Here is a 72,089-nt window from a genome sequence, read left to right as displayed (position 1 = left end):
TATCCAATAACAACCAGGAGGAGAAGACCGTAGATGTGTTGCTGACATACAGTCAACACCTGAATTATTCATACCGCTTGTAAATTTGATGTTTTTTGTGCTTTCTGTAACTCAAGAATATAAGGTGGACTGGTTCAATTAAATCTTTTGTTGAATACTTTTAGGTTTAAGCTTTAGTATGTCACAAACTTAGAAAATTACAAAACTTGGTAAGGGTATGATAATTTAGTTGTAATTTGACAAAAGTCATACCTGAGTCTTCTTGCTTGAACACCGCCCTCTTTGACCACCCTCAGAGCACGGATATACAACTCTGGAGAGCTTTCGTCTCCTGAGAAGAAGTTCAGCTCACTGGTAAGTGATGAGAGGTCTCCAAGCTGAGGTTGACAGGGAGACAAACAAAGAAAGACTTCATGAACTATTCGACCAACACAAACCAATTACAATTAACAACGTTAAATCTGAGATGCATGGCCCTACATGTTATCAGTGTCGGTAATATGGTGTAATATTGAACCCCTTAAAAAAAAATTGCGCTTCAAAATGATCATGAAGTGCCTCAAAAAAGTAAACATCTTTGAGTGACCGGTTTTACCATACTCATTTTCCCAATAGACTGTAGTGTTATATAATCTTGATAGTCAGACAGGCGATCGGCTTGTAAAGGCCATGGGGTTCCTGACTGACCTAAAGTTTTATAATTATCATTGTAGCATGAGCTAAATCCAAGATTTTGTTTTAACATGTGAGACAAAGATACCCAATCCCTTTAATGACATACATGTAAGAAGCTCCATATTCTTACCTCTGCTGCCGATACAAAAGAGTCCGAGTCTGAGGCACTGTCACCACTCTTGATACTACGAGAGAAATCCCTATCCCATGATGCATTGCTAACGTGGCTGATGTCTAGGGATAGGTCACCGAGATTGGAAGCTGATAACCTATTGGCCGTATCATCCATCTCAGGACGAAGGCTGTCTACGGCTTCTACTAACTTCTCGAGCTGACTGATAAAATTGGAGTCGACTGGCTCCTGTAAGTACATAGAATACAAGATGGAAACAATGTATTTTAGAGCTCAATTGATTACATATTGTTTTTCAAATTGGTATCATTATTTTTCTTTTATTACTCAATGATAGAATAAAAAGCAATATACATGTACATGGGCAAGGAATGTAGCTGACAATTTAACAAAACAAAACAATGAATTTAAATTTCTCAATATCAGAGCTGCCAACCTTTGGAAGAACAAAATTAGTACTCAGCACCTCCAAAATTAGTATTTTTCAACCGGCCTTCCTTTCACCTATTAAAAACCTATTGATGTCGTAATGCAGCGCAAATGCATACCGTAAAGACCATATTTTTGCTGTAATTAGTTTTTTTAAAACATACTCAATTGTACATGTTCATCTATTTAGAATTCCTAGCATCGAAAAAAATAAATTTATGAAACAAAATTGGATAGAGCTTATGCAGAAATGTTTGCCGTTTCTATTTGTGCATCTGATATATCTTTTAGGGCTTTTAATCAAAATTATTGAGCCAACCCACATTATGTGGAATAATTTATGCGAAACGGTTAATGGAATTTTCCCCCCCAAAATCTTGAAACTATGACACGCTCCCAATTTAATTTGCAGAATATAAAATAAAATTGTTTCCTACCTGTATCTGTCCATCTATTTCAGTTTGTGATTGGTGTTGCACATGAAGAGCAGTTCTCCAGTAGCTGATAGCCCTCTCAAATGCCTCTTTACCTGTGGGTGAACAAAGAGTAATAATGATAATAATCTGGATTTATATAGCGCTTAATACCAAATACCGTCTCTGAGCCCTTTACAGATATTATTACCCCGGTCATCGGGTTCATTCACACATAATGTGCACCATTTCCACTCCCTGGGGAGTATTCCTACCATATGGTGTAACACAAAGGCTTTCGTCATCCTGCCAGGTCCCCATTTGTCTCCTGTGTATGGAGTGGCAAATGTAGATTGATGCCTTGCCAAAGGACATAATTCCGTGTCAAGGATCGAACCCACAACCTTTGCATTTCATTTTCAAGTCAAGTGCTTGAACCGCTCGACTACGGTACGTTTACGTACGATGAGTATCTTTTTTTATAGTCAAGAAGGATGTGCCGATGGAAGTTTAAAAAGAAAAAGTTCAAGAAAACTTGTGATGGCTCAGTAAAGAGGCGTTAAAAGCTCGTTGGTAGAGCAGTAGTTTCATAGTAGACCCAGGAGGTCCCGGTTTTTAAACCAAGTCGATGGGCTAATGCCCTTTGGTAAAGCATTAATCCTCATTACCAAGTCCCTCAGAGAGGACTTAAAGCCATTGTTTGCTTGGTTGCTTTCTTACAAGCACACACATGCTTTCTTAGCAGTCAGGTACAACAAACCAATCAACCAGAGAGAGAGACAGAGAGAGAGAGAGCAAACGAGAGAGAATACAATAATCAAGTGTTCCTAATAGGAAAAAGTAACACCACAAACCTAGATTAAACATTCCTTCCACCGTCATCATATCCGACGTGTTGATCGGCGTCAGAGCTCCGCTACCGCCACCGGCCCCTCCGCTGCGCAGAGTACTAACGCTCGACAGAGAGCTGATGGAGCTGGCTTTACTCGCCCTGGCACTCGAGATGGACTGTGGCCTCATTGGTGGCACTTTCTGTCTCGGGGCCGCCTTGGGGGAACTGGTCAACTGACGAGAGTAGGGACGAGGTTGCTGGTTGCTGCTGGTCGTATCTGAGGAATTAAGTTTTCCAGACAAAAATGTTTCAAGAGATGTGACATTATGTGACGTATATCCCAAAATGTTGATAAATTATCTTGTAACTATATTTGTTTATGTGCTGCCAGTGTAGGCCAATTTTCTATGTTTTGAATATGGATCAATAAAAGAATCTCTATATCTATCTAAGAATACAACAAGAACATTGCCTCTGAGGCTTTCATACTTTGAGCTACATTTAAAAATAAAAAACAAGTCTGTTATAGGACAGATGAATCATACATTCAAATTCAATCTATGTAATAACTGGTGAAGAACAAAATATCTAAGGGGGCAAGATGTTTTAAAGGAAGAAATTTTTACTTCCACCAGATCATATTCATCTACGTATAGTCCAAAACACTCCTGGCCCATTCATTCACTCTACTGAAATAAAAAAAACCCGACAACCCAAGGAAGTTAGTCTGAGGTGTGAGTTTTTCTTTTGTTAAACAGGATTTCAATCCAGGGTCGGGTTTAATTGAATAAGTAGAATAATAAGGAGTGGTTTACTGAGATACATATCACAATGGTACTATTTGGGCTTACGTTCCAGCGTTAAGAGCATATTCAAAGTTTTTTGGTCAATAAACAAGCAAAATATTTTGTTGTTTCTAAGTGTTGCAACATAGGCCTACTATAGTATTTAGGTACCGTATTTGCCGGCGACAAGGCCGCACCCCAACTTTGACATTTCAAAGATGGGGAAAAAAAAAAGAAAAAAAAAGGAAAAAAAAAACAACAACGGACAAAACAAAATAACAGGGTGCTACAAGAATTTTTTTCACCACTTGCCCTGTCGGGCAAGTGGGTTTTCAATTTACTTGCCCAAACAATATTTCCACTTGCCCAAAACTTTAAAGCGAAAAAGGACTCGAGGTTAAAGCATTTATTATCTCGTAATGATAAGTTAGTGTTTTAGATAGCAAATTAATGCACATACATGTACAGTGTAACTGTACTGAATAATAACCTAATATGTCAAAGAAAATGGTCAACAAAGGATGGTTGAAGGTTTAAAAAACGCATTTTATTGATTCTCCATAAATAATCAGATTCACATGAATCTCGGCAAGGTAGAATGGTTCAAGCAGGTTTAAGTTTTTAATATTCAGTCATGTAAAAAAGCATAATGACCCTGTTGTAAAAAATATGATACAAACATGTCATTAATGGTAGCCACATGTACCATGGTGCAACATCACGTGTGTCTGTGCAAGCCGCTGTCATTTGGAAACGTAGGCTAATTTTCAGCTGTTAATAATTTGGGTCAACTCTTCCATCAAGAAACGTCATGTAAATAATGGGTAATCAACTATTTTAAATAAAGTACGGACATTTTTATTTCATCATTCACTGCTATAAATATCATGCCAAAATTTGTAAATTCTTACTAAATAATAATATTGAAGATATTTTACGATAAATCTCGGATAAGTATGCGAAAACTAGACTAAACAACGTCGCTAAAACCATGAAAACAAAACAACAACGGCTTATATTCTGGGGGTCTCGATACTATTATCAAAATGACTCGCTCGGTCGGATCTTGAGACCGCAGTAATAAATTGAAAACGAGACAAAAACATTCATCTGATTTATATGAGCAGCGAGTTTTAAATAATATGTTCACAATCATTAACAGTCATTATGAATAAATATCAAACATTTGACTTTTTGTACTTACTAGAAAATCCCTGTTGTTTATTCCATTCCGATTCGCACGTGTTCATTTCCCTAGATAATGACGTCATATTTGGCGTGATTCAACCAATCGGCAATCAGAGAATAGCAAAGGCCTGTCGGTGCGGCCTGCAGAGCTAGAGAGAGAGAGCGCGAATAAGCTCGCAGCTGGTACGATCGCGCTAGCTGTCTCTAGCTAGCTCACGGCCGGCCGTGCGTGGAGGCGGAGCGGCATTCATGGCTTGAAGTGTCACTGTTGCATGCGCGCTGAGCTAGCTGAGCTGGCTAGCTGTCTGTGAAGTTTTTTCGAAATCGGAACGATCGCTTTTTTGCTTCTGGATTTTGACGACGGGTAAGAAGTTGACGGGTGAATGGTAGAGTTCTTGGACACTAGGAAATTACTGTAAAAGTATCACTTGCCCGAATCGGGCAAGTGATAATTTGATTTACTTGCCCGACGGCTCAATTTGGTTGCCCCGGGACGTCGGGCAAGCGGGTTTGTCGCGCCCTGAATAATTGTAATTTTCTTGTAAAACACAATTTTTTTTTTACAAACTGATACCAAATTCATCAATATTTTTATAATTTACCGGAAGTTTAGCTCAAAAAGTGATCGCGGGCAGATTTGGCGTCCGATATATACCCCTACCACAATGTACTGTGTAATGCGAAATTGCATGAAATGGAAAACAAAATGGCGACTTCGGATGGATGCTTCGCGGCAGCTCTGTTAAATGGTCCCTTCCTTAACTTTTGCAATGCATTGGCACGAACTTAGATCAAGATCTATCGGCAAATGTTGGTTTAGCAATTTATTTTTGTATTCATGTCAACAATGCAAGATAAAATTGTCGGTAAGATGTGTTGAAATGTCCTGTACCATAGTGGTATAGTTAATGTACCGTTGGTAGTCCCATATGTGCAAATTCGTGCTGGTTTTGACTTGATTTTTTTTTTTTTTTTTTACTCTTTCGCCGTAAAGGCTGCACCCCGACTTTTTGATATTTTCTCTTCCTAAAATACTGCGGCCTTTACGCCAGCAAATACGGTAATGTTCATAATACTGCATTCTCAGATAATACTTTTAAAATTGAAGATTGGATTAAAATTAACATTGAAGCAATGTGCACATTACACACTAACACTGTCTCACATCATCATATCAAATTATTAAAACATAGAGAAGGAAGATGGAACTTGGATGACAGATAAACCTGGAAACTCAACAGCAAATCTCTGCATTTTCCAGTACATCTGATAATAAGGTAATAAGTATGTGCAAAATATGCAGCGAATTAATGAGTGACTAGAACTAACCTGCATTAGAGAAGACATTAGTTATAGGTCTGACCATTGTCCTGGGTTGCTTACGACGTTTGCGTCTCCTAAGCAGACTGGCCGTGACCATCAAACCGGTGACAGTGACAGAGAATGCCACTGCCAGCATCACCTTAGTCTTGTTTGTGAGTGGCATGACTTCTAGATCTGGGAAGAAAAAATAGATCGGTTTACAGTTTACTTAAATATTTAAAATGTATGCATATTTTTTAATAAAGGTTGTTCTTGACAACCTGAAAGCTTGCCTGACATAGCAACAAATAATAATATTGATAAGGGGTTAATGGAATAAATCGTCACAAGGTCCCCATGAAAGAAAAATCTATACATTTGATTATGTTAGCAATTTGCAAACATATCTCAGCAGATAAATTGATGTGTTTTGAGTGGGCCACTTTAGAATACCCGACCTTAGCATCATAGGGCAGAGATAAAACAATTTTTTTCTCTAGTCTATGGCTTTTGAGAAGTCGTAACATGTGGTAATTTTTATTTTTTCACGTTTGAATTTGAATAATGGAGCATGGTTTCTACTTTCTTATTGTCCAATTAATTTTTCACTAGGCTTCTACACTAAGAAGTAAGATAAGATATTCACAAACATAGAAAAGCAGCAAGGGAAGTGCATTCCCTTATAGGCCCCACATGCGTATGGCAGAGTACTGAAAGTGAAAAAACATAATTTCAGAAACTTTTGGAGCATTCAATATTAATTATGAGCATAAACTTGAAGCCATTATCGCATGAATGGCATGATTGAAATGTTTGTAAATTTTTCTATTGGCAAGATTTGCGAAACTTTCATGTAGTGAAATACTGACACAACAATGAATTCATGTAGGTACATGTACGTGACTATCCGCGCATCTACGGTGCATCGATTTGGTACCGCGCTCTTAATTCACAATCGATTTTGAGTGCACCAACAGGGCTCTATTCAAATTGCTATAGCGCTGCTATTTTTAGCGCTTACATAATGAATACGGTATCGATCGAGACGTGGGGAAATTCCGCTTGGCATTGTTCTTCAACTTTGTGTGTGCGATGAACAGAACCGGAGCTACGTGCAAACAAAGATTGACTAAATATTCAAAGCATCAGATTTCAACGAAGGAACTTAAGTATGGTTTCAAATTTTATTTCTTTCAAAAGAATATTTATTTATTTACCTGCATATAAAATATCTAGGTGATTTGACTATTAACTATTTTAGATGTAGATCTAGATCTATTTTTCATCCTCTTTCAAAATGCTACTTTTTTTATTAAGGAGATGCAATGCCAATGTCAATGAATTCTATTTTTTTGTTCACGTACCTAATTCACGCAATAGTAGGGTGTCTGATCGCGCACCCGATGTTGTGTGCTAAAATTCTTCCCATAGAGATTACACGCATCCCTATGCAGTCTACGTGCATTGCACGACCATGCAAAAAAAGTCAATTTTTTTTTTCAAATCGAGATTCAAACCTTTATTTGTTGTGATCCTGAAGGTGATAATCAATAAATGAGGTGTCAAATGAAAGAGCAGGTAAATTCCAATATTTCCAAAGGGGCGTAGCCCCCGAAATTCTAAAAATATCTTGGTCAAAACAGCAATTTAAACATTGTGTCCTGGCTAACTCTGAGGTTTGTCACTTTTGAGATGTGACGCCCCGATCGATAAGTAGTCCCAGTCCTAAGGAACAATTCTATGTGCTTATATTTTCGCTAGCCCCCAGGGATCACAACTGATAACAGTTTAAAAATACCCTTCTCGCTATTTGGTGGATCAGCTAATTAGGGGGCGTGCGCTCCGCTCAGTCCAAACCATGGTTGCATCGCGTAACATCTCCGCGCACGAACGAAACCCCAAATTCAATTACACATTATAGTGAATGAAATTATGGTTGGCAATTCCCTCGATAAACCCGGAAGTGAATACACGTTATAGTCAATGACTACAACGTGTATTCACTTCCGGGTTCTACAGCGCGAATTGCCAACCATACTAGTCAATGGCACATATCGCGGAGACAGCGTGGCTCAAGCTGCTAGTCGCGCATTGGCTTAGCAACATGCGTACTATATGCATACGCTTGCATATCGCGCGATACAGCTGTTTGTCTGAATTTAGCAAAACAACATCACTCTGCGTGGACGTCTTTTTCGTCGATTTTGACCAAAATGATATGAATATACCAGCATTTTGGAGGGGCTGTAACTTTTGATAGAAACATCAGTGAGACTTGAAATTTGAATTGTATTATTCTGATAACATTTTTTATTCAAATATCAAACAAAAATGGTGAAAAACGATCCCAAATTGAAAATTGAAAAATCGTTCAGACACCCTAGCAATAGACTCTAGACCTCTAGATCTATCATGAAAATGGCTCTCCTATACAAATCGCGCTTGTTTCTGGTTTTAAAGAAAAAATGCCTGCGTCTTCTCTCTTGACATGATCACCATGAGACAGTCAATTTAAAGAATGCAAAGACCCGCCTTCAAATACCCCATCAATTTCAACATGCGGGACTAAACAAGTCCAAACTGCAAGCAGGGATCTACAACACAACTCAACTGCACACACAATTCACCACCACACGGAAGACATATTTCACATAATCGTACACTCTTAATACCTGAAAAATCATTTGAATATAAAGAACTTACTTTAAGACTCCTTGTTAACTTGTAGCTATACGTTAAAGTGGGTTAAACTACTAAAAAAATGATGGAAATTTGGATGCTCATCGGCGGCAACTTCACTTTAGAAGAAGTACGGTATCTTTGAAAAACAAAAATAATTGATTGCAAGAGCGCGAGCTATAGCTGCTTTGAAATGCTCGCGCTTTTTTCTCTCCATCTTGATCCTGGAGAAACTGCCTGTCTCTAATTCCGCTGGCGACCACACCCATCCCCACATGCACTGGGACGTGCCCCCTAAAATTTCCAAGATCGGTTGAATTTTTGTAGACCCCCTTTTTTTTACCTCGATCGAAAAACAAACATCGAACTCTGGCTACGTGCCTGCTTATAGGGCTGTTCAGTGGATGAGAATAATCATTTTGTTCAAAGGAAACTGTTTACATAATTTACATCAAACACAAAAATAGAACAGAAACATGCACTGGATACATGTATATTGACGGACAGACATTGCTTAACCCTAAAAAGGCCGGGCTATTTGAGGTCTTAGTACGCCCGGGGGGGGGGGGGGGGGGATTATGAAACAGCCGATCTCCGCGAAAATTTGCACGCATGTCAAATGAAGTGTATAGAATAATATAGTAATTTCAATTTTTTGAAAAATTCACTCATTTGCATATTTATGGTAATTTATGCAAATAAGGTCATAAAATCACATTTTTATTCACGTGACCTTGTAACTGTAGGTCCGATTTTCCTTTTTTTTTTTTTTTTTAAAGATGCGCAAGACTCAAAAGAAAAAAGTCAGCGAGCGGCGGGGCGCCATCCCTATGCGTTCCCGAACAATCAGAAAAATCATGGAGGGGGGGGGGGGGTGGGAGGCATAATGCCCCCCGGCCTTATTAGGGTTAAGGTCTATAGTAGGGAGAAGAGGGGCGTCTTTATAGGAAATATAAATGGGTCTCTCTCTCTCTCTAAGTGCCATATCGATTGACTTTGGCGATCATGCTGTTCCACAACCCTCGGTTCCTAGCCTTCTGTATTAGTACCACTCCCAGTTCTTTCACTCCTCTCTCTCTTTCAACAATTTCTGCAGACTGTCCATCCAAAGTATCCTCCTTCTTCCCCTACTCCTTCTTCCCACAATTTTCCCTGTCAAAGCAAGATTTTCTAGGCCTTCTTTACTTGTAATGTGACCCATGAACTTCAACTGCCTAATCAACATCACGTATCAGTTTCCTTTGCACTCCAGCTCGAGTAAGAACTTCCTCATTACTAACTATGTCAGTCCAGGGGATTTTCATCATTCTTCTTAAGAACCATGCACATTTCGCAACTTTCCAAACGCTTTTTAGTATCAGAGGCTAAAGTCCACGTTTCACTACCATACATAAGTACTGGGTATATATAACAATTCAATACTCTTATTCTGGTCCTCATACTCATTTTTCGATTTGTCAGAATTTTGCCTAGCTTTGAAAATGCAGATTTAGCGAGAGCTATCCTTCTCTTGATCTCTCTCTCACATCTGGCATCCTCGGTGATCATGCTGCCGAGCAAGTTAAATGAGGAGACTTGTTTAATAATCTGTTCTTTCAGTTTCAAGTTACATTTTGGACTGCTCTTTTTAGAGACCACCAGGCACTTTGTCTTGGCATAGTTGATCTCTAGTCCCATTCTCTCACTTTCTTTTACAATTACATTCAGGAGTCTCTGGAGATCTTTCTCTGATTCAGAAAATAAAACAGTGTCATCAGCATATCTAATATTTGTGATTGAATGGCCACCCACTTGTATCCCATTTTCAGCTTCCAATTCTCTTAGAAGGATTTCACTATACATATTGAACAGGTCCGGCGACATAACACAACCCTGTCTGACTCCCCGTCTGATGTTATTATATTCACTACACTCTCCTTCTACCCTGATACATGCAAACTGATTCCATTATAGACTTTGTTTAAATGGGTATTGAAATGGAACTGGAGGAGATTTTTTTCGAAAACAGTTTTATTGTGTTCAAAGTGGAAAGTCTGTCTTCATTTGGGTAAAGAGCATTGCTTTATTTGTTTATCTTCTTCTGAATTGCATCATTTCCCGATATCAAGACATGCTTTTTTATGAAACAACAAGCACGTACAATATGCAAACAATTAATATGCCATATTCATGTAAATCTGTATTTACCTCATTTCAAGATACCCGTGTCATTTTGCCAAAGTTTGGGGGTGGGGTGGGGGGGGGGAGCAGGGGGCAGAGTGCCCATCCGCTTTTTTCAAGTATCCCAAAAGTGCCCCTTCTAATTCAGATAAGCCCCCCCCCCATAATGATAATTGCTCTAATAATTGTCCCTATTTAAATCTGATGTGTGCCCCTTTTTATTATAAAAAAATACCCCCTCCCATTCTTATAAATGCGCCTTTTCACCTCTGATATGTGCCCTTTTTACTTTAACACAATCATGTCCCTTTGTCTGTTTAATAAGTGACCTATTCCCTGTTGATGAGCGCTACATTTCCTCGGGTAATAAGTGTCATTCTCCTTTTTTAATTTTTTTTTATAAGTTACCCCTTTTCACCTCTGAAAAGTGCCCCTATCAAAATCTGAAATAGCCCCTTTAATTTAACTTTGACAAAAAGTGCAATAGAATCTTTCCCGTTCTAATAAGTGCTTCTTTTTTACCTCTTTTTGTTAGCCCTTTTAACCTCCGATAATTAGTGACTCATTTACTTTGAAACGTGAACCTTTTCGTTTCTAATAAGTACCGTTTTTCCTGCGGCCGATAAATACCCCTTTTCCCATATGATACAATGCCCTGTTCATATAGACCTGCGATCTTTCCCTTAATTGTTGCTTTTGTTTCTTATTTACTTAAATTTCCCACGTTCGCTTACGAAGTGTGCTCTTTTGCGGTCATTTAAAGAACCATATGTTGTTTCAAAGAATCAGAGCAGGTTTGTGTATAATAAACAAGTACCTCATTTCGATACCACCACCAGTGGCGTACGCAGGATTTTTTTCAAGGGGGGGGGGTTTAAAATAAAAAGGGGGGTTTTTCCAAAAAAACATACATAAAACATACACATAAAAAGAACTCGAGGGGGGGGGGGGTTAACCCCAAAACCACCCCCTGCGTACGCGCCTGACCACCACCATAAAAGGCTTTTGAGCTAAGGGAGGCTTTAGGGGGCGACGCCCTAAATTTCAGAACGAAAAAACATGTAAGTTCAAGTTTAGAAAGATTACCGCGCTCGTTTTCAAAATAAATAATTGTGCTCTTTTTGCAGTAAAGCGATTGCCCCTGTAAACTATAAACCATGACATATTTTACTCCACCGCTATAAAGGCATTTTTAAAACCAAATGCCCTTTTGAATTATAGACAGGCAATCACTAACTCGTTCAAGAATATAAAGGTTTAGAAATTGAAGGAGTTTTCAAACTCAAGGCAACTGCATTTACATTACCAGATATCATTCATGTAATAAAAAAGAGACCTGAGTATTAGTGCTATAACAAGCGCTTTAAAAAAATATATGCTTCATATGATCTCGATCCCCTATAGATTTCTCAAAGCCCGGCCTTCTAACATGTACAACTCATTTAACCGACTGAGAGCATTATCTTCCCTCGAATTTCCCCTCAAAACTCCCTCGCTCGCATTTGTAAGTCAGTCTCATCAAGTAACGTTATCAAAGGTCATATTCATGCTGTCATTATGAGATTGTACTTAATAAACATGTGATCGGTCGCAGTGCAACCTAAAAAATCTTGAATATTTTGCTTGCTCGCAAATAAAACCACAAGCTCAACTGCAAAATACGTCCGGAAAATACGTTGTGAATCAGTATCTCATGATCTTGGACTACGTAGGTAAAGAGAAAATCTTGAAAGTCATCCCTGATAATGTATTACAATAAAGGGCAGGCGCGGATCCAGGATTTCTTAGGGGGGGGGGGGGCCCAAATTTGAAATTATGCGAGCCAAATATTGGTACGTTATGGTGACCAACAGTGACGTAATGCGGGGGGGGGGGCGAGTTTCCCCCTCCCAGGCTTTGACGTTTCATTATATTATTAGAGAAAGAAGACGATTCGTTGTACCGTTCTCGAAAATAATTCTCCTCTGAATTTAGTTTTTCTCCTCCCGCGCGAAGCGCGGAAAATTTTACGATTTATTAAATTATTAGAGAAAGAAGACGATTCGTTGTACAGTTCTCGACTCTTAATCCTTGTCTAAATTCAGCCCCCCCTCCCCCTCCTACGCGAAGCGCGGAAGCTTTGACGTTTTAATAAACTATTAAAGAAAGAAGACGATTCGTTGTACCGTTCTCGAAAATAATTCTCGTCTGAATTTAGTTTTTCCCCCCCTCCCCTGCGAAGCGCGGAAGCTTTTACGTTTCATTAAATCATTAGAGAAAGAAAACGATTCGTTGTACAGTTCTCGACTCTTAATCCTTGTCTAAATTCAGTTCCTCCCCTCCCCCTCCTGCGCGAAGCGCGGAAGCTTTGACGTTTTTAATAAACTATTAAAGAAAGAAGACGATTCGTTGTACAGTTCTCGACTCTTAATCCTTGTCTAAATTCAGTTCCTCCCCCTCCCCCTCCTGCGCGAAGCGCGGAAGCTTCTACGTTTCATTAAATCATTAGAGAAAGAAGACGATTTGTTGTACAGTTCTCGACTCTTAATCCTCGTCTGAATTCAGGTCCCCCCCCCCTCCCGCGCAAAGCGCGGAAATTTTTAATCTTCATTTAATCATTAGAGAAGAAGACGATTCATTGTACCGTTCTCGAAAATAATCCTCATCGGAATTTAGTTCCCCCTTCATCCCGCGCGAAGCGCATAAGCTTTTACGTTTCATAAAATAATTAAAGATTCGTATTACCGTTCTCGCCTCTGAATCCTCGTCTCAATTCAGGCCCCCCCCCCTCCTCCCCTCCTGCGCGAGGCTTTGACGTTTTATTATTAGAGAAAGAAAACGATGCGTTGTACCGTTCTCTATACTCTTAATCCTTGTCTGAATTTCAAAGAGGTGGGGTCGAGGCGGCGGAGCCGGCCCCGGAAGCTCAGGGGTTTTAGGCGTTTAATTAAGGTCAGATGAGCATATTTTTGTGTATACCTTATTATTTTGTGACACTGGCAAGTCACTATTTGGCGTGGGGTCCAGGGGGCGGAGCCCCAAAAAATCAGGGGTTTTAGGCATTAGATTACCGTCAGATGATCATCAAGGGCCCGCCGTAGGGCCCTAGATGGAATCCAGGGGGCAAAGACCCCGGAAGCTTAGGGGTTTTAGGCATTTAATCACGGTCAGATGAGCATATTTTGATGCCTCGAGGCTCTCGATCCCCGCCGTTCCTCGGGCCCTGACATGTAGGAATCTCAAGAATCATATTTTTTGCCTGGTTGTAAATTTAGGAATTTTTTATTTTCCAACAAACACATACGAACGTATAATTTACTAAAAAGTGAGGAAAAATTTCGGAAATTATGTCATTTCAGCATTATTTGTAATACACCGTTGTGGAATCAGAAATAAACCACTTTGAATTTGATTTCCCCCAAGCCCCCCCCCCCCCTCTCTATCAGTACGCCAGTATCTCCTCTTTCCTTTTTTTTCTTTCCCTTTCCTTCCTTCTCTCTTATTTTTTTTGATTGGGGGGGGGGGGGGGTTAACAGCCTGGGAGGCAAGGCCCTTTCGGCCCCCCCCGATCTCCTTCTTCTCCCTTTACTTTTCTTCTTCCTCTTCTTTCTTTCCCTTTTTCTCCTTTTTCCCTTTCTCCCTTCTTTTCCTTCTTCTCTCTTTTTTTTTTTTTTTTTTTTTTGCGGGGGGGGGGGGGGCCAAGGCCCGCTCGGCCCCCCCCCCCTGGATCCGCGCCTGATGAAGGGATATGCAATGTCTAAAAAAAATAGTTTAAAAAAAAATCACTTTGAGCTTCCCCTTTGTAGAGCCCCTTTTTGTTGGTGCCCCCCTCCCCACTTTTAAAGACGCTCCGCCGCCCCTGAAGACAAGTAAGTACTTCTGAATTTGACAAATATCATTAGGAGTGTACGAGATGCGCAAGGAGTTGCGTAATCTACGGAGATTTAAAGAGCGCCATCTATGTACTCATATCTAAGATAAACAAGATTCTCTTTTGCGATTGATATTCGATCGCAAGTAATTTCAGTACGACGTGAGCACCCGACGAGTACGACCGCGGGATCCGAAACTCTGCCTTATAATCCCGACATATACCATCTAGTTGGCAAAAGTTCAAACCCCTTCTAGTTTTGGGTCTACAAAAAGGCAGAATTACTGTAACCATGGCTCTTCGATTACTCTCAAGACAAATTCGAGTAAGTTTCAAACTAATGTTGTGAGATCGAGAGTGAGGCTGAGTGATGGATGCTCGTGTGTCATTGACATTGATAGCTGCACTAGCGTATCAGCGCAGCTCCGGTGACATAATGGAGCTGGAGTGCCCTTGAAAATGTCAATGACAAAGTTGTTAAAGAGTTCAAATTGGATTTAGTTTAACAGGGCAAGTCTGTCCCATTCGGAATTTTAATTGAATAAATAGGGAAGAATTAAACAGACCAAATGGTAAAAGTTTCATCTAAATTGGATGAAAAACAAGAAAGTTATGCCTTATGGAATTTTAAAGTTTTGCTTAAAGTTTTTGGTTCTGCATAGAAAGGTCTAGACTAGATTTTAATTAATAATTTCATGAAACGTACACTGAAGAAAGGGCTTTGCATGAGAAGAAAGAAGAGTCCACTAAGCACTACTATAGTACTCTACTAGCAAACAACGAAGCCAGTGTGAAGTGTTCGTCGGTATAGTGATTAACCCGGCCAGTCCCAGGCCACACCCCTGCATGAAGAGGCAGGTAAACAAACACTACAATTAAAGTACAATAAATGATGTGTTCGTCAATAACAAATATCTTCCTTTAACCCTGTAAGTTGGGGCTCTGATCGGATCGGAAGATCGGAGCGACACCCTCGCACCTTTGATCGGTATCGGATCGGAAGAGCGACAAAAAAATTCGGCCAATTTTTTTTTTTTTTTTAATTATTTTTTTATGACGAAATTTTTCAAGTTTTTGGCTATCAAATGCTCAAAAAAAGTTCATGGCTGGGATTATTTTGTCATTTGGAGTTGTTGTAGACCATGTTTGTTGATATTTTGTGCCTTTTCATGACTTTGAAATTAATAATATTGGTCTAAGAGCAGAGGCAAAACATGCGGGCCGCCATCTTGGATTATAATGTAGGTATTTTTTTTTTTTTTTTAATGACGAAAACGTTCAAGTTTTTGGCTATCAAATGCTCCAAAAAAGTTCATGGCTGGGATTATTTTATCATTTGGAGTTGTTGTAGACCATGTTTGTTGATATTTAGTGCTTTTTCATGACTTTGAAATTAATAATATTGGTCTAAGAGCAGAGGCAAAACATGACTTCCCGTTACGTTGAGCGTGTTAGCCATTCCTCTGATTGGTCCGTTAAGGAAGGTCGTTGTACGTGTGGTGCGACAGCCGTGTTGCCATTTTCATGTTATATTTCCCATAGACTATACCCGTATGAGACAGCCGTGTTGCCATTTTCATGTTATATTTCCCATATGAGACAGCCCTGTTGCCATTTTCATGTTATATTTCCCATATACATGTACCAGTATGAGACAGCCGTGTTGCCATTTTCAATTTCATGTTATATTTCCCATAATATGAGACAGCCGTGTTGCCATTTTCATGTTATATTTCCGATATATCACACTCGGAGTCTCGGCAATTTCGTCTTGTGCTTGTTCATACATATTAAACAGACTTTATTATATTAAACAGAATTTATTTAGTTGAATTTCATCGGTACATGCGATCTGGTACGGCATTACTCGCACCACACGTACAACGACCTTCCTTAACGGGCCGATCAGAGGAATGGCTAACACGCTCAACGTAACGGGAAGTCAAAACATGCAGGCCGCCATCTTGAATTATAATGTAGGTATGCATTATAATCCAAGATAGCGGCCCGCATGTTTTGCCTCTGCTCTTAGACCAATATTATTAATTTCAAAGTCATGAAAAAGCACTAAATATCAACAAACATGGTCTACAACAACTCCAAATGACAAAATAATCCCAGCCATGAACTTTTTTGGAGCATTTGATAGCCAAAGACTTGAAAATTTTCGTCCTTAAAAAAAACAAAAAAAACCTACATTATAATCCAAGATGGCGGCCCGCATGTTTTGCCTCTGCTCTTAGACCAATATTATTAATTTCAAAGTCATGAAAAGGCACTAAATATCAACAATCATTGTCTACAACAACTCCAAATGACAAAATAATCCCAGCCATGAACTTTTTTTGAGCATTTGATAGCCAAAAACTTGAAAATTTTCGTCATTAAAAAAAAAAAAAAAAAAAAAAAAAATCGCCGATTTTTTTCCGATCATTTTAATTGATCGGCGATCGGTAATTTTTCCCCGATCACCCCTGATCGGATCGGTATCGGCGGCCGATCCGATGATCGTTTACAGGGTTATCTCCCTTTTCATTTACTTTATGTTTTAAGGATGTCAATCATGTCATCATGTATTTTTACTGTTAATCTATAGTATTTTGAATTGAGCCCGCTCTCTTCTTTTCTTCGTCTCATAATATCTTGCTGTTTATGTGCAGGGCATTGGTGTTTGCGGAACGCGAGGCCTTTCTTCTGTCAGTAGTCCCGCAGAAGCAGCAACCGAAGGAAAGTCATCAGGTCTATCTTTTGGTAAGTATCGGTATACATGCTGTGAGTAAACGTGCCCCTCCCCTTGTTTCATAGACGCAGGTTATGTTAAGTGGAAAACACTCCATCCCTCGGATAGGACGTTAAATGGAGGCCCCGAGTACCGGAGACTATGTAGTCACCACCCTTGCATGTTAAGAATCCACTGCACTATTCGTAAACCTCGGTGTAGTGGTCCACCTGCACACCCCAATTAGGCCAAGTATATACGGCATCTGCAAGAATCTTTAGTAGCCTATTGAAGGAGGCAGATTATCTTGAAGAAGAAGAAGAAGAGTACAGTGGAACCTGTCTGTAAATTGTAAAAACCACTCAAGGAAAATGAAAAAAATGGCCTTTTATAGACAGGTGGTCTTTATATACAGGTGGTCGCTATTAAAAGCAGGTTCGACTGTAGATAGCTCTTAACGAAGCAGAGGTGTGGTTGGTCCGCAACTCGTCTTGTGATATGGATTGCGGGGATCAGAATTAGCATTGTTTGTATGGATATTTCACTCCCGTTTTTTTTTTAATGGTTAGTTTGGTCATATGGTCACATTTCCACCTGGAAACTATAAATCCTTAAGATCTTGCTGATCTTACCCTCAAATGTCACAATAAGTACCCTTTGGCTTTAAGTACCCTGCAACAAGTACCCTTTCAATTATCAAAATGGTCAATAAATACAAAATAGAACTTGAACTTGCTCATGTGCCATGTAATGAAACGAGCTACCTACAGGTAGTTATGTGATCTATTTAAAAAAAAGATTAAGGCCATAAAGCTGGAACAAATTGAATTTTACAACTTCGTGGTTAAAAAAGAAGAAGACAAAAAAAAAGTTTCATTGATGACATTGCATTATACATTATTATACTAGTATACAGTAATTTGTACAAAGTTTGAATGTATTTCCTGTACAAACTGAATCATACTTGGGTGAACATGCCCCATATTGCATCAGGAGTACACACTTAATAATTATTATTCAGATATGACCAACTAAAGTGCTGTGATCACTTTTTATTTTAATGATGTAAATGTAATACGCCTCACATTTCTGTATCTTTATCTTTAATACAGAGCTAAAGTGAATACTCGTAAGAACTTTGAAGTGTGCAGTTGCCATTCACTTTCACATCTTAAAAAAAAACAACTTGTGATTTACCACTTCATACCCAATGAGCCTTAATTGTACTCCACAGCTAAAGCAACTTCTTATTTTGCACACAGTATGTGGAACACCACATTAATGTTAGGCCTAACAAAAAAAAGATGTTGTATTGCCCTTTAGGTGCCAAAACATGGGTCGGTCGGTCTTTTTTTTTTTTCAACTTTTTTTTGTCTCCCTCTTTGGGCTGATATTTCTCTGTTTTGAATGCTTTAAAACATTTTTTTCTAAAAGCGGTTTAAAAAAAGACTTTTTTACAAAGCCGACCGTAGATTTCAAGATTTTTGGGTCGGTCGCAAAGGGCAATGCATCATCTTTGTTTTTTAGGCCTAATGAAACAGTTGTATTCTATCCATGGCTCATAATCTCTTTTGAACAGCTCTCTCCGAGGAGCAGCTGCAGTACCAGGACCTGACAAGAAAGTTTACTGCGGAAGAGATCATCCCAAAGGCTGCAGAGCTTGACAGATCTGGAGAGGTAATTTATTTCTTATTAATTGTTATGTCATTTTCTGGTCTGTTCTATCGTATGGAGCAGAAACATAGATGATTATGGAAAAGAAAGTCACGTCATTTAAAAATGATGTGAATTTCAATAAAATTTGAACGGCAGGAATTCACTTAATTCTTTTAAATGTGTGTAAATATTAATATAAATTCCAAAATGTATCAAAACTTGACTTCTCAAGTAGTACAGATAGTCGAGTCATATTTTGTGTTTAGGTTATCACTTCAAATCATTCACACTAGATTCATATACAGTGTAGAGCTTTTACATGTACGTGTCAAGAAGTGACTTTTAACCGCCAAATTTTCACGATTCAAGATTATTGTTTGCTCTATTTAAATAAATATATCACAATTGTTTGAGCTGAATCAGCTGAAAATCAATGTGATGGGATATATTTAGAACTGATAATTTCATATCATCATTTCATACATAAGATAAGAATTGACTTTAACCCTTATTATGAGAACAATCGTAGTCTGCTACAAGATATCATGGAAATTAATGTGATGGGATATATTTAGAACTGAGTATTTCATATCATTTCATGCATAAGATAAGAATCGACTTAACCCATATATATTATTAGAACAGTTGTAGTCTGCTACAAGATATCATGAAAATCAATGTGATCGGATGTATTTAGAACTGATAATTTCATATTGGGATATATTTAGAACTGATAATTTCATATTGTGGCGTAACCTGGCTCTGCTGGGGTAGCGTTCTGCCTCGCAGTCTCTCAAAACCTGGTCCACGCTCTCGACAATCATTCATCAACTATATCTCTCAGTGGGCTCTCACAAAAGTATGTCGTGCAAGAATAACGTGGACTAGCTCTCATTTTACTCACTCCCGCAATCACTGAATGTCTGACAGGACTAAAGAAACAACACTTGCACAGTATCTGCAGTTCATGACTTTACTCGTTCCTGGTGACGAACCTGTCGCAACGACAGCTCGACGCTGACTCACAGATCACAACTATACAGTGCGTCCCAGAAAAAACGAAACCGAGAAGTATCAATGTTTTATCATAACTTAATCACAACCATAATTAATGAATGATACATATTTGGAAAGCTTAGAGTCTCCTCTTTCAGTTGATGCTACTCTGATGATGCATATTTCACGCATGAGTGATAAAAAGCAATTTGAAGGAAGGAAACCAAAAAGACATTTGGTGGGCGGTATCTGAATTTCGAAGAAAAATTCACATTTCTAGAAAGTTGAGTTTCTGCCCTTTCATATGACACCTCAATCAGGAAAAATGAGCGAGGAATAACAAAGTTCTGTTTGTTTAAAGTAGCCCTTACATTTTCATAATTTTAACAAACGAATTCATTTTCACTGAGTGCCTGCCGTGGCAAAAAGCAGATTTGACAAAAGACTTAACTCCGTTTCGTTGACAATCAGCCATGCATGAAGACTCTCGTCTACGGCTGATTGTCAACGAAACGGAGTTAAGTCTTTTGTTAATTCGTTTATTGATACGGCGGGCCGCCAGTGAAAACGAATTTGTTTAATAAAATTATGGAAATGCAAGCACTACTTTTAACAAACAGAACTTTGTCATTCCTCGCTCATTTTTACTGATTGAGGTGTCATATGAAAGAGCAGAAACTCAACTTTCTAGAAATGTGAATTTTTCTTCGAAATTCAGATACGGGAAAGTTTAGGAAAGAAAAGGTGCGGAAGGAATAGGACCAGAAATTCTGACTTATAACACAATGATTATACAAGTTAAAATGAAACATAACCCTCTCCTTTTTCTCCTGCTATCTAACAAATGCAAAACAATGCATCCCTGAACTATCGTAAACACAAAATATTGGCCTAGTAACAATACAACGTAAGTAATTCGTTCAACCTTGGTAAAGTGCAACCTAAGAACTTGAATAATAATAATAATAATAATATTGGCATTTATATAGCGCTCTTACAGACATACATGTGTATCACAGCGCTTTACAACATATTATTATTACCCCGGTCATCGGATTCAGGCTTACCCGCACACAAGGTATGCACATTCTCCACTCCCTGGGGAGCATTCCAGCCAGTCGCCATTTTACAAGCGCCACTTGCTAATCAAACCACATTAGCTTTCGCATCCTACCGGGTACCCATTTTAACACCTGGGTGGAGAGTGGCAAATGTAGATCAATGTCTTGCCAAAGGACATTAGTGCCGCGGCGGGACTTGAACCGCGGACCTTGTGATCCACAGTCCGGTGACTTATCCACTCGACCACGACACCTCTACAATAGAGTGAAAGAACAAAAGAAGTAGAGGGAGAACGAATGAAAATATGAGTTTGAAGACAGACAAAGGGTGAAGGGTAGAAGGAATGCAGGATTTAAGATGAACAAGATAAGGCACAATTCATTACAGGTACATAAGTAAAAACAACAAAATACAATTAAATAAGTTGGGTCTTGGTGGATTCCTAGTTCTCGCGGGATCCCTCCTGGAGGCTGGGACCGGAACCTTTCGTGGTGCAGGTACAGTCGGTTCAACAAGTTTCGAAGCTTCCCTGTCGACGGGGTCAACCTCCTCTTCCTCTCCTAATGCTGACGTGCAAGTTGGCTAGGAGCGTCCTGCTCAACCTTCGTGCTGACTTACACTCGCTTCTAACTAGGAGTCCGTAGGCTGAAGAGTGCCACTTCGTAGGGTTTCAACCTGTCCACATGAACTACCTTCAACTGCCGTACACTCGAGCTGATGTCTGCATTCGTTCCTACCCCATAGAACCTCAACTCCTCCAGCAAACCTTATCTCTGGTCTTGTTCATGCCAAGGTATCCACTAGACTTGCCACCAAGCAATTCCTTCACAACGACCTCTCGAAGCTTAGCTTATAAGACAACATTCGGTTACCCTATGGTCTTGGTCACTATTCCCATTTCCTGTCGAGAACGCCTTGCTTCATTTCCAGTTGGGCTCACTTCCTCCAAGGGCTTCTCCACCCTGGACTTTGAAGCCATTGCTGACCAATCCGGCCGGTCCCCTGACCGCTGCTATGCTTCCAGGATCCACGTCGTACTGAAGGATCTTGCGCCTGGTCTTGGTTCATCTGCTCATTCCCGATGCTGGGTTCTATCGTAACTGTCCTTGCCTCCGCATAGCTATCTCGGGGTACCTCCACTTTTGGTGCTACTTGTTTATCAGAGATTGTTGACTCCTTGAAGTTCCGCCTTCGCCTTCACACGAAACATTGGTAAGTGAGCGTCCAGAACGGTGCACGGTTTTGAAGTCGCACTCTGCTATCACTTGCAGCCATCGAGCCATCTGTCCCTGCAAACCTCGGAAATCAACGAAGTGCCCCATGATCAGTCCTGACCTCAAATCTATGACCATAATACTGGGCCATAATAAAGGCAAAACTCCATACAGGCACTATACTCACAAAATTCACTGTACAGGCGCTATCATTATTTACACAGGCACTGTACCTTACATGTACATACGCAATCCTTGCCTTCGCCTACACACAGGCGAAACCTCAGGCGCTATCTCTGCCTTCGCCTGCACACAGGCCAAACTCCAAGCGCTGTACCTTCCACGTACATGCGCAACCCCAGGCGCAACCCCAGGCGCCATCTCTGCCTTGGACTGTTGAAGATCCTCATCTCCACGCTGAACCTCTGCTGCAAGCATCCCAATTTCATCCTCTATTGTCACTCGTTGAGCAGCCATTATAGCACTCTCTCTTATACTTGCAAAAACACAAAACTCTAGTCAGACGCTGTGCGGCGCTATGTCTGCCGGCGCCTATATAGGCGCTATACCTCCCACGCGTAGGCGCTGTCACTGCCGGGCGCCTGTAGGCACTATACCTAACACGTAGGTAGGCGCTGCCACTGTCGGGCGCCTGCAGGCGCTATACCTAACACGTAGGTAGGCGCTGCCACTGTCGGGCGCCTGCAGGCGCTAAACCTAACACATAGGTAGGCGCTGACACTGTCGGGCGCCTGTAGGCGTTATACCTAACACGTAGGTAGGCGCTATCTACTTCCGGGTTCACTGTTGGGGGAGTTCGTTCTGAGCTGCTACAGCCACGTTGCTTCAATCCCACCGCTGCCACCAGTGTGGTGTAACTGGGCTCTGTCGGGGTAGCGCTCTACCTTGCAGTCTCTCAAAACCCGGTCCACGCTCTCGACAATCATTCATCGACTATATATCTCTCAGTGGGCTCTCACAAAAGTATATCGTGTAAGAAATAACGTGGACTAGCTCTCATTCACTTACTCCCACAATCACTGAATATCTGACAGGAATAAAGAAACCACACTTGCACAGTATCTGCAGTTCAAGTAACTTTACTCGTTCCTGATATCGGACCTGTCCCAACGACAGCTAAACGCTGACTCACAGATCACAACTATATAGAACCTGTCCCAACGACAGCTGAACGCTGACTGACTGACATCTCACGATGTACACATATATATTTCACGATTAACTATAACGCCCTCGACGTCTTACTAAATTACTGGGCTAGTTATGCTACAATATCATCATTTTATGCATGAGATAAATAATGACTTTAACCCATATTATGAGAAAAATCTTAGTCTGCTACAAGATATCATGACAATCAATGTGATGGGATATATTTAGAACTGACAATTTCATATCATCATTTCATGCATAAGATAAGAATTGACTTTAGCCCACTTTGAGAACAATCGTAGTCTGCTACAAGATATCATGGAAATCAATGTGATGGGATATATTTAGAACTGTTAATCTCATATCATCATTTCATGCATAAGATAAGAATCAACTTAACCCATATTATTAGAACAATTGTAGTCTGCCACAAGATATCATGGAAATTAATGTGATGGGATATATTTAGAACTGACAATTTCATCATTTTGTGGATAAGATAAGAATCAACTTAACCCATATACTAATAAGAACAGACATAGTCTGCTACAAGATATCATGAAAATTAATGTATGAGTGGCCATATTATGTAGTAGTTCTAAATCTATAAAAAAAATAATTTAAGTACATGTTTTTGTCAAAATCTTACACATTTCCAAACACACAATAGAACCTCTCCTCACTCTGAGCCTGTGGCACAAAAAGGGTCGCAATTAAATAGTGGAGTCATGCACTGGGAGACAATAATGCAACTCTTTTATCAGTAAGCAAACTTGGTAAGATGATATACATTGTTTACAGTGTACATGCAGACACAAGTTTGCTTTATATCAATTAAGGATTCACACATATACATTGTACGTGACATCACGAAATGACACCGCTCTTATGTTACCATTGTCTATGAAATATTGGAGTGGTTCAGACTCAAAGTTCTCTGTGCTCAGTCCTTGCCATTAGACCTCATTCAATTATCACGTGAGCTTTAATGTATTTTGGGCAGTTTGTCATGTAGGTTGTACATACATAGACACATAAAAATAGCCTTATATAACAAATTTGAATACAATAATTGTAAGCTGAAAATATTCTACTTATACAAATGTATGTAAGGCCATTAAAAAAAGTATACATGTTTAGCGTCCCCGCCCGCTTCCTTTTTGGGGGCCGCCTCCTATTTTTTTATTTATTTATTTATTTTTTATTCTTTTTAAGAAAAAAACATGAAAAATGCTGCTAAAATAGATCTATTTCTGATAAAAAAAGAAAAGAAAAAAAGGGCCTCCTCCCTATTTTTCGAAAAAACAGGACGCTAAACATGTTTTTTTTTAAATTTGGCCTAAAGGGTGCTCCAACATTATATGCCCTGGCAACAGTTGCTTTAGGGGTGTTATTTGTCAGAGATGTAGGTTAAGGGTTAGGGAAGTCTGAAGGCACATGCTCTAATTTGACATCACTAATTATCACTAATCCTAAAGCCTTGACTAGAGCCTAACACTGTCAGTCTCCGGCTGTGTACCCCGTTGCCCCCCCCCCCCCCCCCCCTTGCACAAAACTTACCACTGATGGTAATTCCTGTGACATTACTATTTACTACCATGGCAACGTCACTCAACCGCCCATCACATCAAGGTTTCCATGGCTGTTACTATTAATGGCAAAGTTACCACCAACAGTAAGTTTTATGCAACAGAGCAGCTTAGGTAAAAAAAGCCTATGGAGAAATGCTGTCAGCCTAGTCTCGCAGTGCAGACAGTGTTACACACAGTGAATGACAAGGGCTTGTGCCTGCAAACTAGGGTAAGGGTCACACATAGCTACATTACTACCCTGGCTGTGTATTAAAACCTGTTCTATTGGTTCTCAACATTTCAAACACCACTGTACAAAACTCAACTGATTCACTCAAAATCGGTACTTAAGTGACAATTGATGACACCTAAATAGCAGTAAAATACAATTTTTTCAACTTACTGATGTTAAAAAGAATGATTTAAAAAATTCAAATTGTAAGTCTAGTGGCAAATTTGCCGATCATCCACATCAGCATGATTGTGTGCATTTGTGTGCTATAAGTGTATTGACTATTCATGCGTGCAAATGCTGCCTATTAGCACATAGTGCAGCGCTAGAGTTCAATACACATGTAAGCGTTGACTCTCTATGCTTCGCTGGAGTGGTAAGGGTTAGGTATTGATGAAGTGTTTGTCTATTGGTCTGCGGCTGAAGTTCAGCAGTTGGTTTCGTGTTGAAAAAGCCATCTTCAAGCAATTCGTCACAAGGTTTCCATACAGCCATGTAAGGTCAAAGAAATGGATGCATGGTCAAGACATAAAAGGACTTGAGTTTTCCATTTGCACTTTCTGCACATGTACAATTTTTCAGAGCATTAATTCTGGATCCAAAGATCAAAAGGTCACTAAAAAGGTCACTAAAAAGGTGACACTAAACTGCTACATTGGATATTGCACTAACTGGGCGTCGACTTGGCTAATAATCAGAGTTATCTATCGCCATGTGTACATTGTGATAATATGGACTTGTCTGTCCCACTGGTACCTGACATTGACCTCAACTGTCTACTGATTATGCCTAAGTACTTTAGATACAATGTCCGTCACTTGTAGCGTAGATAAGATGCATTCTGATATGAAACCCAAACATATTCTTCAAATTCAGATTACATTGTAATTACAGTTATTAAATAGACATAAGCTTATCTTTATTTACAGATACACACCCAGATGATTTCAACCAATGACTTGTCCAAAATTTTGATTTGTTACCAGAATTTTTGTCTGAAGTTAAATTAGTTATTGCATGTACATACCTTTTTTTAAATACCACCTTAGCTTTCAGAGTTTTTACTTAGTCAAGATGACATGGTAATTGATATTTTGTCTATGAATAGTATTCATAGGAAGTTATCACATCACAACGTGCATTGAGACAGTGGCCTTGGAAAGAAAACAAACAATATACCGGTACTTTCAAGGTCAGACCCCCTTCTTCTGCAAATCCCCCGCATCAATTCGAAGAAGGGTCAACAAAATATAATTTTTTCTGGTCCCATTATTTGGAAAAGTCTCCCTTTAAGCATTCGTTCTTGCACCTCAGTCGCATTATTTAAGAAACATTTAAAAACTCATTTGTTTTCTTTGTAATTGTCATTTTTTAGAGTGTAATGCACTTGGAGAGTATATAACTATTATGTTTGTATTTTAAAATGTAAAGCGCCTTGAGCATGTTCATGTAAAGGCGCTAAATAAATACCAATATGATATATACATATGTACAATATCATAGACTGCAAAAGGATATCAGAATCAGTAATGCACATTTCCTAAGATTTTAATGTAGTTTCATTTAATGTTTGTGTGTTATATTTGTTCAATATGGCCTTCTAGTACAGGAAGGGGAAACGAAATACATGTATGCCAGACTGCTTTTGAATATAGGGAAATAGGAGGGTAAAAGGAAAAAAAAAGAGTACTGGTAAGATACATGTAGTGGGAGAGAGAGAGAGAGAGGGAGAGGAAGAGGAAGAGGAAGAGGAAGAGGAAGAGGAAGAGGAGAGGAGAGGGAGAGGGAGAGAGAAGAGAAGAGATGACCAAGGGAGCGGAATGAGGAATGGAGGGAGAGAGATAGAGAGAGAGAGAGAGAGAGAGAGGGGGGGGAGGAAGAGGTGCAGGGGGGGGGGGGGGAGGAAGCAGGGGAGGGGGAGAGAGAGAGAAAGAAGAAGAAGAAGGGAGAGAAGCCAGAGAGAAGCCAGAGAGGAAGAGGAAAGAGACGTTATAACCCCAAATGGAGCAAAATATCAATTACAGAAATCCATAATGTACACTTTTAGTAGTTCAAAGTAATAGGCAAAAAACAAATTGTCTTGGAACCTCGCAAGATACATCACAGTGTTGCCAATTTATGTATGATTGATCTGAATCATAACTTTCTTATATTTGAAATCGGGGTGGACTTTGCCCTTTAAGTTATGTATTTGCCGGATTTTTTTTTTTTATTATCTAATCATTCTTATTTTTTCTTTCATATTTCCAGTACCCATGGGAAATCATCAAGAAAGCATGGGAGCTTGGACTGATGAACACACATCTCCCGCAAGATATTGGTGAGTTTTAAATCAACATTTATTCTTTCAACCATTGCATCAATTGTCACTTAAAATTATGCCCAACTGTGTACTTTGATAGGAAATTCGATTAATTTTAATCAATCACAACTCTTTACAAGGCAGCCCCTGTTATGTCTTTTTTCAGTAGATGCTGACCAAGTCTATTTGTAAGATGAATATATGATAAGAAGCAAACACGCACAAATTTGACATAAATTTCAATTTCAATTTGTGGATATATGATAGACTTTTTGTATATGTACATACACTGTACATATTATACAAGTTTTATGTTTCAAGTTAATTGATACAAATCCACAAGGTCGGATTGTCATTGTGATCTAGGAGTACCTTTTTTAGGGGGAGGGGGGGGGGGGGGGGGAGGGACGGGGATTGTCCAGTGAGGGGTAGTAGAACAGTCCAAGGGGTACGGTCCACAGGGTAGTCCCTCATGTAGTTGACCCAGAGTGACCGTACATGTAGGCTATATCCATATAGTGTTTCTGTGAATACTACATCACAGTGGATTGATCTTTTGTGTCCCATGTTTTCATATCTGTGTTGGGTGTCTGTTAATTTCTAATGAAGAATGATGATAACAAATAATGATAATAATGTTAGAGGTAATGCAAAGTTTCTGGAAATTTAGAAAATTGGATGGATATTAATTCTGTACAATTTTAAAATATATTTGAATGCCCCTTTGGATGTGTTATAAGCACTAGAAAATTTAGCCCCTAAAACACTTCTGCTTGAGAAATTGAATAATCTAATGTTTACTGGTGCTTCTGGTAAATTTCAAATATTTAAAATAGCGCCTAAGGCCATTCCATGGTAGCTGCGACCATGGAACTCAGAATATGCAGTTCTGATATAAAATTTCCAAAGGGGAATAGCACATCGGTCGATTGTAGTCAAGAAACATTGTTTTGATGCTATAATAATATAATATGCTAAAGCGCTATACAACATAAAGGGTTTATTATTTACAATTTCATCACTATAAACTCGATTTCAACCGCGACAACGGTCATTGAAAATGATAAAATCGCATTTATGCTTCCATTATGTTCATTTGAACCAAATTCATGACCCCATGCCAAAACTTTGTAAGAGAAGATTGAGTTCTGGGAAGAGGTGAAAGGAATGTTGTGAGCATTATATGCAAGTGTGAAAGAACATCATACATGTATAAAAAATGTTCCCTGAAAAGAATGGCTCTTCAAATGCCTTAATATTCTAAATATGGCATGTAACATCATAAAATCAGGACAGAATTTTATGCCACATGTTCTTGTAGTCCCATATACATTTTTCTGTGTATAGTGCTTGTAACTTTACCAAGACTGGGCCAAATTTCTTATCATTTTGATGATTCCAGAACATTGAAGTACATACCATTACTTATATGCTAGATGATCAACTTTTTCTGATCCGATTCCACCAAGCTTTTTTCACAATGTAATCGCATGACCATAACTGGTCTTTATCTTAAATAATAAAACAGTGCTTATAATGATGCCCATGATTTATACTAACAGGTGGACCTGGTCTAGGCATCCTTGACACGTGCATCATCACAGAGGAGCTGGCCTATGGCTGCACAGGAGTTCAGACCGCCATTGAAGCATGCTCATTAGGGGTGAGTCATAGTTCAAAGGTCACGTCAGACCATACAACCTTAACATTGACTGGATTTTGATCGAGATTCAATCGGGATTAGATAAGGAATTTCAGAGATGTGTATTGTTCTTGATTAAGGTCCTGAGTTGTCATATGAGTAGAAATAATGAAATAGCAGTGTTGAGAGCAGAGCTCCACACACACTATTTTATTATAGTGCATGGTCTGGATTGACATTTTTAGGGTCTGTCAGAGCTGCCAACTAGTACGGATTTCCCGTAATTGGTACGGAAATTAACGATCATTATGGCAGTACGGAATGTTGTCAAAAATATTTTTTTTTTTTTTTTTTTTTTGTGCCTAAATATGATTTATCGTAGCGAGTGCTGTCCAGTATGGGGACCATCCATCACTCGCTGAGAAAGATGGAAAAGTATCAAGTATTCTCCTAATAGAAGCCAATTTTCTTTTTCATGGAAAACTGATGTGTTGTGATGACCTGAAAATCAATATTTAGCAACTTTGTGTTAGCAAAATCACCAAAAATGAATCATGTATGCTATTAGATAAATTTATCAGTTTTTATTTGACATGAATGCAATTTGACTTATTATATTCCAGAGTTAGCATCATAGTTTTATCATTTCTTCCTTGATGTAGTCAGCACCAGTGATACTTGCAGGCACCCCGGAACAACAGAAGAAATATCTTGGCTGGCTTGTGGATGAACCTATTGTTTGTGTAAGAATGGTCTTTTACTTTCATTGAATCGGAGGATTTTTAAAGGCTATCTGCACTAGTTTGGCCAGGAGGGAGTTGACCTCCCTGCAAGGTCACTGGACAAGTGGTTATCTCATCAAATCAGCTCTCAATTAACATACGAAAAAGGGGACCACGGAGGACCAATGGTCACCGCTTAGGCATTGTTTGCTATAGAGGGCGCAAGTAGCTATAAGTAGTGCAGTGGGAGCTTTAAACAATCCATGCTGTACCAAAACCTATACCCTGTTTCATGAAACTTATTATCAATTACAAGTCACAATCAGCCTTATGAGCTACTAAAATTGGGGCATTTGATTGGCTGAGAGCAAATTTGCCATACAAATTTAGCATTTGTTATTGATAACAAGTTTAAAGATAAAGACCAGTTATGTCATGTGATTGCATTGTGGAAGAAACGTTGTGAAATCGATCAGAAAAGGTTGATCATCTAGCATAGATGTACTGCAAGGTTCTGGAATCATCAAAATGAAAAGTTATAAGTTACAAGCACTGTACACAGAAAGATGTATATGGGACTACGCACACTTGCGCGACACGTGCGTTTTTATCTCTCACACACCAATAGATAAACTAATTTACCAAATATATCAATTAGCAGGCGGTTTCCGGGCAAAATTTGTATCATCATGTATTATTCAAAACATATTCTTTCACATGATTGGTAATAAGAGCTTCCATTTCACTTTTTGAAATTGGGGCGTTTCCAATACTGGTCTTTACCTTTAATGAAAAGGGGCCCTGATTAAAGCAGATGGAGGTGTTGTGGTATAGTGGTTCATTCACTTGACCCTCAATCCAAGGGTTGAGGGTTCGAGTCCCAGCCTGCCACTAACATCCTTCGGCAAGATGTTAATCCACATTTGCCGCTCTACACCCAGGTGTAAATGGTTACCTGGCAATTGCTGGGGTAATAGCAATTTTATTGGCCTCATACAGAACAGCAGTGATGCTGAGGAGGCTTCCCTGTGGTAAACAAACTAATCATTTGATGTTTGAAGGTTTGCATGGTGGTATGAATAATCCCGGTAGAAGTTTACGGTACACCATGTGTAAAGTCCTAGAAGGACTAAGGAAAGTGGATAGAAAATAGAAGTGAAATAGAAAGGCGAGAAAGTGGAGGTTGGAAGGAAGTGAGTATAGTCCTGAAAAGGACTGTAAACCAGAAAGTTGTAGATAGGATGAGAAGACGGACAGTCAACCTGTCCGAAACGTCGAGTCTACTCTCCTGCTCTTGCTCTGCAACTCTACTCAACTCTTCAACTCAATCCAGTCTTCTACTCAAACCTCTCATCCTATCTACAACTTTCTGGTTTACAGTCCTTTTCAGGACTATACTCATTTCCGAAAGATACTCTTCCTTCCAACCTCCACTTTCTCGCCTTTCTATTTCACTTCTATTTTCTATCCACTTTCCTTAGTCCTTCTAGGACTTTACACATGGTGTACCGTAAACCTCTACCGCGATTAAACTAATCATTGTTATTTTAAATTATTTTATTGTTAATGATATTGTTATTACCATTATTGTTGTTGTTGTTGCTATCATTATTATTTCTCTATAGTCCTTTATGTAAAAAGTAAAATTTCTCAAGTTAGATTAACTTGTACCAATCACCTTAAAATGATTTGTGTATACCAGAACAAGAATGCATAAAATTAACAAATTTCAAGTGCTCTTGTTAGAGCTAGCTGGTTGTACAAAAACCAACATGCCAAAAATATGACATTTGCTTGTACACTATTTCAGGCATACTGTGTAACGGAACCAGGAGCTGGATCCGATGTCGCTGGAATCAAGACCAAGGCTGTCCGTAAGGGCGACGACTACGTCCTGAACGGGTCCAAGATGTGGATCACCAACGGTGGCCATGCCAGCTGGTACTTTGTGCTCGCAAGGACCGACCTGGACCCCAAGGCATCGGCTAGCCGCGCTTTCACCGGGTTCATCGTCGAGAGGGACACAGAAGGAGTTACTGTTGGAAAAAAGGTAAGCATCATGCTGAAAATCTGTCAAATTAATAGTGGATGATACGTTCCATTTTTTCAGTCAGGGAAAAGTCTTGGAATGAGAGAAATGTCATTGTGCAGAATATCTGTTTAATTAATAGTGGATGATAAGTTTCTCCTTTTCCAGTCAGGGAAAAGTCTTGGAATTAGAGAAATATTACTCAAATATAAAACAAATGGGCTCAAATCAAGGAAAAACCCCCACTGAAATCAAGGAAAATTGGGAAATTTCATTCACCCAAAAGGAAAGCAGTCTCTCTCTCCTATATTTTGTCTCTTGTCCTAGTAGCATATCCACAGGATGAGGACATATTAAACTGGAAAGAGGTCTGAAATATTACCTGGAATTTTGAAACCATATCAGGGAAAACAGAGAATTTTAATTTTGTTTTTGTAATGGATGAATCCGCCTTTAAAGATAAACTTGAGTTCTGGTAATGCGATTGCATTGTGAAAGAAAAGGTGTGGAATGGATCAGAAAAGTTTATCATATAGCATGTAAGTAATGGTGTGTAATGCAAGGTTCTGGAGTCATCAAAATCATCATAAATTTGGCAGAGTCGTGGTAAAGTAACAATCACTTACACAGAAAGATGTATATGGGACAACACACATGGTGTCGGGGCTAGCACTACCCTGATTTCCTTATCTTTCTATGCTCATTACTCAGCCAGTATACATTTTCTTCCAAAAGTGTTTGGCACATGACATTTATTTGTAAACTTGAACATTCAGTGTAAGTTTCGTTAGATTCTGTGAGAATTCATTTTCTTTTTTTACCAGAGTTTATCTTTAAACAAACAGATTCATTCAATGACATGATGTTAGGTATGATTGATCAGTTATCCACATGAGGGGAAACGTACTTTGAACATAATTGTTATAAGGCTGCATATTTGCTGAAGACTTTACCAGTGTCCCTCAGTTTTGGGGGCTAATGACAAAGCCAGAGCAAATGAGAAGAGACGGCACCAAATATAGTGGAACAATAAGTTCTGCATCTTCTAAGGCCTACCCCTGCATCCGCTGTGGGACTGTGGCACAATGTGTTTATCCCGCATCGTGTTCGCAGTCACCAGCAGGCACGAATGGACTGAGAAATACTGCATGTCATGTTTTAATTGAGTGCAGAATAAGTGTGCTGGTACACTGATTATGTACTTATGCATACAGTACCAGTATGTTTGAACGGTGGAGGTTATGGACTTCCATTAGCACTTACCGGTATTTGGCTATATTTATTGGTTATGAGATTATGTGGACTATACAACTGATATAACGTATCTGAATAATTTGGCATATAATTAATTTATATGTCATATTTGTATGTTATGTCTTTCTTTTGTTCCTTGTTTATAATAATAATATTTAATTTTTATATAGCGCTTAATACAAATGTCTCTATACTATTACCCCGGTCATTGGATTCAGTGCTTGCCCGCACACACTGTGTGCACAATCTCCACTCCCTGGGGAGCATTCCAGTCGGGCGTTACTTGACCGCTCACAAGCTGTTTGACCAACAATGACCGCCGCATCCTACCGGGAATAGTGCAGATGGTTTTATGTTATCTCTTTGCGCAATATAATTCTCACATATTCATTTAATTTAACTTCCATTTTCCATTTTCCATTTCCTTTTCTAATTCCGATTCCAATAAAAGTTCCAACTCCAATTCCAATTCCAATTTCTATTTCCATTTTCCAATCCCATTCCCATTCCCATTCCAATTTATATTTCCAATTCCAATTCCGAATCGAATCCCAATCCCAATTCCAATTCCATAATTTCAAGAGTACACTATATATCATCGTGACAATAACTGCACATTTGATACATTTGTAATCGACAACAAGAGAGTTAATACACTTTATCCCCCTCCCCCACCTTTTAGGAATGGAACATGGGCCAGAGAGCTTCAGACACCCGAGCAGTCAACTTTGAAGACGTGGTCGTCCCCAAAGAGAACGTCTTGTTAGGAGAAGGTCAGGGGTTCAAGATCGCCATGGGAGCCTTCGACAAGACCAGACCCCCGGTAAGACGACCTTCAATTTGTCTTGTCTGATATTTGTTTCTTCTAATTAAAAAAAAAAAGAAGATGGATTGATGGATTGATGGGTGCATGGATGGTTGGGTGGGTGGGTTGGTGAGTGGGTGGATGGGTTGATTGATTGATTGATTTATTTATTTTTTTCTTGATTGTTTTTTTTTCAGTAATGATGATCAATTTTAAGTGAAACCATAATGGGGTCTTTGTTGTTGTTTTTAAGGTTTTAACTGTAGTATTTATTCAATATGACAGGGCTCCATACTTTTTTTCTTCATAGGAGGTCTACATTGAGAGTTTTAAGATCTGTATGCATGAGCCCCTTGTTAAAACTAAAAAATGTGGGTCCTGAATTTGGGTGCCCATGTGTTCCAGGCACCTATTTTTTTTGCGAACCCTGAGTATGGATATCAGCCAGACATCAGCCTGTAGTCTTTGATAAGGCAGATTTAATTATTCATTAAAATTTATTGCTGATGATCTTATGACAGGTCGCTGCTGGAGCTACAGGCCTGGCCAAGAGAGCCTTGGATGAGGCTCTTAAGTACTCAATGGAGAGACAGACCTTTGGCAGGACCATTGCAAATGTAAGTGATAAGTCGTGGGACTTGCTGATAGCGTTGGTTGTAGGTTGGAGGATTTGTTGTTTAATTCGTTTAACGCTACCGCGATAATGAACTGGTGATGCTCCGTCTATTTACAAAGTAATATTGGAAGCTCATATTTTGAATACAGTTTGCTTGCATAGAACCCAAGGAGACCTCAGAGATTTGATTTAACAGAATCACCCTCCAATATGTCGAAATCTGGAGATTAAGGCAGTATCAGGTTCCGTACATAAGTTGCTTGTCAATGACTTACTCACTAGCGCTGCATTGTGCTTCACTTACATGTATCACGGCCGCCTATTGTAATGTGTAGTGAGTATCAGCAATGACTATCAATGAACAAATTGTGTTAGTCTTTGATTGGGCTCTCATAAAACAAAAAAACTTGGACATATCAAGCTAAAGGTACTAGTACTGTTCTAGTACTGTTAGTTCGCAAACAGATCAAAGTTTTGGCATGGATTATGTAAATATTCTCAGTAAATAGCTGTAAATCTTATCAGGTCACTGATCTGACAGCTTCTTTGTCACACTGAAAGTTTATATTTTTGTCATGGTCGGCAATTCGTAAATAAAGGCCCCAATAAAGGCTGTGACTGAGCTCTAATTCGTGAAAATGTCATTTATGCAAAAGTTTGGGAATTGACAGTGTTCTTCTGTTATCTTGACCCTCATACAGCACCAGGCAGTGGCCTTCCTCCTCGCTGACATGGCCGTAGGTGTGGAGGCAGCGCGTCTCTTGACCCATCGGTCAGCCTGGGAGATTGACCAGGGCAGGAGGAACACCTACTACGCCTCTCTGGCCAAGTGCTACGCGGCCGACGTGGCCAACAAGAATGCCTCGGACGCTGTCCAGGTCTTTGGAGGAAACGGATTCAACAGCGAGTACCCCGTCGAGAAGCTGATGCGAGATGCTAAAATCTTCCAGGTTAGATCGCAGATAGTAATGATCATAATACAGACACACCTGGGGGGTGTCTCACAAAGATTTTAAGTTGAACTTATCTCTAAGTTGGACTTAACAATTATGGAAAGCCATTAGCATCTTTGAAAATATTTTTTTTTAAGGCATAAAATGTTGATTAAAATTGTTCATATTTTCTGTTAATTAAGGAGATTTCATGTTTTTGATGTGGAATTTATGGAAAATTTAAAATACTTGAATGTTTGCATTTTAAGTTGTTTTTTTTAAGGCTACAAATGGCTCTCCATAATTTTTAAGTCCAACTTAGAGTAAAGTTCGACTTAAGATCTTTGTGAAGCATTCCCCTGCTGTGGTAATGGCCTGTATAGCAAAGGCCACCTGTCTGTAAAGACCACATCTCTTTTGTTTCCTTTGTAAACAGTTCTCATTGAAACCTGTACCGAAGGAACCTGTACATTTCATTTCATTTCATTTCATTTATTGGTTCAACTATTAAAAAAACAAAAAAACATTCAAATTACAAACAATGTTTAAAAGATATATACAAAACATTTGACATACAAAGTAAAAAAAATGAAGAGAACCTGCCTATAGAGACCACTTTTACAGTCTTCCATACAGGTTTCACTGTATTCAATTATTGACCGATTTGAGAGACATAGTTAAAACTACTCCCTGAAAGGGTTTTGAAACGGCTGTGCTGGTACACTCTCTAGACCTCTGAAAGGCTATAGATTTAAGCTGTGACTCGAAAAAACTAGCAGTCAATAATCGTATTGCAAGTGGATTGTTGAATTTGGTATATTTTGATGAAAATATGTCTGTCAAGTTGTATTTTAACGTATAAAAGAATGGCAACTGCGTGCAACAAAGGGACTTGCACATATTCACTGAGCTCTGTGTTATAACATACAGAAGTGTTGAGGTTATTTACTGAACATCATCATAAAAAACTGCTGCGGATCTGCCGCATCATTTCTGAATGCGGCTTAACTCGTGCTCTTTCCATCTTTTTGTCCTTTTCAGATTTATGAAGGTACGGCTCAGATCCAGAGGGTCATCATCTCCCGCGAACTGCTCGCCAGGGCCGGCCAGACTACAATGTGAAAGCAGCTAGTGTCAGCCTATAGCCTCTTTCACACATGAAACATGTGAAGAGGAAAACCACATTTTTAAAAACGCTGTTGGGCAATAAAAGATATTTTCAGCGTGAATAAATGGCTAGTGAGGATTACAAATGGTAGATGTCTTCAAAAAGTACCCTACATGCACTTACTCATCTCATTAAAAGATACAGAAATCTGAAGTTTTCTATGTTTACGTAATTTTATTTTGTTGTGTCAGTTAATTTTAAGCAGTTTTATGTGAACATAGCTAAAAGGCCATTTATCCTTATTGATGTAAGGAAAGGCAGAAATAAAGAGAAATGAATGGTTGAAAGTTTTTTTTTTTTTTTCACCAGCACATAAGTTTTTTATTACATGTTGAAAGTTTTTTACCAAGTGTTTACCTGTTTTGTATTTTATAAAAAAGAAAGAGGAAGACAAACAAAAAATTATATAGGGGCCAAACTTAAATCAGAATATCTCCTTTCTTTGGCTGGTTTAGCCTCTCTTGTGTGGAAGGGCTTAAAAACAAAAATATGAAAATAAAAGACTGAAAATGCCCCCAAAAAGGGATTGCCAAACAAAACCATCTTCTATTACTTCCCTCAGCTGAAACATAGGCCTACATTTAAAAGAATATAAACAAGTAATCAAGCATTTGTATATTTTTGGTTATATAACTTGGATTAGAAGAAGTCAGAAATGTAATGGTTGTGGGTTATGCAAGCGACATGTACATGAACATGTTAACTTGTTTCAATACTGAAGTAAATGGTGATATGGAACCAGCTGAAATATTTGCAGGAAAACTGTTAATTAACATTTCAGATTACCGTTACTACACCTACCTGTATATGTGATTGCAATAACATTTCTGATTTGTATATGCTATGTGACATTTGTACTTCATGTGTTGGTGGTGAACAAAACAAAAACACAGAAAGTGATGACTGAGAGAAACCGTTAACTTGCTTGCAGTGTCTCAGGTTAAGGGGTTAGAGGATGCGCCCCACTCCCTCGAAAAAATGTAATCTTCTTATTTTTGTTGTTTTTTGTTTTGTGTTTGTTTTGTGTTTTTTTAAGAGGGGGGTGGAGTTTTTTGTTGTTGTAAATGTTTCTGCATTTATTGATAATTCAAATACAAAACAGTCAATAATAACAATAGTATATGATATTATTGATTTACATAAAGATTGACAACTGAAATACACGCACATGAAAATGCATATATATATATAATTGAAAACTTGAAAGTATGGAGGTAAGTCAAAGAATCAAGATAAATGCAGAGGCCAACTGTCATAAGCATGAATGCTTGATTTACAAATATTTTTGAGCTAACTTGTTAGCAAATGTATTCTGACACCCATATTCAAAAGAGAAACGGACTATGCCTGCTTGAGGGTGAGATTAAGGAAGATATACATATATGTTCAAGTGTATTGTATTTCATGAAGTTCTATATGTATATGAATCTAATGGGAAATAGAGCTACCTTGTGGGTAAATTGGAGTGAACATTGTGGCCCGAATTCACAAAGGAAGTTTAAATTTAACCCATAGTTTCAACCCTCAGTTACATAATCCATGGTTTCGAATTAAGTGTACCTTGCCTTGCCCGCGTCTAATAACGGACCTCTGTCTGTGCCACGCTTAATTTGTGCTAATTTTAGACCATGGTTTATGTAAATAAAGATTTAAACCATGGGTTAAATTTAAACCTCCTTTGTGAATTCGGGCTAGTAAGACTATAGTATATCCATATTTCCTCTCTCTCAAAAAAAAAAAATTAATAAAGAAAAGTATCTTGTTATGCCTGGTAAGATTATGGCGCACATGAAATGCAATAAGACTCTTAAACTGCCTCATCATCTTGCAAAATTGTAAATATTATTGATTATATTTCTATAGCAAAGCTATGATAGTATTTTTGGTAAGTTTGTTTATTTTAGAATTGTTGCGGGGGTTGTAGTCTTCTGTCGCTTTATGATATTTTGAGGTTATTGGGACATTGTGTCACATTATGTATAAAGTTTGGTACAGTTCCTATGGATGCTAGATTCTGAATATTTCAAAGTGGCCAATAGACGGGGTGCCCCAGCTGACAGACAACCCACAAGGCTGACAGGGAGCAGGAGGGGGGGGGGGGGGGGGGGGGACTTCAATGATTATTTTAGATTAAATCACTCTTATTCATGAATTGCACAATGCACTACAACAGGAATGGACTAGGAATTTCCATCAACTTTGCACTCTCTGCGCATGTATCATTTGTAATTCAGAGCATTCTGGATCCAAAGAAGAAAAAAAATGAAAAAATAACCCCCCACTAAATTGCTGTTGGTTAAAAGCGTTATTAAATGATTTGAGTTGAATTTCCCCAGCTTAAATTCCTTATTATTTTAGTCTTTTTATGTATTCTGCAAAATAAGGGAACATACATGTATTGTAACTCATTTGAATGTAGGCCCTATATCCAGTTTGAATTTTCAATAGCTGGGATAAAGCATGGGAATTAACTTACACATCGTGTATATTATTGACTATAAATTCATTTGTTTCTGGGTTAATTCTTACTCCTTTGACAGAGCCCTCTGGTATAAATTGTATTTTGTGAACAATTTCAAATAAATTTCTCATGAGAATATATTAACAAAAATAATTGTTAATTTTTTTGTTTTTGATTGACTTTGTTACTTGATCTCAGACCCTACATATTTCTTGAAGAAAATTTGTTTTATGATATATTTATTGATTATTTTAATGACTTAATTCATGGTTGGTTTGTAGTCGGGAATTAGGAAAGTTCAAGAATAGCTGAAAACTTTTCAAAAATAGCCTGATTTCATATATTACATCTGAAAGAGATTTGGTTAAATGATAGCTGCAATCTATTCCCAAATAATCAGGTTTCATATCATTTCTGAAAAAGATTTTAGCCAATTCATAGCAGAAAATATTCATAAATGTTTTTGGATGAATTTTTTCCATCACATATCAATCATGCAATAATTTCAACTTATGAATAATGAACTGAAAATCGTCAAAAAGACAGATTTTGAGTGTTATTCATGAAAATATTTCAGCTAAAGAATATCAAATAAAAATAAAAAGTTGCATTCATGAAAAAAATAGATTGACAGGAAATTGTCTATTGGATTGATAAATCCAATAAGTTTGTGAATAAATGATGAATGAACAGGTGAATGATTAAATGGTTAGCTGATAGTGGAACCCTATGAAAAATAGCACTCTTGCTGATAAAGCTGTTCCATCCAACAATTAAGTGGTAAATAGATAGATAAATACAATTGATTGATTGATTGATAGACTGGCTGCCTGATTGATTGATTGATTGATTGATTGATTGATTGATTTATTTATTTATTTATTGATTGATTGATTGATTGATTGGTTGATTGATTGGTAGGGTGGTTTTTCACAAGGTTCTTACAGCAATGATAGATGGGTCAATGGGAGAAAAAAGACTGAAAATATATTCTTCATAATGTCAATAACGATCTGTATTTAAATTATTAGATCAAGAATGAACACTTATTGTTTTTTCCCCAAAAATGTGCAAATCGAAACCCCCCCCCCTTGAGCAACGGGGGAGGGGCCCCGTCTTCAAATAAAGGTAACATTCACATGTTTTTACCTTTTTTTTTCTAGGGGAGGGGACCCGGGCCCCCTCGGGCCCCCTCCCTAAATCCGCCACTATGCTTGCCCAACAAAGCATTCGCCATAATAGTGCCCCACTCAACCGGATTAGCCAAACTCTCCTAATGATCAATGGCTCTGTCTTCATCTTGAACATATAGCGCCCCCTCTGGTGAAGCTGTGCTTCCTCAAACCACAAAAAGCCACACAGACATTAAACTTTTTCTGCTTGGCATCTCTCTATTTTTTTCTGCACTTGCGTAGACTTTCATTTTGTACGGGGGAGGGAGAGGTGACATATAAAATAACCTATAAACACTTAAAGTAGGGTAGGGTTAATGTTGTTAAAGTCTAGACCACTTAACTTAAACCTAAAACCTAATTATGACTGCACTGACACTATAATATACGTCTACATTATGTCATTGGAGCTATATTTTGCTTCACCGCGCACATTAATTGCTGTAATGTCTGGCAAGCCTCCCGCGAGCTTCCGGGTCGTCAAAAACAAATTTTGTTTAAGAATTTCACTAAATTTTGTTGAAAACATTGTAAAACAGATCATTTAGGCATATGCACAAGATTAATTGCGACATCGGTAAACAGGTCGCTTCGGCCTGCACTTTTATTCTAGATTAATTGCGACACAGCAGTTTAAAAAACTAGGGAATTCTTCAAAAATTCAGGCCCTGTCGCGTGTTATTCCCTTCAATAAATAAAGAAGTTGTAATCTTATGTATTTATATGCTTTTACAGACGCGTTTCCGTCTCGTTACTTTGAAAAGGAAGTTGCGGTATAGGTTTTAGTAAGTCTTGTTTTCGAAGCATATTTATATGTATTGGCCAAGTCATGTGACCCTACCAAATCATTGACCTCTAATTGTGTGAGAGCGATATAAATATATATGTAGAGTGTAATAACCTCTAGCTGCTTTAAAGGCCCACTGCACTACTTGTAGCTACTTGCGCCCTCTATATAACAAACAATGCCTAATCGGTGACCATTGGTCCCCCATGATCCTCTTTTTCTTATGTTAACTGAGAGCTGAGTTGATGAGATAACTACCTGTCCAGTGACCTTGCAGGGCGGTCTAATCCCTCCTGTAAACTACGGCAGATAAGCTTTAAAGATGCATCGTCATAATGATACCTATAATGACAATAATATAGCAATAGTAATTGTAATGATGATGATAATAATAATATGATAATGATGATAATAATAATCATAATAATCATAATGATGATAATAGTAATGAATGATTTGATAAATTCATGTTAATAAGTCCTCACTTAGTAGGCCCATGTAATGATTTATTTGTTGATAACTTCGGGCCAAGATCGTATTCTATATCGTATAATTTCACGAGGAAATCCTATTTTATGACAATAGTCTATTCAGCATAATCTGGATTTTGAGGATGAAATCATTATCATGTTACCGAACCATTATCAACCGTTATATGCCAAGCTTTAAGTTGAATAAATTCCATGCCACTCGAGATTTCAAATTATTATTTTTGACGGTTTACAATCTTAAAGTATTTTTGAGCTTGTGGTTTGCATGCTTATGTTTATACAAATTTGCATAATTTAACATAATTTTAGATATATTTTTGTATACACATGTTCAACCCTGCATACGTTTAAAAGCTCGAACAGACAGGCAGGACCCCCCCCCCCTCCCGCCCCGCATTTCGAACATTCTAAGAAACCTGTCGTGTCGGGTCTTTAGCTATACACACCTCGATAACGCCTGCGTGCCTGTATTATAATTATTAGGGTGTGAGCTGAACGCAGAGCTATAGGTCTTTAACGAATAAATATTGCACATCCTACCAGTGATTTGACAAAATTGGGACGGTAACAACACGCTCAAAAGGCATCCCGTGACCTAGCCCTCTTGCAGGAAATTTCACTTAGGCTATATGGCGCTTGAAAAAAGAGAAAGTTAAAGGTGGGAGTCGAAAAAAGTTCCCTTCTTCTCTAGCTCGAAACGGGGTTATGTGCTCAATAGCGATAGCGTCTAGCCATGGAACGGGACTTTCATGGGGGGGGGGGGGGGGGGGGGGGAGGAGGAGGATGAGGTTTGCATGAAAAAAGGCGAAAATTGTGATTACCAATGGTTTTGTTATTGTTATTTTTTGTTTCATTTTCATTATTATCATTTATTTAAGTTTGTTGTTATTAATTATTATTATCAACATCGTCATTATTAGTATTGTTATTATCATTATTGTTAGTTTTGTTATTATTCTCATTATTATCATTTAACAAGGCCACCAATTGGGGGATGTTGGGGGCCCAATATTTATCTTCTTTTCACAATCCACATTCCAATTTCTATACCCCTCTCTCTCTCTCTCTCTCTCTCTCTCTCTCACACACTGTCCGTATGTCTGTCTGTCTGTCTCTTTTCTCTTTCTCCGTCTCTATCGCTGGTTTTTGTTTCATTTTCTCTTTTTTTTTCCTTCTCTTTTTATCCTTTGCGTCATTCGATTGGGGGCGGAGCACGTGCCCTCTCCTATAGTTACACATGGTTTGTTATGCCTACCGTTTGTTGCCAATATGGGGAGCATAGAATATGAGGGCCAAGCTCTTCACTTAAGGATAAACTTCAAAGATTTTTGAATGAAAAAGAAGTGCAAGCACATAAAAATGTATTTAAACATATTAAGTTAAAGGTATAGGTTTAGCACTTTTGAACTCCATGTGCTAATCAAATTAATTGATATTTGCCATTAATTTTTTCTCACATTAAATTAAGCTAAATCACTTTTCAGTTAAAAATTATTGGTTGAATTACGGAATGAAATTGTATGATGATGATAACAGAAACGGAATGATAATTTTCTTTCTATGGCATATCAATATCTTTCGAAATCAAAATAGTCTGACGATCAAGACGATAGTGCCTGATGCGCCCGTCACACCAACACGACCGACAACAGACCGCCAACAGACCACCCAGCATTACTCTGAATTGCCAAGAATCGGCCGGCTTGGAATAGGATTTGGCAGTGTGACTGAGGGTGTCACTATAATATTAATGCGCTTCAATATTATTTATAATTAGTCATTGTAATTTTCAAAACGCTCGATGAGAATGGGGTAATAATTTCCAAAGCTCTTTGGAAGCGCGTATATACGTTAAGAACCGAATATTTTAAGTGAAATATACAGTTTGTCAAATCAAATCTTCTGTGTTTTATCCTATACTATGTGACTTGAAGAAATCCGCCAAAGACAAGATGAAATTTGACATTTTGTCTTTCTCGTATAGACAGGAAATTCGAGGACGAGTTCGATCACTATGTATGTGATTTATTTAAACTGAAAAGAAGTGACAACCGCTCAAAACGTTTGATTAAGTCATGAAAAAGTTGACCTTTTACAGAATGAGAAAAAAGGGTTTTTTATCAAGAAACTGGGGGATATGGAAACGAAAAATCAAGAACGGCGACAAAGAAAACTTTAGAAAAATGAACAAAATGGGAAGGGAAATAAAACGGTTCGGGAAATTGCAATATGGAGCAAGGCAAAGGGACTAAGGGGGAAATCTATACATGCATGGAATCTGTTTTTAGGAGAGTCATAATGGGATCACTTTGCTTCGTTTTTTGAGAGGAATCCACGCAAAAAATAGTGGAATCAATTCACCTACTGCTTTTATTTGGTGTGAAGTCCGCTACAATTTGGAGTGGATTCAGTTTTAACGGAAGTGATCCTTGTTCCCAAAACGGAAGATTTTTATCGCTCTGCATAAATGTCACATAAATAATCCTTCTGTGCCACACGGTTGTCATGGAGATAAGCAATACCGGAAATGGATAATTTTGTAAACCCATTGTGTTGCACAAAATAATCCTGAAGTTTCGTTCATTGGTGCTAGTATTGTTTCGTGCAAAATTGCACTTTTTAGAATACGAGCGATTATAGTGCAAACAGGCGAAGAAGGTATACCAAAGTATATAACAAAATAAAATTCACCTGATTAGAATATTTTGTTGGGAAAAATAACCTAAACAGGGACATAAAAACCGAGCGGGAGAGGAAATGGACAAGTTATTCTGTTAATTGTTTTGCAATAATGTTCATTTTGTAACTTTATATTATTTCATATCTGATAAGAAGACAATAGTAGGAACTATATACTACAGTAGTAGTATGAAAGAAGTTAAGAACATAACATAATATAATCTAAGCAGGCAGGAAGTAATTCAAGCGTACTTAAAGAGAAATATTAAATTACAGTTTGATTGAAATTTTCTGTATCATTCTTTTTTTGTTTATTTAAGTTTGCAACTTTTTTTCTTCATAATGCTGATTTTTGGCGAGATATTATTCATTTTTAACTTTATCTTATTATCATTCATCAACATAGCTAGCGTAATTCTAAAAATTGAAGCAAAATAAATTTACGACAAATTTTCCCGGAGTGCACCTTTAAGAAGAAACTTTTGGTAATGGCAGGCGCTCGTCTTTGGTCGGCTCAACGCCTTAAAAGTTTGTATCCGACCCGAGTGGCTTGCTAATTATAGTGAACTTGCGCTAGCTGTCCCTGGCTTTGAAAGCCCGTGTCGTATGCCGAAAAAAATTCTCACTCAAGTCCACATAAACTATATACATTGAGAGCCGCAGTTAACTAAGAAGGGGGAACCATGAACCGTCGAGATCAGAGATTTTACATTGCCTTTTGTCGGCCTGCTCCAAGATATGGCCAAAGAGGACTGCCGACTCTTCGTAAGTTGACCTCTTACTTTAATTAAAGAGATATCATGCTATACATTTTTGTTGTTCAAATCCTTTCTCGATATATTAAGTTTTCTTTTGCCCGACGATGAATGGAGTGCAATATTTGTGTATGGCTGATAATGATGTGCGTGCACACTTGCAGCTATATAGGTCGAGTGTTTTGGTGACGTATTATAATTATACTCTTTCCTGGAGGTATATGAAATTTACTAGGGGTGCAACTAGCAAAATACTAAATAGATTCCTCCAGCCTCTTTGCTCCGGAAACTGCATTGTATTATTCATTTTCTGCTTTTGTTCCTTTTTTCTTCATCGGTTTTCCTTCCCTCTTCCTCTTTCTTACTTTTAATTTGTTTGAAAAGCTCTTCTCATTTCATATCAAGCTCTTCCTTTCTTTCCACTTTCACCTCTCACCCCTTCTTCACCTCTCCGGCGATCCTTTCCTTTTATTATTTCTCTTTTTTCTCTCGAATGTGAATGCCTCCAGAGTAATTTTGGGTTTATATTATTTTCTCTGGTAGTTAATGACAAGTAGAGTTTACGCGCGTAGTGAAAAGTCAATTGATCCTTAATATTGTTAAAGTTAGAATTGGTGAAAAATAATTCACTCCGGCTGTGGAGCATTCCAGCCATGCGCCATTTGACTAGTGGACCTAGGTCCATGATTTGACAGACGCTCACAATGGTGAGCTATAGCTTCAATGCGTTACCGAGTATAGCCTAACCCATTTAGCACCTGGGTAGAGAGTAGCAACTGTGGATTAATGTCTTAACTCATAGGACGTTATTAGTACCGGGCTGGAGCCCCCAGCCCTTAGATCGAGAGTCAAAATATGAATGAACAACTAGACTGAGACAAATTTCCACTGCTGTTCATAAAGGGGGCGCTAGTGTGAGCGTAGGACGGGGGGGGGGGGGGGGGGGGGGGGGGAGGGTACCCTAGAGGACATAATGCGAATTACTGTAACTTATCGAGACCATTGATTGGCGTGTAGATGTGTCTTACGATTCATTCCCTACCCCCCTCTCCCTACCCTTTCGCCATTCGACTAGAAGGAAGAGGGGGGGGGGGGGGGAGGCACGGCCCCTATGTAGGTCTTTACCTCTGTTGTAAACTATAATGTCAAGTGTCATGTTACTATACTGTTGCCTATAATAAAGGTGGAATACATTTTCTTGATCAATCTAAAGAGTCTCATATAATAATATATTGATCTATAAAAGATTTTGCGAAAGTATACTCTCTAAAAAAATCGAGTGATCACGGACGTCACTCCTCTGGAGAGTGAAAATGTAGTGAAAATAGAGTGAACATTCAGTCTTTTCTTCTTAGAGAGCACTCTAACATCAATCGATTTTCACTCCTAAACAAGTGATCACGGACGTCACTCCCAAGAAAGTGAAAATAGAGTGAAAATTCACCCTTTTTTTTTTTAAAGAGAGTAGGCCTACATAAACTTAACTATATCTATTATGAATAATCCTATATTGGCATAATCATTTCATCAAAAGAGGTAGGAAAATATTTATGGGCAGCAGTAGAGAGAGTTGGAAAGAATCTGCGTCTGAGTTGTAGTGGCGTAGCCAAAGGCGGGGGGGGGGGGGGGGGCGGGGGCTGTCGGACCTGGTGCTTGAAAATGTTGATGCCCTCAAGGTGCCTCCAATAAAATATGGATTAAATACAACAAAATAATTTAATATTTGATATACATACTATGATCAGTAACACTGTATCTCAAAGGTCTGAACTAATATAGTATCAGGGATTCGGAATGTGTTTTTGTTTCTTCTTGGTGTACATGGTGGCCATGACCCCTCGCATAATATCCCTTATAATCTAGACGATTCGACGATCCACCTTAATTTTTTTACCTAACTGCTGATGCACAGGATATTTTCATTATTTACTTTTAGAGTACATTCAGCAATTTTAAACTTTTGACATATCACCGTCCCACCCCCAGTTTTTCGCACAGCTGTACCGTGCCGATTTGCCGAAGAAAATAAAAAATAGACAGTAATATATACAAACATACACCATTTTGTACGATATTTTTCTACTTTTCAAACATCACTTTAACAGTTTATTTGAACAAATAATTTCATGCTTAACGTCCCTCCTGTTGATGTGAGCGTATGAAATCAAAAATATGGCCATAAAGGTATAGATTCTTTCTTATTTGACAGAACTTCAATTCGATATGAATATGCTGCTGTCTATTACCGTATGTAAATGAGTACCAAAATATTTATGCGCATGCGTCACAATTTCCAAGATGTCTTCTTCCTTGGACCTACGACAAAAACTGAATCAACTACAAATTAGCATTCAAGATGAAAACAGAGCGAGGAAAGAGAGGCCTTCTATTGATTTTAATTTAGAATCACCTAAAATGCCTCGGCAGAGGCCAGGTAAGAACAAACCTTCCACCTTGGTAGTCTCTCAATGATTTTTAGAGCGCTTATGCAAGCGAATGAGAAGATGGAAGACATCAACATTCATTTTATACACTGTCACTGCACTCTGCAGTGTCATAAGGAATAATGCACACAGCGGAGCACTGCGCTGTGCCAGTGCAGTGGGCATGGGGGTATCATTGGTAGAGTCTGGGTGAAAAATCATTGTCTCGCTTTCGGCGACAGTACTATTAGTGATAATGGTGGCATATTCACCCTTTTTCTATCCCAGAGATTACTATGAAATTGACCATAATCCATGTAATGATTGAAGTCTGGTGGTGATTAAATGACAAAACAAATCGTAATTCGTAGACTGACGTTGACAAGTTTGTGCATGTTCAGGACAGAAGCCAGGCGCTGGTCCGAGAATGAGGATGGTCAGAATAAACGAGGTACACGCTCTGCAGGTTTTCGGGTTTCCGATCCTTGCGTTATCAATGCTAAAAAATGGATTCTGCGTAATAAAATACTCCCAAGTTCACCGTCTATTTTTATGGGTTGTCCATCTTCCCGAGGATTTAATGCTCATAACTTGAAAGTCTCTGTACTATGTCTAAGTCGTTGTGAAATGCATCAAATAAATCATCAAGGAATCCGTTTTTCGCATCGCCAACGCGCGGATCATATATCGGAATCATCAGCGATCAGTAGGGGCACTGGTCCGAGAATGAGGATCGTCCTCATAAACGAGGATATAGAGTAAAGTACCCGGTTTTCGGCCACTTAAGACAAAATCCTATTTATTGGACTCTTTACTTCCTATTTATTATCATTTCTTGTTCAAATCATGAAGCAAATATTATTATTATTTAAACAAAAAAAGAATCCCCAAAAAAAATCACGAATTGCCATGACAATATTCATTTCAATTTTCACTGTTTTGGAGCCGGTTATCGGCCGAGCGTTTCAGTTTACGGCCGCATGTACAAAGTCAATCGGAAGCGCTCGCGCGCGCCGTGCGTTTCTGCGCTGATGTATAGCACACGCGGGCGGAGCAGGTATCCCACGCCGGAGCTCCCGGGTGCTCGCCTGACCGAATACAGGCACAGCGGTGATCGGAAGTTGGAATCTGAATTAGACGGACATATCGTGTGTGCGTCGCGGTGTGCGGCTGCATTGATTTAATACATGCGATGAGATACTTTTGAGCTTGCGACCAGCACAAAATCGGGCTCTATATCTGAAAAATACTTGAAATAAAGCTCATTTTATGGTACCCATATTTCTTACATACACGCGTAAGAAACTCGATTTTTCAGATTTGGGTAGCGGGACCGCCGATTACATCGCTAAAATGTGATATTTTAGGATATATTTTTCATTGCAAATGTGGTTCTTCAGTGACACTGGCATGGTATGGTATGTGTGGGATATGTGTTATGCTATTATGCGATGTATTTTAAAGTGATTTTACCATGTATCCAACCAATTGGCCGAAAACCGGAGCTGACCGATTACCGGGTACTTTACTCTACGCATAAATGCGGACAAAATGCGTCCTCATAAACAAGGATCGTCTGCATTTTCGCGGACGTTTGCATGCATATTGTAGGCATGCATTATAATCCAAGATGGCGGCCCGCATGTTTTGCCTTTTCTCTTAGACCAATATTATTATTAATTTCAAAGTCATGAAAAGACACTAAATATCGACATGGTCTACAACAACTCCAAATGACAAAATAATCCCAGCTATGAATTTTTTAAAAGCATTTGATTGCCCAAAACTTGAAATTTTTCGGCATTAAAAAAAGAAAAAAAGAAGAAATTCTGCCGATTTTTTTTTGGATCATTTTTATTGATCGGTGATCAGAAATATTTATCCGATCAGCCCTGATCGGCTCAAGATCGGCCCTCGATCCGATGATTGGTTACAGGCCTTAAAAAAAAAACCCTAGTTGACCTTTTACTTTTATGGGTTGTCTGTCTTCCCAAGAATTTATTGCTCATAATGTGAAGGTCTCTGTACAAAGTCAATGTAAAATGCATCAAGAAAATCATCCCGGAATCCGTTTTTTTGCATCGCCAATGTGCCGATCAAAAATATGGAACATCTGCTTTTTTGCAGACGATCCTTGTTTATGAGGACGCATTGGTCCGCGTTTACAAAAACGATCTTCGTTTATGAAGACAATCCTTATTTTCGGACCAGTGCCCCTACTGGCAAAAGAGTGCAGACGCTATTTTTGCGGACGCGTCCATGTTTACGAAGATGATCCTCGTTTATGCGGACAATCCTTATTCTCGGACCAGCGCCCCTATTGATGCTGCACATAGAACTTTACGCATTGAGCGCTGTACGATGAGTTAGACGCGCTCCCGTTGCAGACCTGCCAACCAGTACGATTTAGTCGTATTTAGTACGATTTTTAGAAGCAAATACGACAGTACGATTTTCCTTAATAAAATACGATTTTCAATTTTTTTTTTTTTTTTTTTTTTTTTTTTAAAATCATTTTGTTGTAGTTGGTATTTTGTGTGTGTGTGCATGCCATTTTCAATGGCAAATTGCCCATTCTGTCCCATAAAGCATCTCACATCGGCAATTTTGGGATGTTCTTTGGTTCATCGAACACACCAGTCGTGACGAAATCATGCATATTCAACCAATGATCCATAAAAAAATTCTTCCTGTATGTAGGAACTGTTTGGACTGTTTTGAAGGTACCGAGTGTGGGAAATTTTACTATTGCCCTACCATAATGCTGTGTATTATCTGTTTTATAAGATTATGTTTTATTTGTTTTATAAAATAATGTATTATGACATGATTTTGATAATGACCAGTCATTACCATTGGATAATGATCGGTCATTATCCAAATTACGCGTTAGGCAAAATAAATGCCTGGTCACGTGTACACTTTCAACTAATCATTCGATTAGGATCCACGTCATCATCTTAAACTAGTAATATTCAGAACCCCCACTCCAAATGACCAAATATATACATGTGTTTAGCATGGACTTGTCCTTTTACGTACCATATTCATATTTTGAAAATAACAATAATTATGAACATGTCCGCTCTTACTCCATCCTGTTCTTTGTTCTAAACAGCTCTTCAACTAAATCACAATGGAGGGTTATCACCGCACGCAAGGAGGGACAAGAAACAAGTACAAATGCCGCTAACATGTGGACCTATCAACAGAAGTACAATAGACGGGTAAGTGGAGTTGGGTTCACACGGCAGTCTGCATGTATTAACTTTAAGTTTAGGTCATGGCTTTGAACGTCAACACTATCTTGTAAGTACATGTATGCAAACTGGAAAGTGTGGACACACCCATGGTTACAAAACTTTCAGTTAACTCGGAAGTTAAAAACCACGAGCGATTTGAAGGTAAGCAAGATAACTATAATCAGGATCCTCACTTGAGGTTCTGTGCTGTGCGGATGCAATTAATTTTGAGGTTACGCCAGCTTGTACATGTACTGTAGTTAGAATTGATGTTTACATATACATTTGTAGTTTAAAATTGTAAATACTTGTTGTATTGTGAAATCATTGTCGTTGTTAGTGGATTGTTGATAATAACTTCGAGGTTTAGCAAGATTTAAGTTTGAAACGATGGTCTTTAGCAAACAAAGCCACAGATCTACATGTAAGTCTTTAAAATTGAAGAGGGTGGTGCACCACTCTACTGTGCCCTTTTCAATCTCAAGTTTTGGGTAAACGTAAAGAAACATCCCCCTTGGTGTTAAGTTGTGAACTACATGTAAAATATGATAAACATCTGGGCCTTGTTTCATAAAACTTGTTATCGATAACAAATGTTACATTTCTATGACAAATCTGCTCTCAGTCATTAAAATGCCACTATGTCAGTAGCTTGTACAGTGTAGCAGTTCTTGTAACTTGTTATTGATAACAAGTTTTTATAAAAGAAGACCCTTAGATATTGTGGTTTGGGAGAGGGCTTAAGGCATGCAATTTCAAAAAGCTGCATGGAAATAATGACGTACAGTGCATGTATTAATTATTGAGGTGATGTACATGAACATGTAGTTATTTTCAGACCATTACATCTACAATCTTCATATATATATATGCTAGTTTATGTCAAATAATGTTATTTCCTTACAATAAAAGATCGTAATTATTTAACTATTATAATTGTGTTCATAAGTTTATATCATTTATATTATATGTTATTTTGTCATCATTGTATATGTTTCTGTTAATTCATGTACAATTCAATCTTTAGATTAATCATGTATTTTATTGTATAATTGATTGTTGTAAAGCGCATAGAGAATTCATTATTATGTGCTATATAAAAATTACTTTATTATTATTATTATGTACAGTACTTCTGTTTTGAAGTTCTGTCATAACTTACAAATTATCAACATGTACAGTACGTAATGATTTTCTTAATTTTGCACATGTAGAATGAAAAAATGAAATGAATTGTAAACATCCTTAGAAACAAATTTTGATAGTTACACAATGTTCCTTAAACTCAGGAGTGTCATGTGAGCAATTAATCCTAAAATATATTGATGTACAACTTGGTTCTGTAGAATTGGATTGTGTAAATAATACTGATTGTGTTCAAAAGGTTAAGTCTCCAGGAAGTTCTTGTTTGACGTCCCGTTGAATGGAATGTAAACAGACTTTCGAAAATAACAGAAATGTACAGCTTTACTTTTGAATGGCTTTCAAGTCCACATTCACTTGAACTCATTTGTAAGAAACACGTACATGTTGTAATTCATGCCTGCTTGTTAGCATTGTTAGCTGGGAATAAATATATCAATAAATATTGTAAGATTCATCAACAAATATTTTTTATTGAAAATTTCACCTAAGTTCATAAGTTCATTTTATTTTCCACAACTATAAAAGTGCAAAAAAATTGTACAAATTAATAAAGAGCTTAGATTTTAAGAATGAACAGCTATTACAAATCAAAATATAATCAACTTCAAAAGAAAAGTCATCACACAAATGAAAATTGAAAAGTGCTTGACCCACTTTGTTGAAAGTTCATTACCGTAATCGTTCTTTGTCACATTTGTACTACAGGCCTGAAATTGACAGGAAGTTGCAGGAAATAATGAAACAGACTGGACTTTTGACAACAGAGGGCAAGGTAAGGACAATATTATTTTCTAATTTTATGAAAAGGAGTGTTACCAGGTACTTATCCCAAGGGATATTATCGTACAGCAACTATTTAAGTTTACATGTACTACATGTTAGTACTCGATGCGAGCCTGAATTGTTTCAGTTCGTAAACCATGCCTAGACCGTCTGCATGTATCAGGGTGAAGTTTTCATCTCCCCTTTAAGTGTACCATGTACCAAAAATGTTTGTCTGTTAAATGCTGGGGGCTCCATGTTACTATGTATACTAAATATTAGAAAAGTGAGGTCCAAATATTACTTCTAGCACAAAATATTGCAAGTTTATTTTACACTCTCAATCAACATAAGATGAGTTAGCTATGAACATTAAAATCTATGTGATATGTATTTCATTAGGATTTATAGAAATAATTCAAGGTGAAATTGGTTAAATCATATGAAATAAATGGGACAAAAATTATTGTTGTAAACATAAACATTTAGATTTTTGCCTGCCCTGCCAGTCCTAGAAAAAAATCCCCTACTTTTAGTGGAAGTGCAGGTCATGGAGCTACACGCGAGAGCCTGCAAGTCCCTCTTCAGGAAATTGAGCATTAATTTCAATTACCTGAATTGCCAACACAGAGAAGCACAACACTTCCTGTCCCCAAGGGGGCCTGGTTTGGTTGCCATGCCGATGTCAGCGATCGGACATGTCAAAACTCTCTCTCCTCCGGTAGGGTGCTAACTTTAGCCAGCCAGCGTCTGCCTGAGCTCTGCCTGAGAGTCGCTCTTGCCATATTAAATGCAGCCGGAGACCGGCCTATAATTCGGGCTCGGCACTCGAGTCGAGGTCTGGTGGGTCTTGGGAATCGTGCTTTACATTTATCTTCACACTTTCGTGCTTGAATTGGGAAGGATATGTTCAATAAACTTAGGGAGCGAGGGAGACAAAATGTACTGCATGTCACACCAGAGCTCCTCTCGGTCTACTGCATGTGCATTACACACGTTTGCTAGGGTCTACATCAGGCCTTCTCAACTGGCGGCGCGCGCGCCACTTGTGGTGCTTGCGGTCAGTCGGAGTGGCGCGCGACTACGTTGCAACAACAACAACAAAAAGAAAGAAAGAAAGAAAATATATATTTTAGAATTAAATACTCAGCTAAATCAAGAAGTTGCAGTCAAATTTGAGCCCAAAATGCTTGCTTAACAAATAGGAAGAACGGGGAAATTCATCGTTTTTTACCATTTTATACGACTCTAAACCTAATCTCTGAACAACAGTAAGCTTACTATGGGCTACTAATTTTACCATTGCCAATCTCTGGAAACATCGTGTTTTTGTTTATTTGATTTTCACTTTATTGAGACATTTCCCGTGTTTATTGCACCCAAAACACTACATATAAATTTACCTCCAGTGTAATTGTACCCAGGAATTGTACTAATTTTCTCACATCAATATGAAATTAGGCTTGATTATATTGTGGAATGAAATGGTGTTAAAAATGCCCCATTTGGGCCTTTAGAAAGCCCTAAAATCCACCAGCTTCAGAGGGCTCCGCACCCTGCTACCACCCGTTGGGGCTTTGCCCCTCGACCCCATCCGTTTTCGGCTCGGTCGCTACGCTCCCTCGCAGCATAGTCAAACATACAGGGTGGCACTTCAGCTGCAAATACTTTTCGTTTTGGCACTTCTAATAAACTAGTTGAGAAGGCCTGGTCTACATGACTTTACATGATATGTACATGTAATTGTCACTGTACATGTTCAATATTTTGTTGCAAATGTGATCTGAACGAAGGCGTGACAGGCACCCTAGACGCATGGGCACCCCAAATCTAGGTGTGGACCCCCAACATTTCAAAAGTTTCAACATAGTGCTCAATGCGTTGACAGAAAATTTTAAATCAGGGGAGTGTTTCACAAAGAACAAGATTGACTTTAAGTTGGACCCAAATATGGCAGGCCGTTCATGTCCCTGTTTGCTCTCGCCATTTACTGTCATTTGTCTCTCAAGGGATGTACAAATCATGGTCACAAATCTACAGAATATCCATTTTATGATAGTTCATTATAGAAGAAAAAAATATTATCTAAAGTTTGTGATGGTGAGAGCAACCAGTGACATGAAAAGCCTACCATAGTTAAGTCCAACTTAAAGTCGATTTTAGTCTTTGTGAAACACTCCCCCGGACCCCAAACTAAAAAGAGTTGGTGTGGAACCCTGAAAGGGGGCTGTGCACAACATGTAAAGTTGTGGTTACTTCAAATGTTTGGCAGTGGAAAGGTACACACAAAAAATGTGATAGTATCAGATCAGATCTGATCAAGGACATGCTATATAGGAAACTTCTCAGGTGTTGAAGTTTTGAAGGTACGTGAAGAAACTCTTGCGTCACGGCTTCCTGGATCGATTCCTGAAGCGATTCCTGAAGCGATTCCTTCAAAGAGCTAGGGAATTCACCCTAATCCATTATTGTTATGTGGAGGGGAAAGCTCTAATCCGCTACATGTGTAGATTCTTTCGAGCGTACCGGTCTCGTGCCCCCCAAACACAACTACATGTAGGCCGTGTCATTGCACTTGCTCGCGATGCCAAGTTGAGCTTTCAGAATCTTTAACCTAGCTTTGAGACCAGGGAAAAAAGTATTTTAAAAATTTTGGGGCTACTTTTCAAGCTTGCTTGCATGAAAATAACACTCTTTATTTTGTTTTTTGCATTGAACTCTATGCAATTTTGGGGGGCTCTTTTATGACTTACGGGGGCTCTTTTTGGCATTTCGGGGGCTAATTTGCCCCGAGCTCCACGTTTTTTTTTCCCTGTTTGAGACTGAACTCCAAAAGAAGGAGAAGGAAAGATGGAGAAAAATCTGTCTTCTAAAGTTAGGAAAAATAGACAATTACACATACATGTATTCCATAACAATGTCCGTGTTCATTGAAGAAGATTACATTACATATACAATTGTACATGTATATATGACATATGTTCATGTAGATTTCAGAGATCACTGTATGTATAATGTTGATTACAAAATTCACTGGAAACAAATTAAAGGGGAGGGGCACACCATTTTAAGTTTGGTAGAAATTTATAAGTACCGGTACTTTAAAGATTGCTTATATTTTATCTATGGCTACGGATATCAGGTGCAGTATGATAACAATACTGACTGCTTTGAGGTGCAGTGGTGAATATAATTTGAATAATATGATCTCAAAAAGAAGTTTCCAGCTTCTATGCTAGAACCCAAATCAGGCTGAGGACCCTTTTGCAGAATTTTCATGCTATCCTTATATTTTGTCTAGTTGATGTTACACGTGCACATGCAAATTACACAAATTATATTCTAAGCTGACTGGTACCCTACTGCATTTGTAACTGACGTTTGAGATGTCTTTTTCAGTAATTATTAAAGCAAAGGAATTATATTGAATTTGTTTACTTGCATTTACACTTGTGATCTTTTCACTTTCTTGCAGCGTTATCACATAAATGTGGAGAGTCTTGAGTCGATAGGGGAACTTGGTTTTGGAAGCTGCGGCCATGTGATTCGTATGAGGCACAAGGAGAGTGGTACAATACTAGCAGTGAAGGTAAGTTGTGACCTTCACAGAATTAACCCCTATGTAGCAGGTCAGAATTTTCGAAAGGTTTAAATGAATTTCCAAATTGTTACCAATTGTTTTTAGTTTCCACAATTTCGCAATAAAGAAATATGAAAATATATGTTAATTGAACCAATGTGCATAAAAATGAGAAATAATCAGCAAGAAATTGCCACTTTGTACACAAATTAATTTCTCTTTCAATAGCCCATTTAGAGATTTCATTGTTGACGTTCAATTAAATCGTTCCAATTCATGAACGCTACAATTTACCGCAACAGAAATGGACCCAACTTAACTTTAATCCAACTGGTAATTACTGGTTGAATTTTAGTTTTTAAAGTAATACATGTTCCATTTGAAGGGAAAATAGGCATGGCATTTTTCTTTTAAACCTCAAAATCTTTATGAAAAAGCAAGTCATTTTTATTACATGTTAACGGTGTTAATGTTACAAGCAAAAAGTGCTACGCTTGGTCAAATTTTAAAGGAAAGAACACAAATTGTATGTTTATTTATTTTTCTTGCAGCAAATGAGGAGGTCTGGAAACAAAGAGGAGAACAAGAGAATTCTAATGGACTTGGATGTTGTACTCAAAAGTCATAATTGCCCTTTCATCGTGCAATGCTTAGGGGCCATAGTAACGCCTGTAAGTATACACCAAGGTCATAGGTCATTTGTCTTTCGTTAATCCGATGTGTCCGCCATGGCTTGGGTGTCTGGGAGGCTGAAATTATTATTGTTTTCATAATTATTTTTTTATTCACCAAAGACAAAGTCAGGAAACAGTCAATGCAAAGCAACAGTAAGGTTTACATTTTTAAGTCACATAAATGTCAGGAAAAGATAATGATTAACGAGATTATTAAACAGGAAGGTCTTCTTTTCCAATCCATTTGACTTAAAATAAATACCACAGAATAGCAAGATACAAAAAATAATGAATGGCAGGTATAAGCAGGCATGATATCACATGGATGCCAGGAAAAGAACAGGATTAACTAAATAACTATAGCCGGGGAATCTCGTTTTCCAATCCATTTGACTTTATATAAATAAATAGCACAGAATAGCAAGATGCAACAGATAATGAATTTGCAAGTGTAAGCAAGCATGACAGGATCAGAAAAGTATTAAAAGCTAACATAAAATATAAATAGAAAGAGTATTAGTATTGGTTTGGGAGGTCAGATGGTAAAGGTCACAGGATCATTAATTAATGAACGTACATACTAGGCGTAGGAATATATTAGAGACACAGTCGCATTCTTCTTGATGAACGGTGGTTTACTGGGTCATGTTGGGACAGGGCTTTTTGACAATGTCCCATGTATAGACCCTGCAAACAGACACAGCAATCGCCATTGCTCTATGTACCAAGATATATTAACCCATTTAGGACATTATTCATTTTAGGGCTAAAATGATCACATTATGTTCTTCAAATTGGCAACAATAATATTTTTCACTTTTATTGCTACATTGTTGAAATATATTGTAATGTCTCTGAAAACAATAAAAATAAGGTAGGATATTGTCGATAAATTGACAATTTTGATTTTAAAAAAGAAATGATTTTGAATCTCACAGCGGGTTGCCAATTTCAGAATTTTTGGAGTTTATTTTTGTTTTTAAAATTCCTAGCATCAAACGCAATAAATATAGTCATGAAACAAAAATAGATGTAGTGTCTGCTACTTTTGTTTGCCCTTTGTGAATGTGTACATATATATCTTGCCTATTTTTTAGGGCTCTTAATAACAACAATTATTGAGCCAAACCACAAATTGCAAAGGAGACAATCGGTTATTGAATACACCCTGCGGCTTCCCTTATGAAAGGAAGCTGCCCATTCCCTTTGTTCAGTCTAGTGTCCAGGGGGGTATTTCACAAAGACTAAGATTAATTTTAAGTTGGACTTAACTATGGCAGGCCGTTCATGCCACTAGTTCCTCTAACCATCTTGGCATTGGTTTCTCAAGGGACATACAAATTATGGTCACAAATCTACAGAATTTACAATTTTTTGATAGTTCATTATTGAAGGAAAAAATATGATCTAGTAATCATAATTGAGAGACCAATAGTGAGAGCAACCAGTGGCATGTTATGTCCAACTTAAAGTTGATCTTAGTCTTTGTGAAACACTCCCCTGACCGTTCAAGAGGCAAGGTGTATACCTGAACATCTGGTTGATAGTGTGGGTGTATTCTAGATATATCCACTTTGCATTTTTTGGCAGAGAGAGAGGAGGGAATAGTTCATTATTGAAGGAAAAAATGTTATCTAAACTTCATAATGGAGAGTCCAATAGTGAGAGCAACCGATTGTCTGCCATAGTTAAGTCCAACTTAAAAGTCGATCTTAGTCTTTGTGAAACACTCCCCTGGCCATACCTGAACATCTGGTTGATAGTGGGTGTATTCTATATATCCACCATGCATTTTTTGGCAGAGAGCGGAGGGAACAGCACGTGAAGCAAAAGGTTAAAAGTTCGATCCAGCCAGGCCCTTTTGTTGCAAAGGATATCCTCTGAATGAGAGACCTTGGCCAACGCTCGACATGTCAAAACCTTGTGAATTTGGAAAAACGAAATATGGAGCTTTTAATAGCAAAATGATTGCTTATAACTGCCCTGTATTAATTTGGACCACTGTATGCAGGGTCAGCAAAAGGAATCGCTTTCCGTTTGAATCATTGATTGAAATAATGATTTATTCTATTTTAAAATCAAGGATTAAACTTGCGTTTGTCTTTCAATTACATATGTAGATTCAAATCGTGATCATCTTCTTTATTTTGTTTTTTATATGAAGCAATGCACCAACCTTGGTTAGATGTTTAAAGGCATCGTTTAACAATGTTAAATCTGAGATGCATGGCCCTACATGTTATCAGTGTCTGTGATATGATGTAGTATTGAAGCCCTAAAAAAATTGCGCTTCAAAATGATCATGAAGCGCCTCAAAAAAGTAAAAATCTTTGAGTGACTGGTTTTACCATACTCATTTCCTCCTATAGACTGTAGTGTTATGAAAACCGTTAGGAAAATGCAAAACTTGATTTTGATTTCCAATCATAAATATCTTGATAATCAGACAGGTGATCGGCTTGTAAGAGCCATGGGGTTTCTGACTGACCTAAAGATTTATAATTATCATTGCAGCATGAACTAAATCCAGGATTTTGTTTCAGAATCTGAGACAAAGTAATACCCAATCCCTTTAATGATTTTATTGAAATTGGAGCCAATGACCTGAATCTAACTAATAACTCTGCCTTGGAAGCGTAATAACCATTGGTTCAGTGTTATGTAGTGATTGGGAGTGATTGCAAGTTGCCTAACTTCACGAACGACTACATACCCACGCTTGGACATCTTTAATGCCAAATTCACTTGCTCCTTCCTTCCTGTTGAAAATTATATTTACTTAGACCATGTTATCAGTAACCTTCATAAGCAGGAAAGTAAAAAAAAGATAGTGTAACAAAATTCTATTATTGGCTTATTAATGTACTAACAGAGGAAAGAGTGGGGGGGGGGGGGGGTATGCTGAAAGTATTTTGTAAAGTCGTATGTTGATACTAACTGTGTTGTCAGCTAACCCATTACCTATGGGAAGCGGATGGCTCCTGTATTAAGTCTATGTGAATGAGAGAATTTAGTACGCAGAGGGTTAACGTTGTATATATCTTTATATTTTGACAGAGTGAAGTGTGGATTTGCATGGAGCAGATGGCCACATGCCTGGACAAACTCATCAAGAAACTCAGAGAACCCGTTCCAGAGCAGATCATCGGTAAAATGGTTGTGGCAGTAAGTAACAGACATTGTACACTCTTCAATCTTTGGAAGATTCAGCGACAATTTGGATAGTTCACAGCTAGGGATAGGCAGAACTTCTCTCACATCTTAATCTCGGAGTAACAAGAGAAAATGGAATAGAAAATTATAAAACTTGATATGAATTTGAAGTATTACCAAATTGTTGATTTATTGAACTCTTGTTATCCTGCCCGTTTTAGGGGCACTCTAAATTTGTGTTGTACTGTGCCAAAGATATGTCCAATATGTTCCACTTATGTTAAGATGGAACAAAGAAACTAACATGTGTTAGAGCAGCAGTAGCAGACCACAATACCACCAAGTGCAAAAAACTCACGTGAACAGATTATTATCTTTTAGTGTGTAGAACTCTTTCCCTCAGTTCTTAGATTACCAGAAAGGTGTGTTGTATTCTTTATGTTAATGGCATTGTCAACATTTCTATGTTGATGTTTATAAATTCATGCATAATGTTGTTTATGGTGTCCTCTTAAAATTCCAAGTTTTCTTATCAGTCAAATCGGGATGTTTTTTTCTTCCGTATTTTCCTTCAATCACAGATTGTGAATGCGCTGAACTACCTGAAAGAGAAACATGGTGTAATGCACAGAGGTGAGTTGAATGGACTTTGTAGTCCAGTGGTCGCAGTGTTTCAAGTAAGGCTGCGACAAGTACTCGAATACTCTAGTACTCGCACTGTTGACAACTACTCGAGTATGATCTCTCGTACTCGAATACATGGCAGCCGTTTTTTTTCTGATTTTTTTTTCTCCACCTGGCACTGTGCAGGCCAGCCAGAGCTCACCCGTGCCCGAAAAAGCACCGGCATGGTACCGTGAGTAAAAATGTTTCCCAGCCCAATCATACACAGGGTGTCACTGTCAACTCACCACTCAGAAACTAGGACCAAACTAGCTGCCAATGTCCAGATTTCTGTTTGAACTGGGAGGATAATTTGTCTGTCATCTTTAGTTTAAAAAAAAGCATTGTTACTATTATTTGAATTGAATTGCAACTCGCAGTAAAATAGCGTGGGTTTTCATAGCCGGACCATGCATGGGGTGCTTCCTAAAACGTTGGCAAAAAAAAAAAAAAAAAAAATCTGAGCAGCGCCATCTCTTGGCGACTGTTGGCGTAAACATGATTTATTATAGCAAGGAGTGGCAAGGAAAGATCATCTTTCAATATGTTTGCAAATCATTTAATTTTCCCTCTCTCTCATTCCAATGTTGTTTTGTTTCTCCTTTTATGTATCTATTATTTTCCTTCTAATTTCTCTTCCTCCCATTTCATTCGTCAGTTCTCTTTCTCTAATTGTGTCTCTCCTACTTGCATCTTGAACCCTTTTTTCTCTATTTCCAATTGCATTGAGTATTTCTGTCCCATCCCTATACCCTTTTCCTTGTGTCTCTTCTGCTCTCATTTATTATTGTTATCCCTTCTCACTCTTTACCTTTCGTCATCCTCTCTCTCTCCCTCTCTCTCTTTCTTTCTCTCCCATTCCATGTTATTAACCTTTCTTTGGTTGCTTGTTTCCCCGTTATTCCTCACAGACGTGAAGCCGTCAAACATGCTCCTAGATGAGAAGGGCGTGGTCAAGCTATGTGACTTTGGTATCAGCGGCAGACTAGTCGACAGCAAGGCCAGGACGAGGAGTGCTGGATGTGCAGCATACATGGCGGTGAGTATTTATAGACTGGCAAGGCTTCACCATTAGGCCTGCAAAAAAAATGTTGTTATGCCCTTTACGACTGACCTAAATATCGTGAAATCTACGGTCGGCCTTTTTAAAAAGTTTTTTTTACAGTTTTTTAAGAAAAAAACATGTATTAAAGCATTCAAAACTGAGAAATATCAGCCCAAAGAGGGAGGAGAAAAAAAAAAGTTAAAATACCTGACCGACCGACCCATGTTTTGGCACCTAAAGGGCAATACAACATCTTTTTTTTGTAGGCCTTACGGTAAAGAGCCAATAATTTCCCAAATATCACAGATAGATTGCTCATACACAGACTCATGATTTTCATGGTTATTACCCTAGCCTCTTTATAGAATTAATATTCGAAACTGATATGTTGATCACAGGATCCCACCATGGATCGCCAAACATCCAAATTAGTTATGGTGATTGACACACATGATGCCAATTGCACACGTCCCCATTTCTTGAAAGAGGCGAAAGAATATTGATGGAAAATGTACTGTATGAAAGAATAATTATATAATATCGTATGGCTTTGAGTGTGATACAAGAATATATTGCTTGAGCTATTACAATATTGGACGAGTCAAAGACGAGTCTGATACGAGTCTAATATCGTCTTTGCGAGAGCAATATATTCTTGTATCACACGAAAACAAAGCCATACAATATTATTAGTATTTTTATCATTATCTATATTATTCTGACTAGCAAAATAAAAAAATTTGACTTACCTCGGTAAATATGGCTTTGTTTTCGTATGATATCAAAGTGATATCGATAACAATAGTTGAAGTTCCCGGATGACTGAGGAATACAAAAACAAAATTGGTCAGTCATCCGGGTACTGCGCTATAGATATTTAATACGCTGATTTATTGTACCACTTGGAAGCCTTATATAGATAATAATAACCTAGTGAAACCTGCTTTAGTTACAACCTGTATACAAGGGCAACCTGTCTGTAAAGATCACATTTTGTGTTATCCCTGGAAAAGTGATTGTTATTAAAAGGCGTACTAAAGGAGACTGCACTTAAAAATCTCCTGCCTATACAGACCATTTTTGTTGCCTCTCTGAGCGGTCTTTATATCCAAGTTCCTCTGTATTAATGCATCTGTTCCTCTTTCTCGTACAGCCGGAGCGAATAGACCCACCAGATCCAAATAATCCTGACTATGATGTCAGAGCCGATGTCTGGAGTCTAGGAATTTCACTGGTAACTATTTCATTTGCATCACATATTACAATTAGAGAAGCGTATTGACTATTGCTATGTGATTTATTATGTAATGCAATTGGTGTTCAGACATTTGAAACTTTGAACAAACAGCAACGATTGAGTAGGCAGCTGTGGACCATTGTACAAATTGCAAGTCTTAAAGCCCCACTACACTACTTATAGTTACTTGCGCCCTCTATATGGCAAACAATGCCTAAGTGTTGACCGTTGGTCCCCCATGATCCCATTTTTCTTATATTATTGAGAGAAGATTTGATGAGATAACCACCTGTCGATGACCATGCAGGGAGGTCTAATCTCTCCTGGCCAAACTAGTGCAGATAGGATTTAAAAGGACCAAGTAATTGAGGACCTATGTATTTTTCTCTACATACTATTTTTTCGAACAGGAAGCCATGAACCAGTTTAGTTTTCTTTGGAATCCTTGGAAAATAATGAACAAAAACGAAAACAAAACACCACCAACATAAGTGAACTGCTGTTGTGATTCATGTGTAATCCTATCATTGTTTAATATTTATTATTTAATGAAGTGTCAAATTATTCTTAGTGGTGTATTTCAAAACCACAAATAAGATTAATTTACTATAGATCTTTAGTAAACTTAATAAAAAGTGAGGCATGTATTCCCAGATTTTTCAGCATATTGACCATCCATCGTTGATTCAATTGTTTATTTCAAAACCACAAAAACCTTGGATCTTTAGTAAACTTACCGGTAATAAAAAAGTGATCCATGTAACTGTATACCAGATTTTCGACGCATTGACCGCGTTATCATTGATTCTTAGGTGGAATTAGCGACTGGGGAATTCCCCTACAAGAATTGTACAAATGACTTTGAGGTACTAGCCAGAGTGTTGTCAGAGGATCCCCCAAGGCTTCCGCTCAAGAGAGGCTTCTCGGTGGACTTTCACTCTTTCATTCAGTGCTGGTGAGTATATCTTTGAGTTATACAGTTAAAGGTATAGACCAGTTTTGGAAATACCCCCCTTTCAAAAAATGAAATGGAAGCTCTTATTATCAATCACGTAATGATACAGATTTTGCAGGGAAACCCCCTACTGATTGATATAATTGGTAAATTATCATATTGATCCGGCCTGGATTGATTTTGCGTAGTCCCATATACATCTTTCTGTGTACAGTGCTTGTAACTTTACCAAGACTGGGCCAAATTTCTTATCATTTTGATGATTCCAGATCCTTGCAGTACACATACCAATACTTTTATGTTAGATGATCAACCTTTTCTGATCGATTGCACAACGTTTCTTTCACAATGCAATCGCATGACCAGAACTGGTCTTTACCTTTAACAACAGAATTACTCATACCCTAACAAAGTTTAGTAATTTTGTATGTGAAAAATTGATTCGTCTCAATTCATGTTTCTTGAGAATGTGACATATTAAAGCTGACATCTAAAAGTATTCAATAAATACTCTAATTCAACCAGTCCATCGATCATTCTTGAGTTACGAAAGACACAAAAAACATCAACTTTACAAGGGTCATGAATAATTCAGTTGAACTGTATGTCGGGAGCGAGCAGTGTCATAAATCCTCTTCTCTTTGTGTTGGCGCCTGTTTAGCAAATGTTGTTGGAAAGGTGTGATTTTATCACAGCATATTTTAATTTTTAAAGATTTTTTTACCGCAGCTCTTAGTTTACCAAACCTTTTTTAAAATAGCTTTTTGAGAGCTGAATCACTCACCACTTTCATCTATTTTTAATGCTGGTAGGGAAGGCATCAAAGTGATCTAGCAAGTGCTCTGGTGACATTTGCTCCAGGCTTTATTTCATCTAAGATGGCAGTGTAGGACTTGTTCTGAGAGTTAGGGTTAAGGTTTGGGTTAGGGTTGGGTATGAAATTGGTTCCAGGATGGAAGTTGGAATAAACAGTCGCTGTAGTCTGCATCCTATAATAACAGAGGGAAGATGAGGAGAGAAAGAGGTAGATAAAGTTGGCATCTGAGCACTATTATTTAAAGTGCTACTAGTACATTTAAATTGAAGAAATAAATTATGAATATGCCCAAATATGAACAACGAAAAGAAGAAAAAAATAAGAAGGCAGGTGTTACAAAGGAAATGGCTGAGAATGAAAATAATGTTGTGAGTCATTATTGAGGTGCTGATATTGATCTTTACTGCATTCGACACCTGTTTTGTCAGGGAGATTGTTTTATAGATAACATTATGCAAGTCATTCTTCCTTCTTTTTTCCCCCCAATGTTTCTTTCTACAGTTTGACAAAAGACTACAATAAAAGACCTAAATACAAGCAACTCATGGTAAGTATACTTGAACCCCCAAGTGGAGAATATATTAGAGTTATGTTATCACTTATAACAAAAATGGCATTAATCTTCCTAGACAAAAGGAAAGAACAGATTATTTGTTTGTTTTGTTTTTTGTTTAGTTTTGTTTTGTCTTTTGTTTGAGCATTAAAATAACATCAGGGGCGCACATTTTTATCCAGCCCCCCCCCCCCCTCTTATTAAACCTAATTTCATATTTGGTCTGGTAAAAGCTCTAGTAATACGATCATCAGATGTATAGCATAATCTTAGATGTGGTTTGTGATATATCTCAAAATTAAATGAACTTCAAAACACTAATGAAGAAAGAAGACTAACTTTAGTACTAAACCACCCCACCCCACCCCCCATAAAAAAAAAAAAAATTACCATTACTTCTTACATACAGTTCATATTATTATGATTATATACCAAGTGATTACAATTTTCAATAACTACAAAAAACACTTGTCTGAATTAATCTCTCACCAGAAGTTCTTAAATAACTGATAATTATGGACAAATTATTTATGGATGGAAAGATTTTCTCTTGAAAAACACAAAGAATATGCGGAAAAATCATATAGATATCATGGAAAGGCATAAAATGCAATTTTGTGGCTAGCTGTGTCTCGCATGTGACTTCACAAATCTTGATGCTCTATGGAGGACCGCTGAAGGCAGAAAGTCTTGATCTCAAAATTAACATTTTTGAGAGATGATTACTGCAGGCCCCAAACATACTCTGAAGAGGGAAGTTGTTATATTTGATCAGTAAGGCTTCCCCTTCGCTTTTATATGAATTTTTGCATCAATTCAAAACACTTTTGATTCTTCAGGGCCCCATCTTACAAAGAGTTGCGATGGATCCAAATCAATTGCAACTCCTCCAATCAATCGCAAGTGTGCAGTCTCCTATCTCTTATGTACATACTTGCGATTGATATCAATCGCAAATAAGTTGCAATTGATATCAACTCTTTGTAATACGGGCCCCTGGTGACTACTTTAAACTTGTCTTCACTTCTTCATCTCCCTACAGGAGCACAGCTTCTTCAAGAGGTACCTGGTCGCCAGGGTGGACGTTGCGTCCTGGTTCGCATTGGTCATGTACAAGGTCAGGACGCAATCGAGCCGGCAGGACAGGCACACCCCTTAATCAGGATCGGTCACGCTCCGCGGGCGTCCATCACACCTCTGTGACAACAGTGCAACATACCTTGCGCTCTCTTTGAACATTTTAAACCAGCGTCCAATCACCGGGCGTCGTCGTGTTGCACCATATCAGGAAACGTTTTCTTCAGGATCCGTTCTGGAGGTACATTGAGTGATTTGCCGACAGAACGCTGGAGTGAGGCACCCTTTTCGCCCTCAGTGCAGGTGCACGCAACCGGTTATATTTTACTATAAGTATACTTTTTTTGACAGCCTCCTCTACTCTTACACGTGGGCTCTGTCTCATGATGCAGAGGTGGAGAAGGACAATTCCATGATGTTATAACTTAATGTTTGTGTGTTTAGAGTCGTCACTGAGACCACTATACTGGTTATATGACTGAGAAATCTTGTTAATGAATGAATAATTAGATAGCAGTCTAGCCATAAACCCTCATTGTACAAAAGAAGAGGAATATTACAGAAAGAAAAAAAAAAATCATGATTTGTATTAAAAACATGTGGATGCAGAACTAGAGATGATGTTTTATATTTCTGCATCATGTTGTTCTTTACTCCTTATCCAACTCCTTTCAATTAATCATTGTGTTTTGTAATATTCTTAAACTAAGCATGTACTACGTTTGAATAACGGACATTGTGTAATCTTGATATTTAGCGTTACTGCAGTTCAACGAATCCCTTGCGAGAGCAGGTTTAATCGTGTTATTCATTGAACTGTTCTCCTGTCTGCAAGGGCATCACTTTAAAGTTAACAAACGGTACTTGCTTTTCCATTCAATAAGGTTCTCTCTAACAGGCCATGATAAGCTCTTGTTTGCATAATATTTGAGAGTATACACAACTATCGCATAGACAACATATACTTAAGTGCTATCCACCAGTAAGGGCCTACATCCAAACGCAGGAAAAATAAACATTCTCGTTGATCGCTTAAAGATTCGGCAACATCAAGGGTTCAAGGGGCATACACAGCCTAAATTATCCCATTTTTTTTCCCACCTAGAAATGCATTGAGGCTCTATTATTGTATTGAATCGGTTTATTAAGATAAAACTCATTGAACATGCAGCTGATAGCTGAAATTGTTCATTTTACAGAGTAAAAATCAAATGGCATCAAAGTACATTGATAACACATCAAAAGATATAGACACCTTAACAGTTATTGCGTATATTTAACTACGATTTACAAGTTTCATGGATAATATAAAATTGTCATTTGTTGTGAGTGAAATAGAAATTTGATAATAACACATGTACAGGGTTATTACAACAATGACGGGGTAGGTAGACTGATAGAGATGGCTTAAAGAGAAGGTTGAGTTCTGGGAAGAGGTGAAAAATAATTTGTGAGCATTACTCATTCTTATTATGCAAGTGTGGAAGAACATCAGTTAAGACATGTTCCCTAAAAAGCATGGCTCTTCAAATGCCTTCATATTCTAAATACGCATGTAACATCGTAAAAATCGGGGGGCCGGCTTTTTACGCCACGTGTTCGTGTAGTCCCATATGCATCTTTCTGTGCAAGTGTTTTTAACTTCACCAAGACTTGGCCAAATTTCTTATCATTTTGATGATTCCAGAACCTTGCAATACACACAAATTCTTATATGCTAGATGATCAACCTTTTCTGGTCGGTTCCACACCGTTTCTTTCACAATGCAATCGCATGACCAGAACTCAACTTCATCTTTAACTATCCCCACATTCTTGGTATGTACTATCTATATACATTGGACTCCAGCTACCGACAATGTGATCTCCCCCTTGTGGCAAAACATTGTACATTGCTTCTTTTTTTTTTTGCTGCTCGACTCAAATTCCTTTTAGGTTCCTTGAAAAGTTGGATGGATCCATCAGAGAAGTTGGAAATCGGATTATGTCCACCAATTTTTTTCTTTCCAGCGCGGTTTTGAAGTATTATATCGAATGAACAATGCACCGATATATTATGGGGAAGGGGTGTAATGTTACCACTCACGGGAGATTGGTTTTGCCTGGGGCGATGTTCTGAGCATCATGTGACATTTAATGGAGATGCATGTATGTGATTTTTAAAACAGGATCATGACTTTCTATATTGTCTCGCTTGTGATGTATTAAGCCCCATTTACACTGGCAAGTATTTGCGTTTCCCTTTAGGAGTGTCTCTGAAGAATAATTCACCATGGACATTTATGTGGTTATTAAAATGAGATCACATTTGGTTAAATTGTCTCGTATGAGATGTATTAGGCCCCTTTTACACTTGCACGTATTTGCGTTCCCTTTTAGAAGTTCCTCTGAAGAACGTTTCCCCATGTGTGTAATTCCTTAAAATAAGATCATAACTCATTGCATTGTCTTGCTCGTGATCTATAAGGCCCTGTTTATACTTGCTAGTATTTGCGTTCCCTTTTAGGAATACCTCTGAAGAACGTTTCACCATGTGTGTGATTTTTTACGATGGGATCTTAACTTATTACATTGTCTGGCCTGTGATGTACACCATTCACACTGACAAATAACTAAATTAGTGCGCTCTTTTCGAGAGCATCTCAGAAAAAAGATTCAACGGACAAAATAACATTTAAATATCATGTTTTTTCTATGCCCATGTTCATTTCCTTTCATAGGTTTTGGAAGTTCACTCTTTTAAGGGTGTCTCAGAAAACACTCTTTGCATGCTTTTTGTGTGCTTGCATTCGTAACTCTTTCTTTTAGATTAATGGTATTTTTTTATAAAGCTTTTAGGACATTACCAAACCATTGTTCTTCAGCTACATGTGTGGGCTCCTTTATCAAGTCTCCTGACAAAAATTGAGCATTCGTTCTTAAACGAGGGCACTCCTACATAGTTCAAACCCACCAAGAGCCCTCGCATTTCAAGAGTTGGAATGGAACTGAAGGCAAACATGAACAAAACATAGATCAAAATGGATAAACCGCACTGCTTTTAGATGTCCTTCCATGAATTGTTATGACCTAGAGGATTTAGCTTCTTCACAAATTATAGTCAACAAGATCTTTGCATCCTCAATTAATCTTGCTTCCCGCCCAGAATTTCAAAGTAAAACAGATTTGATTTCCGTATGAGGCATTTTGGGGTTTTCCCCTCATTTGTTTTTTCAAAATAATGCAAGGCCATTTTGTGATAAATGATAATTTCTCATAAGAAAGAAAAACACAGTAAAATTTCAACTCTTAGCAAAGTGAATTACCTGAAATGAGACAAGAAAGTTTTCCTTTTAAAAATGCTTAAAAGGCGAGGCAGTCATCAGTTCAGCGTGCGTAATGAGTTTCTGTGTAAAGAAAAAGCTTATGTGCAGTTCAGAGGGATTTGTCGACTTTTGAACGCAGATATGTAGCACGAAAGAATGATTGATTGATATATAGATCGAATAGAATCAATTAGAGAAAAATGAATACTATGCTCCTACGCACTGTTCCATGCGAATGACTTGCTTAAAGCCCCACTGTCCTACTTGTAGCTACTTGCTTCCTCTATATAGAAAACCCCAATCGGTGCTTGGTGGTCCCCCATGATCCTCTTTTTCTTATGTTAATTGAGAGCTGATTTGATGAGATAACTATCTGTTAGTGACCTTGCAGGGAGGTCTAATCCCTCCTGTCCAAACTAGTGCAGAAGGACTGTAATATACAACTCGCCTATGCAATTCCTAGGTTGAGATGCTTGTGACATAAGTCCCTCCACCTGTCCTCTGGTAACAAGTAGCGCAGCGGTTGCTGCGACTGGCTGGGTGGGCTTTGGGGATCAGTAGAGGCTTAGCGGCAATGAGAGGTGTCCCAGTGATGCAGGGGGAGGCGGCATTGGGTTTCGCCCAGGTGCATCGGCTCGGGTGTTCAATGTCAGAGGAGACCTCATTACTAGTTATCTACCTTAGGCCTGTCCTCATCAGCCCAAGTTTACCAAATACCCCGCTATTTTAACTATGCCGATCTCAAATTAGCCAGTTGATTTGCGTCTTCATCAGACCGCAGTTGCAATTAGCGGGATATTTGGTCGAGAAAATATCCCAAGAAATCTTGGTCTTGCTTCCAAAAATATCCCGCTATTTGGGAAAAAGCGGGCTAATTTGCGCTCGTCCAAGCTAGTTTGTGATGAGCATATTGGTCAGGTGAAGACGCAATTTGGAGCTGTGGGATAATATCCCGAGTCTGAAAAATTGGGTTATTTGGCAAACTCGAGCTGTTGACGACGGGCCTCTTGATACCCCAAACCGTAAAGGCTCGTTCAGATATGACTCGCTGAAACTACTGCGTTTTTATTATATAAACGTTAAGTGTACAGTAATATGCTTCTCATTTCTGTATCTTGTAACACAGAGGCCAGTGGATACACGCAAGTCGTTTGATGCGCATAGTTGCCCTTCATTTACACAAGAGAAAAGAAACTTCCAGCGGCTTTTTTGCGGCTGTACACCGCGCCATATCTAAATAGGCCTTAAATGTGTTGTCGAATATTGGTCAAGAGATTTTAAACGAAATACCCATTTGTTGAGCTTTAATAAGAACATGCAAATGTAGCATTTGGAATGAGCAAATCTGTTGGCATTGACCCCATTGACCCCATTTTAGTCGTGATCTGGAAGCAAGCCGTGATACCTCGATACTAAGCCAGGCAATCAGAAGTGGGAAATCCTGAAGTCTTGTCTGAAACACAACCTTACAGATGCACCTGTGGTAGTGTCGATTCAGCCTCGCCGTCATACCGTGGATGTTTGGGATAGAGAAATGGGGGGGGGGGGGGGGGGGGGGGGGGTTGAAGGATTTAGCATGGATTCTGTTGAGGTTTCTGGTACACCTTTCCAGGTCGTATCTCTTATGGTTGGGCATGGTTTAAAGCCCCACTGGCCTACTTGTAGCTACTTGCTCCCTCTATATAGAAAACTTCCCCAATCGGTGCCTGTTGGTCCCCCATGATCCTCTTTTTCTTATTTTAACTGAGAGCTGTTTTGATGAGATAACACCTGTCAGTGACCTTGCAGGGAGCTCTAATCCCCCCTGGCCAAACTAGTGCAGACAGGCTTTAAAGAGGTACCTTTTCATATCGTATAGATTATAGAATCAAGTGTCTAGATAAACCCCCTTTTTCCAAATGTCATCTTTTCACTCTTTCCTGAAAAAAAGAGAATGAGAATGATTTAGCCATTAGTTTGGAAATATTAGAGGCAGTATATTTGACATTAAAACAGCCGATATGTTCATACTTGAATTTCAATATTTTGTCTGCTGTATGAAAACGATGCATTTTGATCTCGTCCCTAGGCCGACACAGGTGATGTACTCGGTTTCATTGTGTATGTTATAAGATGGTAATATATTCTCGCATTTTGATGAGGAGTTGCAAGCCATAATGTCATATAAGCACAAGTATATATGTATAAAAGATTCTTTTTTAAAATAGTAGATGTGATACAGACGATAATTTCTGTCCCTGTTTGTAAATTAATTAACCCATCGTTTCCCAGTACGTTTGAATTTCAAAATCAATTCTATAGATGCTTTTCATCATCTTAGATCTACATCAAGCAAGGGATGAGTGCCATAAAGTCACAAGTACCGTTTTGATATATTCCCAGTTTTATCTATTTAAAGATTCTGCCATGAGTCGTGACAACAGATTGAACGAGACATGCGACAGAGATATATTATTCTACTTAGAATTTACCAACTTGTATATAAGATATTTTTTTGTTTTGTACATGTTTTGTACATGGTACCGAATTGTATCGTTTTAACTATTCACCCAAGGGCGACTCCTTTACTTTTG

At 38.3% G+C, this 72,089-nt stretch overlaps 3 protein-coding genes across 4 annotated transcripts in view; 2 read left to right on the top strand and 1 right to left on the bottom strand.

Annotated features, from left to right (window-relative positions):
* Nucleotides 1-8,573, bottom strand: part of LOC589444 (mitoguardin 2) — a 13,690-nt gene extending 5,117 nt beyond the window's left edge. Inside the window, exons 1-6 of the mRNA XM_030997749.1 lie at nucleotides 8,461-8,573; nucleotides 5,785-5,952; nucleotides 2,505-2,759; nucleotides 1,675-1,766; nucleotides 806-1,036; nucleotides 253-377 (exon numbers count right to left, since the gene is read on the bottom strand). Of these exons, the coding sequence (XP_030853609.1) occupies nucleotides 253-377; nucleotides 806-1,036; nucleotides 1,675-1,766; nucleotides 2,505-2,759; nucleotides 5,785-5,941 (860 nt within the window). The 5' untranslated portion in view covers nucleotides 5,942-5,952; nucleotides 8,461-8,573. The remainder of the gene's footprint in view (nucleotides 1-252; nucleotides 378-805; nucleotides 1,037-1,674; nucleotides 1,767-2,504; nucleotides 2,760-5,784; nucleotides 5,953-8,460) is intronic.
* Nucleotides 8,574-14,589: 6,016 nt separating this feature from the next.
* Nucleotides 14,590-37,973, top strand: LOC591118 (probable medium-chain specific acyl-CoA dehydrogenase, mitochondrial). Its single transcript, XM_030997673.1, has 11 exons — nucleotides 14,590-14,771; nucleotides 17,107-17,197; nucleotides 18,745-18,842; nucleotides 27,320-27,389; nucleotides 28,934-29,034; nucleotides 29,676-29,756; nucleotides 31,546-31,785; nucleotides 33,701-33,841; nucleotides 34,345-34,440; nucleotides 35,141-35,389; nucleotides 36,413-37,973. The coding sequence occupies exons 1-11, from the start codon at nucleotides 14,739-14,741 to the stop codon at nucleotides 36,491-36,493; spliced, it is 1,281 nt and encodes a 426-aa protein (XP_030853533.1). The 5' UTR covers nucleotides 14,590-14,738; the 3' UTR covers nucleotides 36,494-37,973.
* Nucleotides 37,974-44,773: 6,800 nt separating this feature from the next.
* LOC591137 (dual specificity mitogen-activated protein kinase kinase 7) lies at nucleotides 44,774-66,879 on the top strand. 2 transcript variants are annotated; one of them, XM_011682639.2, is made up of 12 exons: nucleotides 44,774-44,894; nucleotides 50,426-50,534; nucleotides 52,401-52,467; nucleotides 55,933-56,046; nucleotides 56,589-56,708; nucleotides 59,769-59,876; nucleotides 60,446-60,497; nucleotides 61,439-61,566; nucleotides 62,726-62,806; nucleotides 63,622-63,764; nucleotides 65,083-65,128; nucleotides 66,177-66,879. In XM_011682639.2, exons 1-12 carry the CDS (start codon nucleotides 44,813-44,815, stop codon nucleotides 66,291-66,293), a joined length of 1,167 nt encoding a protein of 388 aa, XP_011680941.2. In that variant the 5' UTR covers nucleotides 44,774-44,812; the 3' UTR covers nucleotides 66,294-66,879. The 2 variants fall into 2 exon arrangements, with proteins under 2 accessions (XP_011680941.2, XP_030853441.1); XM_030997581.1 differs by lacking the exon at nucleotides 44,774-44,894 and adding an exon at nucleotides 47,166-47,318.
* Nucleotides 66,880-72,089: the final 5,210 nt, after the last annotated feature.

Source organism: Strongylocentrotus purpuratus, unplaced genomic scaffold (genome assembly GCF_000002235.5).
Source record: "Strongylocentrotus purpuratus isolate Spur 01 unplaced genomic scaffold, Spur_5.0 spur5_scaffold_4, whole genome shotgun sequence".
NCBI classification, from domain to species: Eukaryota; Metazoa; Echinodermata; class Echinoidea; order Camarodonta; family Strongylocentrotidae; genus Strongylocentrotus; species Strongylocentrotus purpuratus.
Note: the sequence above shows the minus strand (reverse complement) of the source record. Positions and strands in the feature narration are given on the sequence as shown.

Bases quoted from the DNA above. Each gene is read 5' to 3' on its own strand.
- LOC591118 (XM_030997673.1), top strand. From the start codon at position 14,739: ATGGCTCTTCGATTACTCTCAAGACAAATTCGA. The intron at 18,843-27,319 runs GTAATTTATTTC...TCATATTTCCAG, and splicing joins AGCTTGACAGATCTGGAGAG to TACCCATGGGAAATCATCAA. The intron at 27,390-28,933 runs GTGAGTTTTAAA...TTATACTAACAG, and splicing joins ACATCTCCCGCAAGATATTG to GTGGACCTGGTCTAGGCATC.
- LOC591137 (XM_030997581.1), top strand. From the start codon at position 47,183: ATGTCTTCTTCCTTGGACCTACGACAAAAACTGAATCAACTACAAATT. The intron at 56,709-59,768 runs GTAAGTATACAC...ATATTTTGACAG, and splicing joins TAGGGGCCATAGTAACGCCT to AGTGAAGTGTGGATTTGCAT. The intron at 61,567-62,725 runs GTGAGTATTTAT...TTTCTCGTACAG, and splicing joins GATGTGCAGCATACATGGCG to CCGGAGCGAATAGACCCACC.